Consider the following 60,851-nt stretch of genomic DNA (forward strand, 5'->3'; position numbering starts at 1 on the left):
ATCTATGGCGCTCAGATTTAGACTTTATTACTCCCATATATGTCTTGATTTTGGAAAAGCTTTTGCAAAAGTTTTCTGAAATTCCATTAAGGTTTGAAATAAGTTATTGATGTTTAAAAACTTTATCTCTATACTTTATTTAAATGCAAACATCAAAAGCCCTTTTAGCAGTAAATACCAAATGCGTTTTAAGAAACCTTCGAAATCTTGAAGAAGAATCTGTCCAAGTCAATGAACAAAATGCCATACAGGTTAGAGTTACTGAATCTTAAACAATAAAAAAAAACATAGTTCATCTTAATGTTAGTTGCAAAACATTCCATTCATCCGTTGAAAACGGGAAAAAGTTTGGCATCCAACGAATATAACGAAAAGACTACCTATTAAGCAATACTTTACATAACACCACATAGAAACATATGTCTTAGCAACAAAAGACCCACCAGATACCGGTGGTTTTATCAGGAGCTCTTGAAAGGTAAACATATTATCTTGGTCCACAAGAGGCACCCATCGTGAAGCTCATGGCAATTACAAATCTGGTGATAAGTCGATTTCATTGTCAAGGAAAAGAGAACAGGAATATAGCTTTGACAATTTGGAACATACCCGTGGTCATCTGTGACACAGATATTCTAAAACGGTCAACCAAATCATATCAGCTTCAGTAATCCTTTTTTAAGGGCTAACTTTACCAATTGAAATCTCTGATTCCAAAATCTTCCTTGTAAGCAACAGCCTCTTGCAAAGTAATCATGTTAGTGTATGCAAACTATGAAATATCGTATATCAACTGGAATAAGTCCATTTGATGGTGCTGCAAAGACGTTGTTACATAGAAATGGAAAGTTCACAATAGGAAAGCTGAAATCATCTTCTTTGTCTTTATGTTTAATGCAGAACCACCCTAATTGTTAATTGCTAGATGAAAGTCAATATATGATGTTGACTTGGCTGTACTGATGGTATGCTTTATTTCAAGTTGGGAAGGGATGAATGGTATCAACATAGTCACCAAACGTATTTATTTAATAGAACATTCTCTTCATCGGGAAAAGGGAAGTAAAAGTCTAGCTTTTAAAATTTCTTCTTGAGAAGCTCCAATATTATGAAGGTCTTATTTCAATTAAGAAACGATGGACTAAAAGAGGATCACAGTTGGCTCCCAAAAGAATGTTAATTGTCTATTGAAATACATGTCCTCCAAACTTAAAAAGTATATTTTCAATTTATCATTCTAATGATGTCAGTTTCAGTGACCTTTCTGTTTAAATCAGATTTATTTAGAAAGAATGATGAATTCCTTCCTACAAGATATTTACAGCTACGTTAATGAAACAAAGCTGGACTGAACACTTATACAAGTGTTACAGAACTAGAGGCTCTAAAGAGCCTGTGTCGCTCACCTTGGTTTTTGATCTTATTCAACAAAGGACACTCTCAAACATTATAAATGGGAATAGAATTCTCATTTAAATACCTCTGTTTTGTTAATCTTGTATTGCTGATCATTTAGTCGGTTTAGTTTCTTTCTATCTTCTTTTGTTTTGCTCAAGACACAAAAGAGGGTAAAAAAAAATCCTCATTTAAAGGCAATCACTCCTTAGAAGGGCGACAGTCTATTAACTATATACGCAAAATTTGATTTGTTAGTAGATCTTGCCTTGTTGATCATTTTTTAGATTTTAAGTGTCTATTTATTACAATTCTTATCGTTTGAAGGCAAAAATATATTCAAACAAAAAAGAAGGTAAAAATCGTCGTTTAAGGGCAAATACTCCAACAAGGAGTCGTTGGTTGATTTCTTCCATTTTGTCTTAATTGTAGATGTTGCATTGTTGATCATTTTTATTAATCAAAGTTTCTATCTATCTATTATAGTTTTCAAGATAATAGCTACAATGTAAAAATAAATGGGGAATGTGTCCATGGGACACAGATAATGTCCCCGCTTGAATAAAATGTTATAAAGGAACATATATCAAGAACAGTAAATGTGACCTTACCCAAGTTTGTTCCTAATTTGAGTTTTGTGGTAATAAGCATTTTGTATAAGTTTCGTAACATTTGGTTGAAGCAAACTTAACAGGACAGTCACAGAAACGAAAAATTCAGCATTTTTTCATCTTGTAAAGGGCCATAACACTAGAACAGTGTTGCCACCAAAATTCAAAATTTATCTGTGTTATGTGGTAATAAGCATTGTGTTTAAGTTTCAGTATATTTGGTTAAGGCAAACTAAAGTTAGAAAACAGAAATGAAAAATTTAGCAATTTTTCCATTTATAAAGGGGCATAACTCTAGAATAGTTAAATAAACTCATCATAGATACCAGGATTAAATTTTATATTAAAGTGACACCACCAAAATTCAAACTTGATCTGTGTTTTGTGGTAATAAGCATTGTGTATAAGTTTCATTTTTGTTTTGTTTTTTGTTTGACAAGTTTACAGATATAAGGAACACTTTTAATAAGAATTGTTTAGTTGTAAAAAAGTTTTATACTGATAATGTCTCATCGCTGGATATTGATTGTTGTATGTGTAATTATTACAAATACTGTAATGGTTTTATGACAATTAGTATGTGACACTTTAATAAAGAAATTCATTATTATCATGAAATTCAATATAAAAGTCAGATTAAAATCCTGCCAAACGGACACATAGATCTTATCATCATTTCATACTCAACACATATTTACTATTGCTTATAGTATTTGACTAATTAATAATTAAAAAGAAGTAACATCAGATGAACCCCTTCTTACAGAAATGTATACCTCTTGTGCAGAGTTAATACCAAATATAATTGTCCTTTTACTCATGATAACTGACAAAATCAGGTGACAAAAACACTTAGATCAATGACACCAGACACAAGCCAGACATCTAAATATAATTTATCAAACTCTTCTACCTTCTGAAATAAAAAAATTGAGATCAGTATCCCTATGTCTCGCATTCTGTGACATATGATTTATAATCTATTGATTGGAACAGTAATCAAGAAAATGTTCATGCTTAGTTTAACAGGAGTAATTATTTTTAAAATGGACATAGAGAAACTTAAAACAGAAGACAAATGTTTTTTTTTTTATGTTATAAATTGTAGTAGTTTGAATTGATTCAGAAAAATACAAAGACAGGTATTGCATTATATTCTTATTAAGTTTATTAATCAATGAATATTAAAAACATAAGTTTCATCCATACAGATACACTTCATTCAACATTCAGCACAATGTACAATCAAATAACAGTACAATTTCAAATTAAACATAAATTATGCACAGAAACCCCACTGTTTCTTTTAAAGTTTGACTTTCTATAAATTTATAGCTATGAACATTTTTATTTGCATACATAATTCTTAGAAGTATCAGTAGGTAGGATATACATTAATTTAAAATGTAATAAGTTTTTCAATTTATTGTCTTTTAAATAAAAAAAAAAGAAGTGTTCATTTGTATATGTTTGAAAATGTTACATGTCAACTTAAATAATGTTTTAAATTTACAAAACTTATTAATTACCACAGATCTAAACTGCAGAATTTCAGAAGTCATCAATTCTGAATAGTTTCACAATTAAGGTTGATATAAAAAAAAAATAAGCCATTACTATGTAATAGAGGAAAAGGAACAATTAATTTTAATACATAATACAGATCATCTCTAAATTCAATAAAATGCTTCGCTGAGCACAGCTTGATACGACCGCAGAGGTCAAACCCTGAACAGTTGGGGCAAATTTGGACACAATATTCAAGCTTGATACTGTCTGAATTTGGATTGTGATCAAATTTTTGACATAATATAGGTTTCTGACACAAAATAAATGTGGTCAAAGATCTTACAAATCTATTGCACAATACTGTGCAATTAAAATTTCTTCTTGAAACTTTTAAAAAATTCGAAATTTGAATAATTTTGAAAAAAAATATGAAACCCTTAAAAAAATTTGTAAACAAAAAATCCCCCCCCCCCTTTCAACTTATTGAAACCCCCTTGGAGCAATAACCCCAAAACTCAATCCCAGCCTTTCTTTTGTAGTATGGAACCTTGTAGTACAATTTCAGAGAGATCCATACACTTAAGGTGTAATACCACCATTGATTTTCCCCTATTAGTCTTTGTTAAATTTGCACTTTTCAAAAAATTGTGCAGAATTTATCTTTGTTTCAAATAAAGAAATACTTGGCATGAGTAAAGTTTTATCCTGTCCAGTACTATAGAAAAAATTTCACATAACATTTCATTGCATATAAGAAAATAACCATCACTGGAAGTTAACCAATCAAATTTTCCCCCTTTTTTAACCTGTGTACAAGCTTTAGTAACCATGTAACCTCAAGTTTCCAAAATATTCTATAGAAAACCCAAATAAAGAAATAATGGTGCTTTGAAATACCCAAGATATATGTTTATGACTCAGAAATGTTTTACTGCAATGAAATGTAGGATCAATTACCTACAACTGTCAAATTCAAGGGAATATTTTTTTTCGACCTATTTTCGTATGCAACCGGATGTGACGTACTATGATTTGGTGGTATTACACCTAAAGAAGACTTTTTTGTTGAATAAACTGAATGTGACTTTTTTCCTTTGTAATACTGGTTATTTCAAGCATTCCTGTCAAGTTTTGTCATAATCAGTTCAATAGTTTGAGAAAAATCTAGTATAATGTAAGACGACATCTACAGCGATTCGAGCAAAATTTCTTCGAAAAATTCAAACCAAGCCGCATCATGATAGAATATAGTGTGGACCAATAAATGATCAAATATTTATCTCATCTGCCTACAAACAGTTGAATATGATACAAAAGATGACTTTAGGATGATAAATACTACTAATGGACCTCTTATTCTTCCTTATAAAGTTTCTTTTGGTCCATTTATACCTCTCATTTCCTCAAAATTTCTACTTTTTAGGCCAATAAATAAAAATTTTGGGGTAACTTTCACTCATTTATGATAGGAATGTTATTATAAATGATTAATTGAAGTATTCAAGCTGCTTGAACTATCCGTATAAAAGTTTACTGTCTCCAAGGAGGTTTCAATAAGTCCTTGCGTAAAACTTAAATTTACGCCGCGTTCCAGAGAGGGACATAAAAAACTTCTCTTTTGGTGAATAATTTGTTGTTACTGCTTTAAAAATAATTTCATTTACTTAAAACTATATATTTATTAAAGTATTTCTTAGGAAAAATTTTGTAGTATAGCAGAATATAAGAAATAAGGAGAAAAAGCTCCCAAAGACTCTAAGTATGGCTTGTTCTGTCTACTAATATTCATGGTAAAGTCCTATTTCAAGGAAATTTTCTCATAAAATGTATTTTGGAGACTCAATCCACTCAGAATATTTCATTATTTGTAATATTTCACTTAAATAGCAAGAAATTTTAACACATGAGAGTACTCACAAGGTTAAAGGTGCATGTGCAGCTTCCCATATTAGGTGTAATACCACCATTGATTTTCCCCTATTAGTCTTTGTTAAATTTGCACTTTTCAAAAAATTGTGCAGAATTTATCTTTGTTTCAAATAAAGAAATACTTGGCATGAGTAAAGTTTTATCCTGTCCAGTACTATAGAAAAAATTTCACATAACATTTCATTGCATATAAGAAAATAACCATCACTGGAAGTTAACCAATCAAATTTTCCCCCTTTTTTAACCTGTGTACAAGCTTTAGTAACCATGTAACCTCAAGTTTCCAAAATATTCTATAGAAAACCCAAATAAAGAAATAATGGTCCTTTGAAATACCCAAGATATATGTTTATGACTCAGAAATGTTTTACTGCAATGAAATGTAGGATCAATTACCTACAACTGTCAAATTCAAGGGAATATTTTTTTTCGACCTATTTTCGTATGCAACCGGATGTGACGTACTATGATTTGGTGGTATTACACCTTAAACACAAGTTATTGTCTGGAAACTACAAAAATGCTTCTTTTTGGACCTTTTTTGGCCCCTAATTCCTACATGTTTAGGGCAATTAACCCCAAACTCAATCCCAGCCTTCCCTTTGTAGTATGGAACCTTGTAGTACAATTTCAGAGAGATCCATACACTTACACACAAGTTATTGTCTGGAAACTAGAAAAATGCCTGTTTTTTTGCCCCTTTTTGGCCCTTTATTCCTGAACAGTTGGCCCCATAACCCCTATATTGTATCCCAACCTTCTACTTGTGGTTTTAAGCATTGTGGTACAATTTCAGAGCAATCAAAATACTTATACACAAGTTATTATCCTGAAACTAGAAAAATGCTTGTTTTGGGCCCCTTATTCCAAATGGTTGGGACCATCATGCCCAAAATCAATCCCAACCTTCCTTTTGTGGTATTGAACCTTCTTAAAAAATTTCATAGAGATCCATTCACTTAACTAAAGTTATTGTCCGGAAACCAATGTGTCTTCGGACGACGAAGCAGACGAGGACATCATACCATTATACGATCCCAAAAATTTTTTGCGGTCGTATAAAAATACTACAACTATGGGACTGTTTGACAACCTTGAATACAAATAAAGATATTGTAATTAGTATAAAATCCCACCTTGTTTACATATATAACAAACATATTCTGATAAAAAAAAAAATTAAAGGGACATAACTCCTGAAAGCAACATATATTTAATATAAAAGTAATACTTTAAAGCAAGGGACAATTTTGCATCAGCAGATATAAGTTATCATCAATTGATATGAACGTTAATCTCTATTAAGTGGCAAATCTATCAGTCAGTGATAATACTAAAATGAGCCACTTTAATTTACTATTTCAGATAAATAATTTAGAAGTAGAGTTATCTCCCTTAGTCATGCGATTTTGAAATAAGAACTAATTAAGTAAAAGAGTCCTATTGTTTGGTTTTACAAAAAGTATCTTGAATTTCTATAAACTACATTTCTCTAATACAGTGTTAAATTGTCTGTCTTCAAAAATTATCTTTACAATTCATAAAAAAAAGAGAGGAAGACTTTTACAGTTAATTAAAACATCTGTGCACAGTAGGTTTCTTTTATTTTGTTCTTGAGATAAAAGGTTGAACTCCAATCATAAAACAGTAAACAAAGAAAAAAAATTTGACACACGTTTTGACCTTTTAAAAATTTTGAATTCTAGGAGTTGGAAAATAAAGAGGCTTGCATAAGTAGTTTTTTGGAGATTAATAAGGGGAGATAATTAAAGCCTTGAAAACTTTAAATCTGACAAATTTACATTTACAATACATCGTCAAGTATATAAAAAAAGTATTTGAAAACTTTAAACTCCTACTGAAATGTAAGACTGACATTTTAAGAAACAATCTTGAACAGTATTTCTTAAGTGTATTTTTTATTATGTGTATTATTAGATTGAAAAAATAACATTTTCACATCTATTGTTGTAATTGTAAAATCTTTTCTTTTAATTTCCTTCAGATGGAGTTGCCTTCCCTTTCTTGACAGTTGGTCAGCTTGATATCTCTTGAATCTTTAATTCACTGAAATAATAAAGCGTACATGTATTAAATTAATAATATGAAATTCAATTACGTGTGTGCTTGTGACATTTGTTAAGTGCTACAGAATCAATCAAGATAGAATGAAATAAATTGTCTGAATCAGCTAAAATCAGCCCCTTAACAAATTGTTCATGTATTTATTAAAAAAAAGATGTGGTATGATTGCCTATGAGACAACTCTTTACAAGAGACCAAATGATACAGAAATTAACAACTACAGGTCATTTGCCACTTTTGTAATATTATAGAATAATTGTCTACTTGAAACTTATATTTGCCCAATTGGATATAAACTTATTGTTTACTTTAATATGTGATAATTTATTTAGATTATGTTTAATGTAATTTATCAAACTATGTGTAAATGAATGAACAAATTATTAATTGATAAAAGGTGTGTATACATTGATTTAATTTACATTTGTATATACTATAAAATACTTAAGACGTGCATATTATCATACCATAAAAAGCTGACTGTAGGCAAAAGCTGTGAAAGGACCACAAATACTTTCATTCTTTAGCTGTGATACATCTGATATCTGAACACTTTTGATGTCAATTTGGATAAGTCTGTGGAAAGAAAAACAAGATTTAGATATATAGACACACAAACTCATAAAATTGATGTACAATTAAGAATCAATAATTTAGCATATGATTTTAAATGTCACATCATAATGAACATGTCATGTTATTTATGTTTTTTTTTGTTTGTTTTGGTTCTATGTATCGATCTGATAAATATTCTTTATGTGACTGTCCCAAGTCAGGAGCCTGTTATTAAGTGGTTGCTGTTTGTTGCTGAATATCATATTTGTTTTTTCTTCTTTTTTACAAAGTTATTTCATGTTTTTGTGGTGCTTATTTCATACTACTTCATGTGCTCCTTTAGAGGGTTCTCGCCTTGAAGACAGGTAGAGCAATGGAGAATTATCATAAGAATTTTAATTTTCTGGCTTTAAAATCTCCTCATAACATTTGTTTGCATTTACACAGCTTTAAGGATAAGGACCTGTCAGTAACATTTTGTGCATACATGTAGACCAAAGGGTCTTGTGGTGCTTAATTTGTGTTTGGTAGTGCTTAATTAATTTAAGATGTCCACCATTAAAGGACTATTGACTTGTTAAACAAATCATTGGGAATTGTTGACCAATGGGTCTTAGGAATCTACTTAGATCCTTAAAGAGAACATAAGACCTCTATAATCATCAATGAGGTTGTATTACCACCTGTGTTACTAAGTTCATTTTTGGTGGTGCTTTTATATAATTAATGAAGAATACCATAAGAGGTATCCAGACTTGTCAACATGACAATGGTTGCTTGTGGACCAATAGGCTTTACAAATTAACTTAAACCTTAAAACAGTGTTTTAGACCCTTATAACTGTCTGCTGGACCAAGGGGTGGAAGCTACTTCCTGTGGTGCTAAGATCGTTTTTGGTGGTGCTTATATTTTTCTTTGATGAAAGATATCATAAAAGACTCCTGGACTTGTAGATTGGACCACAGACAATGGGCCCTATAAATCAACATAGACCTCCCAAAGTTTTTTTAGACCCCTATACCTGTTTATTGGATCAAGGGGGTGGAAGCTACCTTCCATGCAGCTAATTAAGTTTTTGATGGTGCTTATATTTTTTAAATAAAATATACCATATTAAAGTGGCTCTGGACTAAATATTGGACCACAGGTGCTTGTGAACCAATGAGCCTTTTAAATCAACTTAGACCCCAAATAGTGTTTTATACTCATGAACCTGTCTGTTTGGACTAGGGGTTGGAAGCTACATGTATCTTCTGTGGTGCTAAGTTCATTTTTGGTGGTGTTAGTTATTTTTTTACTAGAATATACCATAAAAGTCCTCTGAACTTAAGATTGGACCAAAGGTACATTTGGAACAATGGGCCTTACAAACCAACATAGACCCCAAAAGAGTTTTTTAGACCTCTATACCTGTCTGTTAGGCCAAGAGGGTGGAAGCTACCTTCCAAGGAGTTAAGTTGGTGGCCCTTATATTTTTTTAATGAAATATACCCTACATGGCATCTGGACTTAAGATTAGACCACATGTGCTTGTGGATTAATAGGCCTTACAAATCAAAAAAGACCTCAAAAGCGGGCTTTACACCCCTATACCTGTCTGTTGGACCAAGGGGATGGAAGCAACCATCCGTGGTGCTAAGTTCATTTTTGGTGGTGCTTATATTTCTTTAATGAAATATACCACAACAGACCTCTGGACTAGCAGATTGCACCACATGTGCTTTTTAAATCATCTTAGACCCCAAAAGAGTGTGTTATACCTCTAAACCTGTCTAATGGACCAACGAGAGGAAAGCTACCTCCCATGGTGCTTAGTTTGTGTTTGGTGATGCTTATATTTCTTTAATGAAATATATCACAACAGACCTCTGGACTAGAAGATTGCACCACATGTGCTTTTCAAATCATCTTAGACCCATAAAGAGTGTGTTAGACCCCTAAACCTGTCTGATGGACCAACGAGAGGAAAGCTACCTCCCATGGTGCTTAGTTTGTGTTTGGTGGTGCTTATATTTTTCTTTAATGAAATATACCCTTATAGACCCCAGGACCTGTTAATTGGACCACAGGTGCCTGTGGACCAATGAGCCTTAAAAAATAACTAAGAACCCCAAAGAGTGTTTTAGACCCCTATACCCATCTGTTGGACCAAAAGGGAGGGAAGCTACCTCCTGTGGTGCTTAGTTTGTTTTTGGTGGTGCTTATATTTTTCTTTGGTGAAATATACCCTGAGACCCCTGGACTTGTGTAGATTGGACCACAGTTGCCTTTAGACCGACAGGCCTCACAAACCAACTCAGAATCCCAAAGAGTATTTTTGACCCATTACCCATACTTTGGACCATTGGGAGGGAAGTTACCTCCCTTGATGCAAAGTTTGTTTTTTGGTGGTGCTTATATTTTTATCAAATAAAATATAATATAAAAGACCCCTTGACTTGTAGAGTAGACCAAAGTTGCCTGTGGACCAATGAGCCTAACAAACCAACTTAGAACACCAAAGAGCGTTTGAGACCCTTAAACCTGTCTGTTGGACCAGTGGGAAGGAAGCTATCTCCTGTAGTGATGTTCGTTTTTTGGTGGTGCTTGCATATTCCTTGAATGAAATATAACATAAAAGACATCTTGACTTGAAGATTGGACCAAAGGTACCTTTAGATCAACGAGCTTCACAAACCAACTTAGAACCCTAAAGAGTATTTTAGACCCCTATACCAATCTGTTGGACCAAAGGGAGGGAAGCTACCTCTTGTGGTGCAAAGTTTGTTTTTGGTGGTGCTTATATTTTTATCAAATAAAATATAATATAAAAGACCCCTTGACTTGTAGAGTGGACCAAAATTGCCTGTGGACCAATGAGCCTAACAAACCAACTTAGAACACCAAAGAGTGTTCGAGACCCTTAAACCTGTCTGTTGGACCAGTGGGAAGGAAGCTATCTCCTGTAGTGATAAGTTCGTTTTTTGGTGGTGCTTGTATATTTTTAAAAAAAAATATAACATAAAAGACCCCTTGACTTGAAGATTGGACCAAAGGTACCTGTAGATCAACGAGCTTCACAAACCAACTTAGAACCCCAAAGAGTATTTTAGACCCCTATACCAATCTGTTGGACCAAAGAGAGGGAAGCTACCTCTTGTGGTGCTTATATTTTTATCAAATAAAATATAATATAAAAGACCCCTTGACTTGTAGAGTGGACCAAAGTTGCCTGTGGACCAATGAGCCTAACAAACCAACTTAGAACACCAAAGAGCGTTTGAGACCCTTAAACCTGTCTGTTGGACCAGTGGGAAGGAAGCTATCTCCCGTAGTGATAAGTTCGTTTTTTGGTGGTGCTTGCATATTCCTTGAATGAAATATAACATAAAAGACATCTTGACTTGAAGATTGGACCAAAGGTACCTGTAGATCAACGAGCTTCACAAACCAATTTAGAACCCTAAAGAGTATTTTAGACCCCTATACCAATCTGTTGGACCAAAGGGAGGGAAGCTACCTCATGTGGTGCAAAATTTGTTTTTGGTGGTGCTTATATTTTTATCAAATAAAATATAATATAAAAGACCCCTTGACTTGTAGAGTGGACCAAAGTTGCCTGTGGACCAATGAGCCTAACAAACCAACTTAGAACCCCAAAGAGTGTTTTAGACCCCTATACCCATCGGTTGGACTAATGGGAGGGAAGCTACATCGCATGGTGCTTAGTTCATTTTTGGTGGTGCTTGTTACTTTTTTTTAATGAAATATACATGTACCATAACCTCTATACTTAGGATTGGATCAAAAGTGTTTGTGGGTTAATGGGCCCTACAAATTAACATAGACCCCAAAAGAGGTTTGTAGACCCGTCTTCCTGCTTATTGGACATTATTTGGACAGCGGGGTGGAAGCTATCATCTGTGTTGGTAAGTTTTTTCTGGTGGTGCTGATATATAATTTTTTAATAAACAGATGAAATATACCATAAGTGGCCTCTGGAATGGACAACACAAGCTTGTGGACCAATGGCAATGCGTCTTAAAACTCAATTTGACCTCAAAAGCAGCTGCTCACATGTGATATAGACCCCATATACCCGTCTGATAGACATAAAGACAGAAGCTTCCTCCCCTGGTGTTTAATTCATTTTTGGTGGTGCTTTATATCTAATAAAATTTTCAATGAAAAAACATTCCGGTAGACTTTTAAATTGGACTAGATGTCCCGTTAGGGACTTTGTAATACATATTTGAACCTAAACAGTTAATTAGACAACCATACATGCCTATAAAATGTGGAGCTCAGTGTGGGCTAAACAAACCGGATGTTTTGATTTGATTGAGCATTCGCAGAAATAACTACGAGCTTTCGATCCATAATAATGAAAAAGCTAGAAATAAATCGAAAAAAAAAATGATTGGTCCCTTGTCTCAACCACTAGACAGGTTACCAGGAAAACAATAATCCAATCAAACGGTGGTGCTTATAGTGGTTTTCATCACGTTTTGATATATATATTATTACTCGCATTCCACAGCGATCTGTTTCCAGTGGTGAATATGTACACAAATTTTTGAAAAAAGTTTGCAAGCTATCACAATGAAGGTAACAACATAGACATAGACAGTTCGATGAAACTTCAATAGTTAAGCATTGAATCTTTAGCTGAAAATAAAATATTTTTGCCCAAAAAGTCGACACTCAAAGAGGTCCAAATTGCACTAAATTCTGCCAATCCAAAATTATTTATAAACCTTTTTGAGATTTTTGTGTCTTGAACGATATTTTGATTTGGCCTCTTTCACAATCCTTATCGAGCCCATTTACTATTCTATGTCTAAAATGATGTATACATATTTGTCTTTATATTATTTTCTTGTTTGTAATTGATATGCCCTTATACTTAATTGTTGATCCATTTTGTAAAAAATAATTTTCCTGGCCCATACACGGCCACATTGTTTTGTCTCTGACCTGGGACCTTCCTCTAATTTGAATACGAAAGACTAAATGAAAGAAGTGTTAAAGGACAAATCCTATTATCTGGAGAGTGCTTGTCAATGGCACAGGAAAACCAGCTAATTGAAAAAGTGACTGAAAAGTTCTGTGTGTTACAACACAGATCATTTGACAAAATCTTGAACAGTTAACAAATTACTTAATAAGTGTACATTTTATAAATTTTTTTGTGACGAAATGGATCTACATTGTATAACTAACTACCTTTAGAGGTAAATTATTTTCAAAATTTTGAAGGATTCTGAAAGGCTGATATGTCTTTTAATCAATTATTACCTGTTTCGTGTAATTGGTGCTGTAGGTGAAATAGGTGCTGGTTCAAGGTGAGGTAGTTGGCAAAAATTTTCCCGAATTGAAACTTATATGAAAGTGAATATTTTCATCGTACTTTTCTAAACAAACTACTGAACTTGATGACTTCATATTTGGCTAGTAGCTTGACAGTGATAAGGTGTAACATGTAACCCTTTTTTTGGATCTGCTGAAAAAGCCTGCATTTTTGTTGTTGATAAAAATTCAACTATTTTATACTCATGATACTTAAAAACTTCTAAATGGAATAAAACATTTTATAATAAAGAATAAATATGATTTGTATATTTAACAAGATTATTATTATTATTATTTTATTTATTCAAGATAAAAAGGCATGAATTTGACAGATACAAAATATTACAAAGACATAAATACAGCACTAGACATAGTTTATAGACACTAAAATGATATACATGTTTACTAAAAATTTTAAAATAAAAAATAAAATTATGAAAATTTTCATGATATTTTGATAATATGATTAGACTAGATTAAAAATGAGTGAAATTTAACTTGACTAGATTTTACACTGTAGCCTAATATCTTAGGATGACCCACAAAAGTTAGTAAAACTTATTTCCAGTGGGGTCCTTTTATAACGAGACTTCCAGTTTACACCAAGGGTTGACACATAGAAAATACAAGCACAAATCATTTAGAATTTATCACAGATAAATGGTCAAAACCCCAGTATAATTAATAAAAAACAAATTCACTATTAAAGATGGATTTAAATTTATCCATCAAAAATTTGTTCACCTGCACTTTAAAATTATATTTTTTAGAGCAACTTTTAATCATGTCTGGTAACGAATTCCAGTCTTTTATTCCATTATAAAAGAAAGTGGTTGATTCACACCCTTTAATTCCTGGTATATAAAAGTTTTTACTACTAGATCTTGTATTGAAAGATGTTTCATTTTTAACAAAATTAGTATGTAAATAATTTGGGCATATATTGTTAAAAATGTTAAAAACATGATTGAGTCTTAGTTGTTTGACTCTATTACTAATATTTAAAAAGCCCAATTTCTTGAATACATGTCACACTCTTTCTGGGATGTAATTGCAGAATAAATCTCACAATCTTATTTTGTGCCACTTGAAGTTTATTCTTCATTTGTTTTGATATACCTTCATACCAGCATGCACATGCATAGTCAAAATGACATTGAATCAGGGAAGAGCACAATGTTTTCCTAGATTGAAAATTTAGACACTCTTTGTTTCTATATAAAAATTTAAGCCTTTGATTGACTTTTTTCACTATAGAGTTGACAATAAAATCACCAGTTAGAAACTGATCAATTATTATTCCAAAATATTTTACAAAAGTTTTGGATTCAATATTAATACCATTACAGGAGTTAGCAAAATCACCCGGTATTAAAGACCGAAGTTTTCGACCAGGACCAAAAATTATACTCTCCGTCTTTCCCAAATGTAAGGACAATTTATTGTCAGTTAACCAATCATGGCATGATTCCAGCATTCTGGATAATTTGTGTGAGATGACCCCAGGGTCTATATGGGAAAATAAAATTGCAGTATCATCTGCATATATCAAAACTTTACAATCTGAGTCGATGCTAGTTTGAACATCATTGACATAGATCAAAAACAATAGTGGACCCAGTAAGCTACCTTGAGGGACACCACATGTAATATTACACACTTCTGAAATCACCCCATTTACACTTACAACCTGTTTTCTGTTTGTTAAATATGACTCAAACCAAGGTATAGATCTAACCCCAATTACTTCTAATTTGTCACATAATATCTTGTGATCTACTGTGTCAAATTCCTTCTGTAGGTCTAATAGGACCATGCCTGTAAAAAGACCTTTGGCTGTTTGAGCTTTAATGTGATCTATCAAGTGAATGAGACAAGAATCAGTTGAATATGAACTTCTAAATCCTGATTGAAACTCAAATAATAAATTATTTGAAATCAAAAATTTTTCAAGTTGCTTATAGGCAGCTTTTTCTAGAATTTTAGAAACAATACTTAAAATACTGATAGGCCTGTAATTTTCAGGCTTAAGTCTGTCATTTTTCTTAAATAGGGGCTTGACCTTAGCCATTTTCAGATCGTCAGGTACCGTACCCTCAGATATAGATAAATTTATCAAGAAAGTAATGGGTATTTTCAGAATTGGGGCTGCATCCTTAAGAAACCTTGCTGGAATACCATCTAGGCCCATGCTCTTACTTATATTTAAACTGCATAGTTCTTTATACACAAACTCCTCTGCTACATGCTTTAGGTTAAAAAAAATATCTGATTTCCTTCTCTGAACATAAAAGGATCTAACAATATTTGTAGTGGCACTATCAAGTGAATGAGACAAGAATTTTAAGACTTCTAAAAATCCTGAAGATTTCAAAAAGTTTAGTAAACTTAGAAATCATGTTCAACGATCATGCAAAACTGCAAAATCTGACTACTACAGCAGTGAAATTGAAGAAAATAGAAATAACCCAAAACAACTTTGGAAAAGTTTTAAAAATTTAGGATATCAAAAAGATCCTAAATCAAATCCTAATATAGTATTAAATATTGATGGGCAAAACTGTCACGATAACAAAAAAATATCAAATGGTCCGAGTACACAGTTATTTCGTAGTGCATTTCTTTTAGACAATAAATGAAAATAAAAAAAATCCCACCTGCGCTTTCTCAATAATATTTTTACAGTGTGTTGTACTACTTTTGGGACAAATTATATCAAAATTATAGAAAACTTCATCGGCTCTAACTCAAAATATGGACAATTCTATGTTAAGGGGGTCTTGAAATCTTTTGACAGCTTCCGAAGTGCTAATTTTTAACCTTTTTCAGCTGGACCAAATCACTACTTTACTTTACAATTCATGACCCAAATTTTTTTACAGTGTAATTTCATCCCCCTACTTGCTATTTGAGGCATAAAACATGAAGAAATACATTTGGAAGGGGTACTAAAAAAATTGGCAAGCAACACACTGTCCACACTAGGGACTTTATTCGTGGACAACGAAAATCAAAGGACGATAACTGTGTACTCGGACCTAATAGGATAGAAAAATCTTACCAATCTTAATAAAACTTGGTATGACCAAAGCTTAATAAATTATGAGACTGCTGACAAAGTTTCATGGCAATAGGATATATATTATAGACAATATGATAAATTCTATATTCAACTTCGCGTGTTCAATTTTGACGTTAAAATTGAAAAATTTCAACTATCAACATTTGGGGCTTTAAAAATTAAAATATTGCAAAAAATTACATTTTAAATGCCTTAATATATGACATATTATGTAATTAAAGCAATAGAATACTCATTTGATTTATCAGACTTATCACAATTATTTAAAAGTCAAATTTATATGAGCATGTGCCAAAAAATGGAGGTTTTCCAATGAAGGGGGGCCTTACATGAAGATATATTATTTTCCAGCAATTTTAAATTTGTGGAGTTTTTTGGTTATAAATAATCCTTGCATATGTATTAAATGTACTTTAAATGGAAAGAAAAATTACAAATAGCATACCATATTAGTATAAAAGGGTCTTAAGCCAAGTAAGACTGAAAATGATTTAGGGTCAATTTAGGCCGTAGCACATATTTACATTTAAAAATGCATACTGAAGCTATAGGAAATAAAAATTTGTGTCTTTTTTATAATTTCTATACTCAGGTTACATGATACAATAAATCTGAGCATAAAAGGACTCTTGCATTCAACTTTTTTTGCAGACAGTATAGTCTGATACAAAGATTTTTCACTTTTTAGTGAAAAACTTTCATGCAATTTTAGCCTCAACAGGCTTATATTTGAACCACTTGCTATTTAACATAGGAAAAGAAAGATACTATGTGAAATGAAACAGGTACAAAAGACATTGTGAAGTGCTTTTAATACAAATTTAGTGAAAACTTTATTATGGACTTCAACTTTTATGTACCAAGGTCCTCACATTTAACATGATCCAAACAGGTCTTTAGACAAGGGTCATTTATACAACACATTTTGCACATATTGTCTGAGATAATCTTATTTTCTGTAGATTCAGAGTTCACAAATGAGTAATACAACTGGGTTAAAGCATAGAAACACAAATATTGACACAGAAAAACCTGTCACATAGAAAGTCAGAATGCCACTTATGCATCAAAATTGAAAAAGCTTTGAAATGCTTATTTTGACCATATAATGCCAAAATGGGTATTTTTTGCAGAATTTCTATCAAATAAAAGTTTAAATCCTTTAGTTTCATGCTATTTGACAAATTGACACCATTAAATCATTCAGGGAAGTTGCCAAAGTACAGATTCTATATTTACTGATTTCGCCTCTTAGGTCCGAGTACACAGTTATTTCGTAGTGCATTTCTTTTAGACAATAAATGAAAATAAAAAAAATCCCACCTGCACTTTCTCAATAATATTTTTACAGTGTGTTGTACTACTTTTGGGACAAATTATATCAAAATTATAGAAAACTTCATCGGCTCTAACTCAAAATATGGACAATTCTATGTTAAGGGGGTCTTGAAATCTTTTGACAGCTTCCGAAGTGCTAATTTTAAACCTTTTTCAGCTGGACCAAATCACTACTTTACTTTACAATTCATGACCCAAATTTTTTTACAGTGTAATTTCATCCCCCTACTTGCTATTTGAGGCATAAAACATGAAGAAATACATTTGGAAGGGGTACTAAAAAAATTGGCAAGCAACACACTGTCCACACTAGGGACTTTATTCGTGGACAACGAAAATCAAAGGACGATAACTGTGTACTCGGACCAAATAATTTTAACATGTTTTTTACAACTATAGCTAGCTGCAAAACTGGTAGAAAAACTACCAACTGCAAAGGGTTTAAAAGCTCATTTAACCCTTTGCAGTTGGTAGTTTTTCTACCAGTTTTGCAGCTAGCTATAGTTGTAAAAAACATGTTAAAATTATTTGATATTTTTTTGTTATCGTGACAGTTTTGCCCATCAATATTTAATACTATATTAGGATTTGATTTAGGATCTTTTTGATATCCTAAATTTTTAAAACTTTTCCAAAGTTGTTTTGGGTTATTTCTATTTTCTTCAATTTCACTGCTGTAGTAGTCAGATTTTGCAGTTTTGCATGATCGTTGAACATGATTTCTAAGTTTACTAAACTTTTTGAAATCTTCAGGATTTTTAGAAGTCTTAAAATCAGATAAAAATTTGTCTCTCTGCTGAATATCTATTAAAATTTCAGCTGACATCCATGGTTCTGTTCTTTGTTTAATACAAACTTCTTTAAGAGGGGCAACACTGTCAAGAATATCCATAAAAATTTCTTTAAAAACTGACCAGGCCTCATTTATGTCTGAGGCACTGAAACACCTTTCCCATTTTGCTTTAGTAAGCTTAGCTATAAATTCATCTTTATTATAAGATTTCACAGATCTGACTTTAACATTACTGTGCTTATTATATACAGATTTTGCTAATTTTCTAGTACAATATACCATACAATGATCACTAAAACCAATATTTAGTACACCAGACTGAGAAATTTTCTCTGTATTATTACATAAAATATGATCTATTACAGATGCTGTAAATTCTGTTATTCTTGTTGGCTCTTTAATAATTTGACTTAAATTAAACAATTTTAAAAGCTCATTAAAAGATTTATACAGTGATCCACTCTGATCTTTAAAACATATGTTCAAATCACCAAGTAATATAATTTCATAATCCTCTCTTAGCTGAGACAAAAAATTTTCAAATTTCTCAACAAAATTACAATTTTGAGGGGGTCGATAACAAGTCCCGACAAAAATAGGTTTAGATTTTGGTAATAATAATTCAATACACAAAAATTCATCATTATTGTTTATTTCGTCCAAATTTATTGGTGTAAACACAAGATTTTCTTTAATGTACATACACACACCACCTCCACATCTGTTACGGTCTTTTCTGAGGATAGTGTATCCAGGGATGTTAGCCTCTGTATTGGTTATCGTTTCATCAAACCAGGTCTCGGTTACAGATATCACTGCTGCTTTTGTTTTAAACGCAATAGTTTGTAGCTCAGGAATTTTTGTAAGTAACGAGCGGGCATTCAGGTAAATAAAGTGCATTCCCTTCTGGAAACATTTAAAGACTTCATCAGAATGTAAATTGTCATTTTTTGGAGCTTGGGTAGAACTCACCGACTCTGGTTCACAATTGTTACCATGGTATTGATATTGGTCATCATCCTCGAAAAAAGAGTCTGAGAAATTTGGCAATTGACATTTCGAACAATACCATTCATCATCACTTTGAGATAGGATGTTGTATGATGTTACTGTGATATTCATGCATTTAATGTGGAACCATAGATCACATTGGTCACACATTATTGCTTTCTGGTTGGAACAAACAGACTTTGTACAGCTGCCGCATGGGTATTTCACTGGGCCAGGATTGGAAGCTATGTCACCACATACCAGAATGTTTATAAGAGAAAAAAGTGCTTTTCCATTTCGGGCATGGAGGCCGCCATTTTTAAATTTTCGTAGGTTGTTTTGCATCAGATAATTTTCAACTGATAAGTCATTAATTTTCAAATGTTCTATGTTCGTACTGGCATAATATCCTAGATCTTCAGCTTTAACAAGTACTTGCTCATAGTAGTGGTCTCTAGGTGGATAAAATCGAGTTAAAATACTTATAAAAAGGAGAGCAAAATTTAGCCACGCCATCTTGGCTGAACCGGAAGATGGGGTGAAGACTCATGTTTCTCATAAACAGGAAAAGGGGCAAAACAACTGACTAAGCAATATATTTTATTTTGAAATAAGGAAATGTGGTATGATAACCAATGAGACAACTATCCACCTAAATTCAATTTAAGTGGATGTAAGCAATTATAGACAACCAAACAGCTTTCAACAATGAGAGAAACTCATACCGTATAGTTGGCTATAAAAGGCCTCGAAATGAAAAATATGAAACAATTAAATTGAGAAAACTAACAGCCTATTTGATAACAAAACAATTTACGAAAAACAAATATGACAGACATGAACCAACGACAACCAGTGAACTTTAGGCTCTGGACTTGGAACAGGCACATAAAGAATGTGACAGGGTTAAACATGTTTGAAGGAGCCAACCCTCCCTTAACCTGGGACAGTGATGTAACGGCACAACACAAGAACAATCTGTGCAAAACAATTAACGAATAACAAATATGAGAAACAGCAAAAAACAACAACCACTCAATTATATGCTCCTGACTGGGACAGGCAAATATAGAATGTGGCAGTGTTAAACAAGTTTGAAGGCACCAAGCCTCCCTTAACCTGAGACAGTGGTGTAACAGTGCAACATAAGAACAAACTATAAAAATCAGTTGCTTACTGTTCGGTGTGAGCCAAGGCTCTGTGTTGAAGACCGTACTGTGACCTATAATGGTTTACTTTTATAAATTTTGACTTGGATGGAGAGTTGTCTCATTGGCACTCATACCACATCTTCTTATATCTATAACTCATCAGATTGATACAAAGCAGAAAAACATTTAACAAAAACACAGACCGTATGTACCTGGCTGCAGGGAATTTATACATCCCTCACAACAAAAATGACACAAAGTGCAGATCTGAGAGTAGTCACAGTTACTCTCAACTAGTTCAAAGCTAATAATAACCAATAAAAAAATCATTCATCTAAGAAAAAGGGGGATTTAACAATACATATGGCTCTAACATATGATTTGGTAATTTTATTGCAAATCTGATGTCTTCCTATTCAATCAACTCCAGGAATTTTATTTGTCCGGTAAATATGTACATTTTGATGACACATCGTATGGAAGGAATATCTAGAGGAATGGAATTGCCAGACTTTTTTCTGTTTGAATTAATTACAGTTTATGGCTATAACTTTATACAGAAATTGATCTGAGGAAGAAGTCTGATCAAAGTCACACTGTCAAAAGACGTGTGCAATGGAATTCGTGCAACTTATTAATAAAACTTATTATCAAATTAAAGATAAGTGCCTGATATCACAAAGGTTAAAGAGCCAGTTATCTTTCTTATAGGTCCAGTTGAAGTAGGGAAATTTAGTTTTTGTCATTTTCGTTTTAGCGTGTATTTACATTGACCAACAAAACACTTGGATCCCAGGGTAATCTGATATACAGTTGGCAGAAAACTTTAGGCAATTATTTAGCCACAGCAGGGTAAGTAATCCATTTTATGCAGATTTTTTTTTTCTTTAAAAAAACTGCAAGAGCTTAGCCAAGATCATATGAATTGCTTAAACTTTATATAAAAACTGGTACTTCTTTCAGATAGAATATTTTTGTATAGTTGGCTGCAACATAGTTTCAGTTATTCATAAAGTCCACTTAGTAATGTTATTATAATGTATTCATTCATGTATATCATGTCTCTCAGGTTTATTTTACTATCAAAGTTTATTGATTCAGAGATACACATGTACATGAGGCAACCCAGAAATAATGATTTAAGCACATTTTGTACTTGAGAAATTTTAGCAATATGAATTAAAGAAAAGGTTTCACTTCAGAAATTTAAGCAATAATATGAGAAAGCAACCCAGTGACACAAAAATCTAAATACAAAGGACTTCTAGAAGTCAACATACAGTCTATGCCTTCTTCTACATTTGTTGCATGTTTTTATTTTCTTTCAAATAATATTTCACTGAAAATATATTTTTTCTTTAGAAATGACAATGTTGTTCGTCTGTATGACAGACATGGTGAACTGAAAGAAGAAATCAACCTGCCTGGGTGAGTAAAAAAAAATAACTTTTTATAACAAATTTATCATTTATGACCTTTTTAAATGAGTAGATTGAAAAAATTAAAGAAAAATATTGAACATATTTTAGATTTTCCTGCAGAATGAATAACTTTAATGCTCATCTCTATATTATAAGGCATTGATAAATTTTTTTATTGTATTTTAACAGCCAGTGTACTGGAATGGCTTGGGATAAAGATGGTGACTCACTGGCTGTTATTAATGATAAAAATGGTGTTGTTACATTATGGGATGCCAACACTACCCGTGCCTCACAGATTGACAGTGGATTCAGGTATGGTCAGGTTTAGGAAGTTCAGATCTACAATTATAAAGTTTAAGATATATTCTGTGTGACCAACTTTTATCCCTGTGTCTTCTTAATTTTTTAGTAAACAACACTCATACAATCATCTTTGTATATAAGTGAATTGAATAAAATAATGTATAATTCTTTTTAATATAAAAATAAGGAGATGTGGTATGATTTCAAATGAGACAGCTATCCACCAAAGTCCAAACAATGTGCATGTAAGAAACTACAGGCCACTGTATAGCCTTTAACAATGAGAAAACCCAATACTGAATAGTAAGTGATAAAAGGCCTTATTTTATAGTACTACTATACTCTACCAACAAGGTGATTCAGTTCAATTTACCTTTCCTGGTAATGAGTTTAAACTGTTTTCCACTGAAATTAGGGATTGTATGTTTAAACACACTGATTTGCCACCCTGTACATTGCATATGTGGAATATATCAGATTGAATAACCCATAATCACCACCATTCACTCTGAAAATTCAACACTAAGAGGGACTATGTCACTCACCTTGTAATAATTATACAAAACTCCTGAAATTTCAGGTATTTTTTTTTTTAATTTCCATGTAATATATTTACAATCTTTCAGATACTAAGTTGTCTTCAAACCAAAATGCACTTCATTTCTTTATTTCAGAGATACTATGACATTTCTGTTATGGGCCAAAGCAGGACCATACCTAGCTGTTGGTACAGCCAAAGGAAACTTACTCATTTATAACCATCAAACATCCAGGTAATTTTATGTGTAAAAATGTAATTTTTTATTTTTTTTATAATTATTGATAATATTTAGTCTGAATTTACAAAGTTTTCTGAAATCATTATTTGTTTTATATAAAAACAAGATGTGGTTTGATGACACAATTATCCATTAAAGGGAAAATTCGCGATTTTTTACTTATCATCTTATTATGTTCATAATACCATTAAAAACATATTCACCAAGTTTTATCTGGATATGAAAACTAATAAAGAAGAAAATTGGGAATTATTAATTCTATTTATTCAAACTTCCTGACTTATGTGACGTAGTTTAAGTCTTTTTGCATGCCGGGAGTGGATTAATCTCATTTAAAGTCTTGTTCGTTAATCATCTAATAACGCGATTTAAAGCGCATCAACGACTTTTGGTGTAGCTATTAACCAACTAACAATTCAGAAAGAAAAGTGATTAGCCGTGCATTTTTTTTAAATTAAAATTTACGATTTATATTTTTAGGGTTTCTGATATGATTATAGTAATAAAAGCAAATCATACAATAGAATTTTTTTATGATTTTTTTTTCGACGGATATTTTGAACAACATATATAACTGATAGTATAATAGAAATTCACGTTTGTATTCTCCCCTATTACTTCAGTCGAGGATTTGTCTTACTATACAAATCCTTGCATCAGTCTAGTACTGTGTAAATACAATGCATGTGTATTATGCTGACACCACCTGGTAAAGGCGTGGTTAAATTCACGGTAATTAAAAGATTAGCATTATGTAATTTTAATCCTTTGATCTTCACTAGAGTGGTGTTTGTCCTCAAGGGTTCACCGTTGCAGGTATGAGACAGATTTTTTTTAAGGGAGGAATATGGTGGCAAAATACCTTAATCGCCGTTATATATATATTTTTTTAACATTTTGCATTTGCTCAGTTTTTAAATAAATAGGTGAGTATTTTGTTGTAACATCGAAATTCTGAATAACTTTTAATAAAATAATTATATAAATATTATAAATGGCACACGAAAACGAGCGTATATATCAAAACAGTACTATTTTAAATTATCATCGGTAACCTTGAATATTTAAATGTGCAGAGAAAATTATCAGTTACAAAAATATAGTTTTGACGTCCAAAGCGATCTTCATTTACCTAATCAGGAAAGCCCTTATTAGAATATTATAAATCTCACAACGTATTTATATAATTCTTAAGCTATTTGACCAACGATGTTTAAAAAAAATAACAGAATCAATCTAACGTCAACTTTCCTTTTTTAAATGGAGACAGAACGTCGAAATCAATTTTCAATGTGCTTGATATCTTGTACCTTTGTAAGACTTATCATTCATTCAAAAACCCACTCTAAACCAGAGACATATATACGTCTGTTTAAACTGACAAGAAAACTCCTAAAGCGGACAAGCAGTATATTCTGTAAATTTCTGAGAATTTATACAAAGAAATAAAAAAAATCCCGAAATGAATTTGATCCTGGAAAATATTCACATCCTCATTCGGTCTGAAAAAAAGATACGAATTTGGTATACAGAACATGCAGAAGTGTGAATGTTATAAAACCTAATTGTTATATCAGAAACCATTATAAATATGAACATGTATACGTAAGACCTCATGGGACGTCACCTAACCACATTCAGGTAATATACAAGTAGCTCTGTTATACCCGGAAATGTCAAGGTTTATCATAGATAGATAGACATGACCTCAGACCCCCCCCCCCAAATCGAGGAACAGTATATCTTACAATGTGTATATTCCTGCAAAAATAAAAATAAAATGAGAAAAAATAAAGAGATGAACGGTAAGTCACATCAGATTCAGATATTTATATAGTTGCTTGTCGTTAAATAGAGATCTAGTGTATACATGTCTCTGCGTTAACTTATAAAAATAACAGGAAATAATAAATTTGAAATAGATTTATGATGAATACTTTGCAACTGCGACACCCCTTTTTATCACAGCGTACATGCATGCATTTAAATGACTGTCCGTTATGCCATTTAGAATGACAATCGTACGTACAATCCTATAGTTCATGGTGAGTCCTTTTCTATCAGATATGCGACTTTTCGTATTTATATTTTCTCTTATATTACCGGTACTGTCATTTAATATCTAATGCATAAGTGCAATATTAAGAGTGGTTAAATCCCCTACAAGCTAACTAAATAAATAAATCAACCCTCTAGCTGACCAGACGTTAATACAACTACCATCAGTCTATCCGGAGTGAAGTTTCTTTATTTCTTCAAATAGGCTTTTGGGGAGCATTAGTGCACGTCCAGTGGCATATATATATAACATGCATGTCGGACCAGGAAAATGTGATGATGACGAATTTCTTAAACTGTTCGAAATAATCTTATTGAAATATAAATCTGTGATTTTACTATGTCTATAGCTTCGATGAACCAAAGCAAGTTAGATATCGACCTGTATTTAAATCAGATTGGTTCTGGATGTTTCTCTCGTATATTCAATATACTTGTATGATATTAGTTCTATATTGCGACTATCCATAGTTCCGTATTAAAACTTCCATCTAGGCGTATAAACCAATGATCGACAAGTGCCGCACATTATGTTAAATCAATATTTGTATGTTTCAAAATGTCCATAATTATTGACAACGGGTATATACTTACATTTTCCCCAATTTACCCTTGGAAAATGTGTAAATAGATTTTTATTTCATCAATTTTTTTTTTTTTTTTATTATTTAAACTTTCATTAATATCATTCTTTACACCAAAAATGTTATTTATAAACAAGCGTATGAGTTTAGCAATGACTAGTATATCACTATCGGATACGCTATACAAAGTTGTATATTACACCTGATAGATTCAAAATGGAAGTTACATGTTATCGGCCGTGTACACTGATCAATACCCCCAGAAAAGAAATGATGCACGAACTTGTTTTATGTAATTGTGTAATAACAGTTTTAAAGCCCGACAGGAAATCGCTTGAATACATGTACGTGTCACCTCACAATACCTCTGGGAACAATTCCTTTAGCCATTCTGGTGATCAGATAAGGGAAGGTCCGAATTTATTTTAAAAAGTTTAATACATAAAACAATTATGAACAAACTAGATTTTCAAAAACAATTTTACACGGAACACTTATTTATAACTTTGACTTTTTAACTAATTTCAATTTATTGTTTTAAATACTTCGTAAACAAAACAGTTTCAAAACGACAGACCATACTATTAGTACTAGTTATTTAAAAAATAATATATATAAAATTACATTTTCTGTATCAAGTTAGTTAGGAAAGGTTGCACAACCATGTCTATCATAATCTTTTTTTGTGACCCGGGAAACTGCTTTCCTTGTCGGATAAAACAACCGTACGCTTGACAAGATATCGACACTCAATTACGGCTACGTAAGGTTACTGCTTGTTTTGGTCCTTTGTGGTTTATAGATATATCGTGGTCAATATTCGGGGAGGATGTCAAAATGGCCGCATGCGGAGAATTGATACTCTAAATTTAAAATCGATGGTGATCTCTTAACTTGCAGAATAAAACTTTAATATCTATGAATTTGTGCTTTTTTATACATAATGAACAGAATATGAATTTTTCATTTTTTTGCGAAGTTTCCCTTTAAGACCAAAGGACAAAGATTTGAACAATGACAGATCACTGTACAGCCTTCAACAATGAGAAAAACATTTAACATAATTATTTTAAGCTATAAAAGGCTCCAAGATGACAAAACATGAAACAATTCAAAAGAGAAACCAACAGTCTGATTGATCTATACTACAATAATAAATGAAAAACAATTTTTTTTTTTTTTTTTTTTTTATTTCTTGAAATCCACTTCTTCTTAATACAGCTATTGATATTTACTTTTTTGAACATATGACTTTTTTTAGGAAGGTACCCATTCTAGGTAAACATACTAGAAGGATTACATGTGGAGCATGGAGTAATGAGAACCTACTATGCCTAGGTAGTGATGATAATTCTGTAACTGTCAGTAATGTAGAGGGCGACACTGTCAGACAAACATCACTACGGGCACCACCACAGGATGTACAGTTTTCTGAAATGAAAGGAGATGAAAGAAGTCAAATTGGAGAAAATACTGTAAGTTTGTATGGAGCAGGATCTGCTTACCCTTCTGGTCATCTGAGATCACCCCCTGGTGGAGCAGGATCTGCTTACCCTTCTGGTCATCTGAGATCACCCCCTGGTGGAGCAGGATCTGCTTACCCTTCTGGTCTTCTGAGATAACCCCCTGGTGGAGCAGAATCTGCTTACTCTTCTGGTCATCTGAGATCACCCCCTGGTGGAGCAGGATCTGCTTACCCTTCTGGTCATCTGAGATCACCCCCTGGTGGAGCAGGATCTGCTTACCCTTTTGGTCATCTGAGATCACCCCCTGGTGGAGCAGGATCTGCTTACCCTTCTGGTCATCTGAGATCACCTCCTGGTTTTTGGTGAGGTTGGTGTTACTCAGTCTTTAGTTTTTTACGTTGTGTTTTGTATAATGTTTGTTGTTTTTCAGTTTTTGCTATGGCATTGTCAGTTTGTTTTCAACTAATGAGTTTGTTAATCCCTTTTCTATCTTTCACCTCTCTTGTACGACTAATTATTTAATGATATGATCAAATAGCCCTTACACAGTTTAATTGGCATGTGCAAGACTGATGATGTTGCTTTGCCAATATTAATATATAAACACAGCTTTTTCACCCATGGACTTTTACAGGAAAAACCTAATACAGGATATGTCATCTCAGGTTGTAAATGTTGGATGTCTCCGGAGTCCCTAAATCTTGCAATATTTTGATGCATATGTTACATTTTATTATATTTTGATTCCTAGAATGACCTGAAAAATTTCAAATTTTGTTCTGTGTTTTGTGACATTTTGTCACAGGAAAATACCACAGCCTTTCTGTTTGACCATTTTGTAGATCAAAATCTGAAGAAAGCAGACTTAAAGAATAAGAAAAGTTATATTTTGGGTTATTTTTTCTAGGTTCTCTATCTTGGCCAGATAAAATGAATTTCATAAGCCTACAAATAAGTGAATCTAATCAATATTGTCAGAAAAAAATACACTGTGACTAAGAAAAAAAGTTCATATATGATTTCCTGAGCACTTTAGATAGGCTAAGTACCTTCATGTTAATTCTTTTTAGTGTTGTTGAAATATTTATTGGATCATTAAATGTAATGGCATTTAAGTCAGATTTTGTGGTAATGTATTTGTAATGATAAGTGAAAAAATGTAAATATATGGCTAAAGAAGCCATGATTATTAAACTAACTCTCAGATATATTTGTAAAATTAAAATAAAAATCCTTATATTTGCCTCAAAAATCACCATTGCAATGTTCAATATAAAAAAAAATGTGTATGTACTAAAAAGCCATCAAGCTTCTCCAAAATATAGGCACATCAATAGATGATCAAAGCACATGTAAAAACATTGTTAGTTATAGATTCTGAATATTGTAGATGATCAAAGCACATGTAAAAACATTGTTAGTTATAGATTCTGAATATTGTAGGTGATCAAAGCACATGTAAAAACATTGTTAGTTATAGATTCTGAATATTGTAGGTGATCAAAGCACATGTAAAAACATTGTTAGTTATAGTATCTGATTATTGTAGGTGAGTGTAGTAATAGGAAAGAAGACTTTGTTCCTGTATAACTTAAACGATCCAGATAATCCAATAGAATTGGCCTTTCAACCAAGATATGGAACCATTGTTTCTTATAGATGGTGAGTATTTTAAAATTCACGAAAAAAATACAAATTTTAACAGAAGTTTACAGATTTTTATTCAATTAATGTTTCGTGTCTGAACAAAATTTTTGAAAAATTGAGAAACTGAAAATAAATCAAAGTTTCTCATCATAATTTAATTTTTTTATTACACACCAGGAAAATTCATTTATATTCGTGGACTGAGGAAAAGTGGTATCCCACGAATAATGATGAAGCCACATTAGATAAGATAAAGAGTATTAAAATGAAACACATGGAGTTTTCACCTCATATTGTAAAGGTTACTTTCAGGTATGGGGATGGTTACATCATGATAGGATTTTCCAATGGTTTCTTTGTTGTGATATCTACACACATGAAGGAAATTGGACAGGTAAGTTTGGTTGTCATGGTAACAGCATAATGTAATTCTCCAATTGATTCTTTCTTTTTGATTTTAGATTTGAAATCTAAAATTAAAATATTATTGACACCGTAATATGATTTTAAAACTTTGAACTTCATTTGTTATATTTGCTTTTATTTCTGAAATAGACTGGTTATCATGGTTGTATCATGAAATTTTTTTCATAGAAACTGAGTTTCGGTGCCCTCTCATTTAAATGAAATTGTACAAATAAGTTTATTGTGTTGGTTACATTTCAAAGTTTATAGTGATATATCCTCGCATAGATAAAAGTTAAACTATCTGTTGTATCATACATTTTATTATTTTTATGATTGCTTTGTTTATTGCCACTTTCTATATATTTGAACACCTTGCACAATATTGCAAGTTTTTTTTTGTAAACAAGGTAAACAAGTCATTAATGACTGCAGTAATAATAATGGATGGACTGTAATGATCTATATAGATAATGTTAACCAACTACCTTGTCCACTTGGATCACTTGTTTACTGAGGCCAAAAATATTTTATGACAGCTTTGGTTAGAAATATGTTTGTAAATGACATATCACATTGTTTTATCAGGGAAATTATGCCTAATTAAAGAGATAGAACCATTATAGAAAGAATATTTCAAGAAAAATCCCTTGTAACTCATGTACAATTCAGTATAACTTACAATCAAGTTTAGATTGTAGATTGGTCATAATAGAATTACTGTTATTTAAAGAGTTACAAAAAAAAAGGATGTGTACCTTTTCACTTTTGAATCAGTTTATTTACTAAACACTAGTAGTAAACAGCTTTTATATATTTATCAATAGGAACTTTTTCAAGCCAGGAATCACAAGGACAATTTGACATGTATTGGAATATCAACATCACTAAATAAGGCAGCTTCTTGTGGGGATAATTGGTAGGTTTAAATTTTTTGAAGCACAACATTATTTTTGTGAATCTTGATACCCTTATATTTAAAAAAACTGAACCAGCCATACATTGTATGTATTTTAATGCATAAATTTCAAATCAGCTTTTATGATATTCCCATGCAGACATCAGTTTTATATTTGTATGATAAAAGGGAGGCGAAAGATACCAAAGGGATATTCAAACTCAAATGTTGATACCAACTGACAATGCCATGGTAAAAAAACCAAAAGACAAACAAGAGTATACAAAACACAACATAGAAATCTAAAAACTGAGCTATGCGAACCCCACCCAAAAATTGGGGTGATAACAATCCAATAAAATTTTAGCAGAAAGTTGAACTCTGATATATAAATGGTTTTTAAAGGCAGTGCTTTAATGCCTTTCTAGTTGCCGGGTTAATCCTTCCTTCCGCGATATCCAACTTATCTACGTGGGGGGTCGTTAGGTTCCAAGTAGATCCGGAAATGTTGAATTCTCTCCTCTTCTTATTGTGATATAAAATGTTTTTTGTTTCATTTCATTTACATTGGGAAATAGAGAAACGATCATTGTGTTTTGTTAGTTTTAAAAACTTTTGATATATTTGTATTTTGCATTATAAGCAGTCAACCGATTGACAAACTAGAATTATTTGAATTCCGTGTGGAAAGAGCTCGGGTTAATTTCGAGTGTTATCTGCAATCTATATGTTTATAAATCATTTCAGTCGTTGATATAATAATTAAAGGTCGACTGAACATGAATTATATTATACAATTTAAAGCGCATTTCTGTTTATGCACGTGAACCCGTCTAACGTTATAGTTTTTTCGCAGTTATATAAAGTAGCAAATTATCGTTCCTGAATAGGTGGCGCCGTGGTAGCCGATCCTGTTCCTCAACTTCCGGTTTCTGCACTGTGCAACTATTTCAGTTACATTTTTCATTAACGATGCCAAGTACTTGTTGTTGTGTACCTGGATGTCATTTAAGAGGAGGACATGCATTTCCAAATGACTTAAAAAGAAGGAAAAGTTGGATCAACGCCATGGCCCATACGCAGGTTGGACGAGAACACGATGAAATCGTGGAGTCCATCTCAATCAGCTGTTGTTTGCAAGGCACATTTTACTGAAAAAGACTACGTGCAGGAAACTATTCATGGTAAAACTCTATTTTCTTTTTGAAATATATAGTTATATATGTAATCGCCATGCGAATAAACCAAAGTCTGTTTACAACCGCAATTATCGTTTTAGAATAAAAGGGGTGGTTAATTCAAGACGTCATAATTTTTTGGATTACGATTCAATGTGATCTGTTTGAGATTTTTTGGTGATTGCTACAATTATAATGATTTCTTACAAGAGGTATATCATACTGAGATTTATTTTAGCAGTAATTATGCTAATGTAGTAATGACAGGAATGCATAAGCTATGCCTCATAGACTTTCTTGAAAAATATCAATGACAATGTTAACAGGAACAAATCAATGACATGCTCTCATCTATATTATAGTTATTTAGGTACAAACAATGTACGTTTGTTGCATAAGTCTCTCATTGTTTGTCCTTTGGATTTACATAACATACATTGAATCAGGCAAACATAGTTTTATCCAGATTGTAATGAATAAATCTAGTTAATATTTCGCCAGGTAATACAAAGTATACATTGCTAATGGAAGTTCATTTAATTATCAAAAAACTAATGTTTTATAACCTTTTTCAGGGCGCAAACCCACCATTCAGAGACTTAAGTCTACTGCCATTCCCAGCCTATTTTCCTGGACCAAGCAAGAGACTGAATCATCCGCAAAAAGAAAAATCAGGGCAGTTTCCTGTGAAAACAAAAGAACTAAACTTGATGAATATTGTAGTAGAAATCTAGAGGAAAGTTTTGATTGTAAAGTTGGTTTTCCTGAAGAAGTCATTCATACTGCAGAAAGGATTTATGACTGTCCACCACCAACTGCCGAGCTAATGTTGAGCTTCACAGATGGAATTATGCAAACACCATCAATGCCTATGTTTTCAGCAGAGAATTTTGAAATGAAGACACGTGACACAGCCATGCATTTTTATACCGGTTTAGAGTTGTATACTAAATTTTTATTTGTTTTGACCACACTTGGTCCAGCAGCACATTGTTTGAGATACATATATTTTCAAATTGATAGGGTGTCAGTTGAAAATCAGTTTTTTTATGACTTTGATGAAATTGAGGCATTATACAACCAACTTTGAACTTTCTAGATTCTAGATTGAATCTAGTGTTAAGAATATTGTGTATACATGGATTGTTTTTATGTCTAAACAGTGGTGTGAGGCTAACACTTGGCCATCTAGTGGTTTAGTCAGGTATTTTTCACCATCCAACTTCAAATTAAAGATTCCTACGACTTGGATTATTATTGACAGCACAGAATATCCCGTGATGAAACCTAAAGCTCCTAGAGCTCAGGCAACCTTTTCATCATATAAAAACAGAAACACTGAAAATACTTGTATGTTCGACACCTGGTGGTTTAGTCAACTATGTCTCTAATGCATATGTTGGTTCTACCAGTGACTATGAAATAGTTGAAAGCTGTAGAATAGTTCAATTATGTGATCCAGGTGACAGTGTGATGGCAGACAAAGGTTTAAATGCAAGATTTGTTTGCTAACTTTTTTCAAAAATAGAAACAGAATTAGTTCCAAAACTCTTATACGGGATAGAAAAGTCTCCAATTAACATGTGCACATAGAGCAAATTATTGGACTTGGCAAAACATACAAAATTCTATTAAATCCTATGAATGGAACTGAAACAAAACTTTCATCTGAAATAACATTTAGTTGTACTAGTCTATGTTGTGTAATTTTAGAACTTGTATTGTGCCAAAGGATGCATAAATAAAAGTGACGCAATGAATTTTGTTCTGATATATATATATTTATAATTACATGCACATGTAAATTGTAATGCATATACAAATAAGGAGATGTGGTATGATATTCAGTGAGTTTATCGAACTAAAGTGCATAAGAAATGGGTTTAAGCAGTTACAGGTGTTACTGTCACCGTACAATCTCCAACAATGAGAAAAACTTGTACCGTGTAAACCATTTCAGAGATCTTACCACTAAGTTTTGTTGTTTCACCTTGACTTTGGTGAATTGTTTATATCTGTTGATGTAAATATAAAAAAGAAGATGTGGTATGATTGCCAATGAGACAACTCTCCACAAGAGACCAAATGACACAGAAATTAACAGCTATAGGTCACAGTACGGCCTTCAACAATGAACAAAGCCCATACCGCACAGTCAGAGCTCTATAAAAGGCCCCGAAATGACAATGTAAAACAATTTAAACAAGAAAACTAACGGCCTAATTTATGTACAAAAAATGAACGAATATAACAAATATGCAACACATAAACAAACAACAACCACTGAATTACAGGCTCCTGACTTGGGACAGGCACATACATGTACAAACAGAATGTGTCGGGGTTAAACATGATAGCGGGATCCCAACCCTCCCCCTAACCTGGGACAGTGGTGTAACAGTACAATATAAGAACGAACTATAAAAATCAGTTGAAAGAGGCTTAACTCATCAGATGGATAAATACAAATACAAGTGGACGTGGTCGGGTAGTTGTACATCCAAACAACAAAAAGACACTAAGTACAGATCTGAGAGTACTCAAAGTTACTGATGGCTAGTTCAAAGCCACTAACAACTGATAAAAAAATCTTGCATCTAAGACTAAATTATCAATCCGTAAGCTCTCTTTAGAATTTTATAAATTTTAGATTTTACATTTCTGAGTTATGGGGTTTTATTCATTAAAAAAGGGGGGATTTTCCAGTTTTTGTCGAGCCTGCGACTTTTGTCGCAGAAAGCTCGACGTAGGGATAGTGATGTGGCGGCGGCGTTAGCTAACTTCTTAAAAGCTTTATATTTTAGAAGGTGGAAGACCTGGATGCTTCATACTTTGTATATGGATGCCTCATGTTACGAAGTTTCCGTCAGCCACATGTCCAATGTCCTTGACCTCATTTTCATGGTTCAGTGACTACTTGAAAAAAAAAGTTAACATTTTTTGTAATGTTAAATTCTCTCTTATTATAAGTAGTAGGATAACTATATTTGGTATGTGTGTACCTTGCAAGGTCCTTATGCCCGTCAGACAGTTTTCACTTGACTTCGACCACATTTCATGGATCAGTGAACAAGGTTAAGTTTTGGTGGTCAAGTCCATATCTCAGATACTATAAGCAATAGGTCAAGTATATTCGGTGTATGGAAGGACTGTAAGGCGTACATGTCCAACTGGCAGGTGTCATCTGACCTTGACTTCATTTTCATGGTTCAGTGGTTATAGTTAAGTTTTTGTGTTTTGGTCTGTTTTTCTTATACTGTATGCAATAGGTCTACTATATTTGGTGTATGGAATGATTGTAAGGTGTACATGTCTAGCTGGCAGGTCTCATTTGACCTTGACCTCATTTTCATGGTTCAGTGGTCAAAGTTAAGATTTTGAGTTTTGGTCTTTTTTTCTAATACTATATGCAATAGGTCAACTATATTTGGTGTATGGAAATATTTTATGATCTATATGTCAGTCGCGCAGGTTTTATTTGACCTTGACTTCATTTTCACAGTTCATTGCTCAGTGTTAAGTTTTTGTGTTTTGGTCTGTTTTTCTTAAACTATAAGCAATAGGTCAACTATATTTGTTGTATGGAAGAATTGTTAGCTGTACATGCCTGCCTGGCATGGTTCATCTGACCTTGACCTCATTTTCATGGTTCATTGGTCAATGTTTAGTTTTCTTGGTTAATGTTAAGTTTATGTGACAGTTGTAATAAAGCTTTATATTAAGGACTATCAACATAATATCAGTGATTAGTAAAGAAGGCGAGACATTTCAGCGTGTGCACTCTTGTTGGACAACAACTCAAAAATGCTTTAAGCAGTTCGCATGAAACTTTGGTGAACTATTTATAGCTATTGATGTAATCTCCCTATAGATTTTCATAAATTTCAAATATGACATTGAGAAGAAATTGAACTTTATTTGTTTATAGTCTGGCAACAGATTTATTAAGTATTGCGCAACAGCACAGTGTATTGTACAACAGCAAGAAATCTTTAATTGAATATAAATTCAATTCATATAACCGATTTCAAGTTCTTTGACTACATTTATTCCGAAACTATAATATGTCAAATATTTAATTACAATCCAAATTCAGACCTGTATCAAGCTTGAATATTGTGTCCATTTTTGCCCCAACTGTTCAGGGTTGGACCTCTGCGGGTGTATCCAGCTGCGCTCAGCGAATCAGTTTATTTCTTAATTAAGAACTCCTTTTTTCATTCATAAATTACTTTAAACTTGGAAATATAATTTTGCTTGGAGTTATAGTTTCTTAAAAAAGTATTGTCATTGAAAGAGTTGACATGTTGCAATGTACATTTATTCTACATAGTCCTATGGTACCAAATCAAAAGTTTATATAAAAGAAAGAAGTCAAAGGTTTCCCATCATAGTTAAGTTACATACATTTTTTTTGTACCTGAGGTCGTTGAATATAGATCATTATATAAATAAGGAGATGTGTTATGATTGCCAATGAAACAACTATCATCCATACTTAACAGTAACAAACCACATTTGCAGAGTTGAATAAAATACAGTTGATAACATTTACTTATTACTAAAAAGAAAATGCCTAACTATTTTAAACAGTATTTAAAAATCAATTATATGGTCATTTTTATAAACTTCCTGTTACAAAACTTTGAATTTTTCGAAAAACTAAGGATTTTCTTATCCAAGGAATAGATTACCTTAGCCGTATTTGGCACAACTTTTTGGAATTTTGGGTCCTCAATGCTTTTCAACTTTGTACTTGTTTGGCTTTATAACTATTTTGATCTGAGCGTCACTGATGAGTCTTATGTAGATGAAACGCGCGTCTGGCGTATTAAATTATAATCCTGGTACCTTTGATAACTAATTTGACTATAAACATAGATAAAAAAGGTACAAACTGGACATAATGCACTAGTTCATAAACAAGTGAGAACAATCACCTTCATATAGTGCTCAGCATATGACATTCATATAACTTGTTCAATATCATTAGAGAACTCTAAATCTTAAATACTGAAAGCCACCTCTGATAAGTACACTGTACTATGCAAGATAATGATATAACTGGACTAAAAATACACACAACCTGTAATTAACTGCCTTTACAGCGCTATCACGCTTTGATTGAATGCTGTTACAACTTAAGTTATAAAATCAAACATCTTTCATAAGATTGTAATATGTTACAGTTCTTTATTACTTGAAAATTAATTAGTGAAATACTGATTTAGTTCAAAAAATTTTATACAGTGTGAAGATTCATGATTTGTCTGATTTAAAAGAAATGTTTGCCATCATCCAACTTGATGATGAACGTGGATTGGACAAAATAGGTTGGACAGATGACGGACAACTCTTAGCCGTCTCATCAAACCGTGGAAATTTACATGTGTATCTAACAAAACTTCCCATGTTGGCCTCTTGTAACCAGACAAGGATTGCTCATCTGACGTCACTGTTAGAAGTTACAGTAGAAGATAATATCCAACAGGATCAGCCAGCTGCCATACCAATAGATGTAGAACCATCGTTTGTAGGACTTGGACCTTATCACTTGGCTGTTGGCATGAATAACAGAGCATGGTTTTATTTGATGGGAGATGCTGGTAAAAATTAACTGTCAATTTATGTTTACCTATTTTATCAAATAGAACTTATGTTCTTTTGTTTACCTTTAAGGTACAATGTATTTTTAAAACTCATAAAAAATTCTTTGGAAACATATTGCTAAAGTCACAGGCAAGATTTAGCTGTCATATTTATATTGTTTTTATACGACCGCAAAAAAATTTTGTGGTCGTATATTGGTATGACGTTGGCGTCGTCGTCGTCATCCGGCGTCGTCGTCGTCCGAATACATATTGGTTTTCGCACTCTAACTTTAGTTTAAGTGAATGGATCTTTTTGAAATTTGACCATAAGGTTAAATACCACAAAAGGAAGGTTGGGATTGATTTTGGGGGTTATGGTACCAACAGTTAAGGAATTAGGGGCCAAAAAGGGGCAAAAAATGAGCATTTTCTAGTTTCCAGACAATAACTGTGGAACGGTGTATGGATCTCTCTGAAATTATACTACAAGTTTCCATACCACAAAGGGATGGTTAGGATTTGCTTTGGGGGGTTATGGCTCAAACCGTTTAGGAATTAGGGGCAAAAAAGGGGGAAAAACAAGATTGTCCTGGTTAATGGACAAATACTTTAGTACAAAACATAATTTAAAGCAGTGTAAGGGAGATAAATCAAATACATCATTGAAATTATCTCCCTTACACTGCTTTTAAATTATGTATAAAGTAATGGTTAATGAACAATAAAGATAATCTAAAACAGTGTAAGGGAGGTAATCCAAATACAACGTTTTGGTTACTTCCCTTACTCTGCTTTTAAATTATGTTTAAAGAAATGCATATTTATAAAGGAAGACCAGTAAAAATATCTGCAAATGTTTTCATCTTTTTTTTTTACAAAAAAATCCATATGAAAGATTTGACACTATATTTTTATTAATTCTATTATAAAATAGATTAAGTTAGCACTATGGTAAATTTAAATGGGTAATTATGGTTGCCAACTCCATTGGAAATTTGAATTGAGATTATGACCATATCTTGAGGGAAAGAATTTTTTGGGGGGAAAAAGGGGGGGGGGATAAAAAGAAATTGTGGGGGGCCAATTTTTTCTCATTTCAGATTTCAGAAATTAAAAAGAATTATTCTTCAAATATTATTTTTTTTTCAAATTTCAAATATTGAAAAATTTCAAGAAGTAATCTTTAATTGCACAGTATGGCGCATTAGATTTGTAAAATCTTTGATCACATTTATTTATTTGTTATGCCGAATCTAACAGTGTATTTAGATTTTTAATTTTGGGTCCAGTTTTCAAATTGGTCTACATTAATGTCCAAAGGGTCCAAAATTAAACTTTGTTTGATTTTAGCAAAAATTGAATATATGAGGTTCTTTGATATGCTGAATCTAAACATGTATTTAGATTTTTGATTTTTGGCCCAGTTTTCAAGTTGGTCCAAATTGGGGTCCAAAATTAAACTTTGTTTGATTTCAACAAAAATTGAATATATGGGGTTCTTTGATATGCTGAATCTAACCATGTATTTAGATTTTTTATTTGTGGACCCCGTTATCTAATTGGTTCATATTGAGGTCAAAAGGGTCCAAAATTAAACTTTGTTTGATTTCATCTAAAATTGAATTATTGGGGTTCTTTGATATTCCAAATCTAACCGTGTATTTAGGTTCTTAATTTTGGGTCCTGTTTTTTAAATTGGTCTACATTGAGGTCCAAAGGGTCCAAAATTAAACTTAGTTTGATTTTAACAAAAATTGAATTCTTGGGGTTCTTTGATTGGCTGAATCTAAACATGTGTTTAGATTTTTGATTATGGGCCCAGTTTTCAAGTTGGTCCAAGATAGGGTCCAGTATTTAAACTTTGTTTGATTTCAACAAAAATTGAATTCTTAGGGTTCTTTGATATGCTGAATCTAAACATGTATTTAGATTTTTGATTATGGGCCCAGTTTTCAAGTTGGTCCAAATTGGGGTCCAAAATTAAACTTTGTATGATTTCAACAAAAATTGAATATATGATGTTCTTTGATATGCTGAATCTAACCATGTATTTAGATTTTTTATTTGTAGGCCCCACTATCAAATTGGTTCATATTGAGGTCAAAAGGGTCCAAAATTAAACTTTGTTTGATTTCATCGAAAATTGAATTATTGGGGTTCTTTGATATGCCAAATCTAACCGTGTTTTTAGATTTTTAATTTGGGTCCCGTTTTTTAAATTGGTCTTCATTGAGGTCCAAAGGGTCCAAAATTAAACTTAGTTTGATTTTAACAAAAATTGAATTCTTGGGGTTCTTTGATATGCTGAATCTAAACATGTATTTAGATTTTTGATTATGGGCCCAGTTTTCAAGTTGGTCCAAGTTGGGGTCCAAAATTAAACTTTTTTTGATTTCAACAAAAATTGAATATATGGGGTTCTTTGATATGCTGAATCTAACCATGAATTTAGAATTTTTATTTGTGGGCCCCGCTATCAAATTGGTTCATATTGAGGTCAAAAGGGTCCAAAATTAAACTTTGTTTGATTTCATCAAAAATTGAATTATTGGGGTTCTTTGATATTCCAAATCTAACCGTGTATTTAGATTTTTAATTTTAAGTCCCATTTTTTAAATTGGTCTACATTAAGGTCCAAAGGGTCCAAAATTAAACTTAGTTTGATTTTAGCAAAAATTGAATTCTTGGGGTTCTTTGATATGCTGAATCTAAACATGTGTTTAGATTTTTGATTATGGGCCCAGTTTTCAAGTTTGTCCAAGTTGGGGTCCAAAATTAAACTTTGTTTGATTTTAACAAAAATTGAATATATGGTGTTCTTTGATATGCTGAATCTAACCATGTATTTTGATTTTGGACATTGGACCATAATAGGTAAATTAAAAAAATTCAAGTTCTTAGACCACATTCTTTCTGTGTCAGAAACCTATGCTGTGTCAAATATTTAATAACAATCCAAATTCAGAGCTGTATCAAGCTTGAATGTTGTGTCCATACTTGCCCCAACTGTTCAGGGTTCGACCTCTGCGGTAGTATCAAGCTGCGCCCCAGCGAAGCATTTTATTAAATGTTTAAAGGAGCATTAGCTTATAGATAAAAATAAAATATGATTTTTTTTTGTTCAAACTTTAATGAAAGTGAAATAGTTTTCGCTTTTAGCAGCCAGTTTGGTTCAGTTTTGTCAAAATAGGCAAAGAAACATCGCTAAAGAATTATTCACTTGCAAGTGAATATTTCAACCTCATTAAATCCATATTCATGTGAACTTCAATTGAACCCCTCAGCTAGAGATGGATTACGCATGAACTAGGCATGTTCAGCTATTAAAAAGAAAAGAATGTCAACATTTGAAGTGAAACAAGGGTAAACCATTTGGTTGACTGATTCCATCTTCAAAAACTCATTCTTATACAGGTAAAAACGATTATTAACATATTTTTATACGACCGCAAAAAAATTTTTGTGGTCGTATATTGGTATGACGTTGGCGTCGTCGTCGTCCAGCGTCGTCCGTAGACACATTGGTTTTCGCACTCTAACTTTAGTTTAAGTGAATGGATCTCTGAAATTTTACTACAAGGTTCAATACCACAAAAGGAAGGTTGGGATTGATTTTGGGGTTATGGTACCAACAGTAAAGGAATTAGGGGCCAAAAATAAGCATTTTTGTAACTTCCAGACAATAACTTGTGTTCAAGTGTATGGATCTCTCTGAAATTGTACTGCAAGGTACCATACCACAAAGGGAAGGCTGGGATTGATGATGGGGGTAATTGCCTCAATATTTTAGGAATTAGGGGCCAAAAAGGGGCAAAAAACACATTTTTCTAGTTTCCAGACAATAACTTGTGTTCAAGTGTATGGATCTTTCTGAAATTGTACTGCAAGGTACCATACCACAAAGGGAAGGCTGGGATTGAGTTTGGGGGTGATGAATCATAAGGGGGTTCAAAAAATTTGAGGGGGGGGGGGGGGGGGGGGGTTCATTTTTTTTCTTTTTTTCCTTTTTTTTTTCTTTTAAAATTTTCCATTTTAAGTTGGTTATTTCTGATTTATATTTAAAAGCAAATAATTATGATATGGTAGGAGATACACACCAAACAGGATGTGTAAATTATTATATATAATAAGTATTGTGCAATAGCAAGAAATTTTCAATTGCACAGTAATGCACAATAGCAAGAAATCTTCAATTGCACAGTATTGCGCAATAGCAAGAAATCTTCAATTGCACAGTATTGCGCAATAGCAAGAAATATCCAATAGCACAATATTGGGCAATAGCAAGAAATTGTCAATTGTACAGTATTGCGCAATAGCAAGAAATATTTAATTGCACAGTATTGTGCAAAAGAAGATACTTCATATAAATTGCTTATTTCTTGACCAATTTCAATGGGGTTTTATTCTTGAATTCTTGGGGTTCTTTAATATGCTGAATCTAACCGTGTATTTAGTTTTTGGATTTTGGGCCCCGTTTTTAAATTGGTCCACATTGAGGTCCAAAGGGTCCAAAATTAAACTTTGTTTGATTTCATCAAAAATTGAATTATTGGGGTTCTTTGATATGCCGAATCTAACCATGTATTTAGATTCTTAATTTTTGGTTCTGTTTTCAAATTGGTCTACATAAAGGTCCAAAGGGTCCAAAATTAAACTTAGTTTGATTTTAACAAAAATTGAATTCTTAGGGTTCTTTGATATGCTGAATCTAAACATGTCTTTAGATTTTTGATTATGGGCCCAGTTTTCAAGTTGGTCCAAATCGGGGTCCAAAATTAAACTTTGTTTGATTTCAACAAAAATTGAATATATGGGGTTCTTTGATATTCTGAATCTAACCATGTATTTAGATTTTTGATTTTTGGGCCCCGTTATCAACTTTGTCCACATTGAGGTCAAAAGGGTCCAAAATTAAACTTTGTTTGATTTCATCAAAAATTGAATTCTTGGGGTTCTTTGATATGCTGAATCTAACCATGTATTTAGATTTTGGATATTGGACCATAATAGGTGAATGTTCAATTTAAAATTTTTAAGTTCTTAAACCACATTCATTCTGTGCAGAAACCTATGCTGTGTCAAATATTTAATCACAATCCAAATGCAAAGCTGTATCAAGCTTAAATGTTGTGTCCATACTTGCCCCAACTGTTCAGGGTTCAACCTCTGCGGTCGTATCAAGCTGCGCCCTGCGGAGCATTTTATTAATTTTTCAATACAGTTTAACTGCCCAATTAGCATGATTTTTAGATATGTAAATTGCAGGGATAGAGAAATGAAATTTTTGAATATATGTATATTTCAGGGATAGAGAAATGAAATTTTTGAATATATGTATATTTCAGGGATAGAGAAATTAAAAGATCGTGAATACCTTGGTACTGTCCAGTCTATATGTCTTAATGCTGACTATGCTGCAGCTAGGTTTGAGGGAAAAGTCCAGCTTCATATGGTAAATATTTCATGTCTGACCCAGAAGATTTAGATTTTTCCAGTCATGCAAGTTTGAGTTTTTTTAATTTGAAATACAATAAAACCTGTTTTTAGAGACCACTTCAGGAAGAGCTAAAAAAGTGTCTTTAAAGACAGGTGGTCTTTTAATACAGGTTCAATATATAGAAAGGGACCTTAAATTAATGGTCTTATAACACAGGTTTTTGCTTAATACAGGTGATCTCTTAAGCAGTTTTTACAGCATATTTTTTTGGACAAGAATGACTATTTGAATTTCTTATTTGGAATAACTGTTCCTATGATTTCCAACAGCCCAAGGGCTACTAGTGGTTCTACATAAGGAGGTAAACAAATAAGGAATAAAAAATTAAATTAGCTTCAAACTTGATTTCAAAAAATTGATGTCCATATGTACTGATTAGTTTTTGGTGAAATATCATCAAAAAGTGATTGTTTTTATTATATATACATGAATCAAGAGTTATGTTCTCTTTTGATTTATGGTATGTTTACATATATCATAAGAACTTAACATTGTACAGAATTAAAAAAAAATGTAACTTTAGTAAAACTTGCAATTAAAGAAACATATGAATTTCTGTATTATTAGTTACTACATTTTTACTGTATTATTAGTTACTACATTTTTACATGTATTTTGATGATTTAAGATGATTTTTTTTCAATTTACAGATAGAAGGTGAGACCCAAGGAACAACTGATGAGAGAGAAACAAAAATTTTCCCTGAAAGAGACCAAGATGACAACAGAATAACATGTCATGCCATTACTCCAGAGTTCCTTATATATGGAACTGATGTAAGTCTGTCTTGTAATTAATGTGAATAAGGATATAAGTTTCAAGTTTACTTTAACTAGCTTATTATATTGAAAAAATGACTGAAGACAGAAAAAAATATGGAGTTAATTTGATAAGAGATAAAATTGCTTCTACACAAAGGCTATTTGTTAAATTGCATTGTACAATGCAAACAGTGTTTTATCAAGAACTTCATTTAATTAATGTCTTAACCATCATTTCATGTTAAGAATATTTCACAGTTTAAATAAGTGAACTCTTTAAGTTTGTTCATTTTGGCCATTGCATCAACTTAGCTTAGTATTTCTTGAATTCATTGATGTTTTTAATCATGTCATATTGTTTTTTTTATGTCCCACCTATGATAAAAGGAGTGCAAATTATTTTACAATCCATTTAGTCTTCCTATATCAGGTGAAAGTTTTGTTTATAGGTAGTTTACCATAGAGTTGCCAAATAGACCACTTTCAAGTTATGTCCTTCACCGGAAAAAGTCGTCAATTATGTGCGCCTTTATGACGTCATTTACCAGATAGAGGATCGCCTGTATCCCTGCACTATTAACGTTCAACAAGCGTCTTTGTGATCGTCATGGTGCAGGATAAACTAGAAATAATATTTGTTCCGTAGGTACTTAATAACAATGCCCTAATGACAGCAGTGCTGATTGTCAATTATAAGAATTTAATTTGCTGAATAATTTGTGCAATATAGCATCATATTTTTCTAACCACTTGCTCAACATGGGAACGGAAGTGACGATGCCCCTAAACGCACAAATGATGTTTACTAAAACCTAAGTTTTTGACGGAAATGCATCGAACTCGAAATTTGTCTATTAGGGTTGTGACTTAGATTTCACAGATTTAATGACTTAATGAACAATTGACTGAAACTTTTTTGTATACAAATTTAAATTATTTTTCAGAATGGAGGAATAAATTATTTCTACATTGAAGATTGGAACATGGTGAATGAGTTTAGACATATTGTAGGAATAAAGAATATTTTTCCTGACAGTAGTGGCACTAGAGTAATCTTCATTGATAACAAAAGTGATGGATTTGTGTATAATCCTGTAAGTGATAAGACAGAAATAAAAGTCATGGTTCATAATCCTTTAAGTTGTAAAACAAACCAAAAATGCCAAGCGATAAATTCTTTTTTGTTGTTGTTGTTGTACATGTTATAACATTTTATTAGTTTATCTGGTATCTATAAGTGAATGAAATCTAGTTTGTGAACAGCCATATTGTGAATTATGTTCATAGTTAGTGAACAGCCATATTGTGAATTATGTTCATAGTTAGTGAACAGCCATATTGTGAATTATGTTCATAGTTTGTGAACAGCCATATTGTGAATTATGTTCATAGTTAGTGAACAGCCATATTGTGAATTATGTTCATAGTTTGTGAACAGCCATATTGTGAATTATGTTCATAGTTAGTGAACAGCCATATTGTGAATTATGTTCATAGTTAGTGAACAGCCATATTGTGAATTATGTTCATAGTTTGTGAACAGCCATATTGTGAATTATGTTCATAGTTAGTGTTTAAAAATTATATATTCAGTGGCAGATAAACAGATGTGAATAGTATTTGATTGTGGCATTAAAGTAAAGACTTGAAGGTGTGATTATGATTTTAAATTATAGCTATACTTTCATAAGGAATCAATACCCTGGCCATCTATAGATTAACATTACTAGTATCTTTATTCTTTCCAATAACCAGATCAGACTTTACTCATAATAGACCTTTTAATCTTATCCATGAATCTTATTGACCTAAAATGAAAGCCTACCCAAGTTTAGTAATAAAAATCACTGAATTTTGACTGTTTAATATCTTTGATGCAGGTGAATGACCAAGTGTTGGATATACCAAATTTTCAATCAACAGCAAAAGGTGCATTGTGGGAAAACTGGGCACCAGATAGAGTAAGTTTTCTGTATAGATTGTAACAATGTATACTCTATTGATGGATAATCTCACAATTTGTGTAGAAGCCAATCTGTATGAGGTACTGAGGACCAAGAGAGTTCCTAGGGGACAATGTAACTTAATACTATGTAAACTAGTGCTTTAAGCAAGTTAATCTTTATCATATAAGATTGTTAATGCAAATGTACTCCCAATGTATATATGATATGCTGTTGAAGATAAAACTCTTGTGCAATTTTAGTATCAGCAGTAGTTTGTATTTTATTAGCTTTCGTAACAAAAAAGGATTTGAAGAAGGGCATTGAATTATGTGTAAACTTTGAATTTATGATAGTATAAATTAAGATATGAAATTAACATCTAATCCAAATTTTGCAACTGGTAGACTAATTCAAATTTATTTAAGACTTTCATGAAAAATTTAAAAAATCAAAATTGCTCATATGAAATAGTTTGAATTAGGTGTCTTTTTTGTAGCTTTAACTGAGTTCCAATTGAGTCATTTTACTTTGAGCAACACTCAATTTTTTGAATAGATTTTGATATAGTTAAAATTTAACTGAGGAGAGTCAAGAAATATGGACTAGGTTGAAAACACCTATTTAAAACATGTAACAGGTGAATAATACATGAGAAAACAAAGGAAAGTTTTTTTTCTAAAGTAAAAAAAAAGTACTATTAATAACAAAATGAATGCTCTGAAAGGGTCTGTAATTTCATGAATATATTTTTTACAGGGTGTGTTTATTACTTATGATGATGAAAAGATATATACTTATATGTACAGTAGAGAGAGTATGCATGGTAGGTTGTTTTATCTATATTCACTCTTAGCTATAATATGAAAGCTTGTTAACTTTTCCTTAGGTTTTTTGCCTGAGAATGCATTTCAAGACTTCTGTTGAAATTTTGTTTCCTCAAAAGCTACAGCAGAGGTTTAGTCCTTGCCATAATTTTTTTTTAATGGTAAATTATTTTTTTATACAAGAGAAAATACTGTGAATGTGGTCTCTAAATGCAGCTATCACATTAATTTTTTGCAAGTGGTCGATGGTTCAAAATTATGAGCTCACTGATTTTTCAATTTATAGAACTTATGCATGTACAATAGGAATTTGATTATTTCCTAATTTCTTCATGCTGGTATGTGATCAATTTTGATCATTATTGAAAGAAAAAAAAAGAAAAGAGGTTTATGGATTAAACTGAACACTTTTAAAGGTTTCCACTATGAAGTAAAACTTAATGCCATAAAATTGCTTTAAAGTATAGAATGCATTCAATTGGATTCAATATTTACATTATACTATCAAATTACAAAAAGCAAGACATATCTCTGTGTCAACAGTTTATTATGATTATATACCGATAACTATTCATGATCTTTGAGAAGTTATGTTAATTTATTGGTATTTTAGGACCAGTTGTGGAGTATGTTGGTGAATCAAAACTTCCCTATGGTAACATACCTATACTGATGTATGGTGGAGAGATAACACTTCAGTCTCAGAGTGGAAGGCTAGCCACACAGATGCTAGATACTCACTCAGCAGTAGTTGGTGAAGACCATGAAGACAACTTGGGTCCAGATCAGGTGAGTGATTTAAGGTTTGATAACTCTTTAGTTGCAGAGTGGACAGATTCTCAAAAAGACCCTAGGATTGTCAGTTTTCCTACTGAAGGTCGTTGGTTCTATCTGGGCACTCCGGCTTCCTCCACCAATAAAAACTGACCGCCACAAAATAGCACAGTAGTGTTGAAAGTGGCGTTAAACACCAATCAATCAAAAAGACCCTAGATATTCACTATAGAGTAATTGTTGTTGTAAACTTGGAGGACAACTTGGGTCCAGATCAGGTTGATTTATAGAATGGAAATAATTCTACAGTAGCTTGTTCCCCATACAGACTATAGATACCAGATCTCAATTTTAGCTATAGCAAAATAAGTCAATAGTTTTGAAACATTCGTAGGATTGTCAGAGCAGAATATTGATAAGGAAAATATTTTTATAATAAGAAATCTTATTGAATGGACATAAAAATAAAATATCTATTTAAAAAAGCTGTAGACATTAGCAGACATCAGGACAATTTCTGCAAAGGCAAAAGGCATGGTAAAGTTAATCCTAACATAGAACTTATCAGTTACACAATAATCATATATGAAAATATAATATCTTTTATAATATTTTCAGATAAGAAGTGCTCTGAAGCAAGGAATATTACTGAAGAGGTAAATTTTAATGGAAGAGGGATATGATTTGTGCAATTTAATGCTGAAAATTATTTTTGAACATACATAAAAGACAAAAATCAAGCACACACATACACAATAAGATTACAAAGTTAAATCTGCAACCAAATATTTTATGAAGTAATATATAACACATTTTTTAGATTTAAATCATTGACTGATATATGTTCAACATATACATAAGTTTAATCAATTTATTCATCAGTCATCCGTATGAAAATTTATCAAATTTCATTTTAGATTTAAGGATTGTTGGTCATTCTGTCAGAAACTAAATGATATTGTAGCTTGGATTGATCTAGGAAAAGGAGCTCTAAAAGCTTTAGAGGTGGACTTTGGTATGTTTTATTATATTCTGACATTTATTTTATTTTTGTCCTTAACAAAATCTGGTGGTTTTCATCTATTAAATTGATTTTACACCATATCTGCATAATCTTTTAGAATTAAATTGTATTTTTTCATCGAAATATTTGCAAAATATTAATTTTTTAAAACTTTTTTTCAGCCATCAGAGTATACAGGGATATTGGAGATGTTGGCATGGTAACATCCTTACATCAGTTAAGGGTATGTATATATATAAGTAATTTTATGTAGTTGGTGATTGACATTGTGATAAGCTAGGTATGAATATGCTGATCAAGTTCACATCATCTTCTGTATAGAATTTTAAGTTACACATTTATTCCTAACATGTTTACTTTAATACCTACACAATGCAGGACTCACAGGTGTGGAGCGTGGGTAAAAATTTATGGTAATGATAGTTATCATGTTTTGTCTCAAAGTTCAGCTAGCAATTAAGAAAAATTAGTAACAATCTAATGAAAGGATTATAAATAAAGGCACTGTAAACTTAATAACTTGTTTCTATACAGGATCCATGTGCTAAATAATATGAACCATGTCAAACTTTTAAAAGACTAAAACATTCTTAGACTTAAGAGCAGTGGGTATAAATTTGTAAACTTTTCTCATATAGCTATATGTGTTCCAAAAATAGAACAATGAAATAAAGAGGCATTTCCTTTTTAATTTTCAGAATTTGGAAGATCGTAATCTGTTATCAGGAAACATAGCTATGTTTTTGGGAGAATTCAACCTGGCTCAAGATTTGTTTTTAGCTTCAGGAAAACCACTGGCAGCTTTGGAGGTAGTTGTTGTATTATGTATAATTTTTTTTATTAATTAGAAAAATAAATATAATCATTGCGTCAACAGCTATGAAAGAAGACTTTGATAAAATGCAATCAAAACAAAAAGGATCTGTTTCCACAGAAGTAAAGATGAAAAGCAGAAATTAAACATAGAAAAACCAAATTTGTGAATATGAGGCAGATGGGTGTTAAGTGAAAGTTTAAATGTCATGGAAATTTGACACCGAATTACTATTGGACAGCTGTCGTGGAATATGCATAAGTTGAAAAAATACACAAGTTGGTACACCTCAGGCTAAAAAACCATGTGAAATTAAATATGTGCCCTTCACAATACAAAGTTACATATATTGTAATCAATGATGAAGGGTTTCCAGCTTTTATATTATTATATGTACATTTATGGTTACGTTCTTGACTTTTTACAATACATTTTATATTATTCTTGTCTGAAGGGCACCTGTTTCATATTCCATTTTTATTGTAGTCAAAATTGTATAATGAGGAAATTTAATCCTATTTTCTTCCAGATGAGAAGAGACTTGTTACACTGGGACAGTGCTCTACAGCTGGCCAAAGCTTTGGCTCCAGAACAGATCCCATACATTTCACGAGAGTATGCTCAGCAGTTAGAGTTTACTGGTGACTATATGAACGCTCTGTCTCATTATGAGAAGGGTATAACAAGAGAAGAGAAGGACAGGGAACATGATGAAGTTTGTGTTGCTGGAATAGCCAGAATGTCCATCAGAATGGGCGATATTAGAAGGTATCTATTTTCCCTTTCCATTGCTCTTTCTGTAATGGAACAGTGCTCTTTAGCTGGCTATAGCTATAGCTTTAAAGTAAATCTAGTAGATTTCATTTTCAAAAGTTTTTCTTACAATAAGCTGTTGGAAATCTACATTTTTAGGATATTTGAGACATACCTATCTTCTTTCATGGCAATATAAAGCCATGCTTATAAACTCTGTATAAAATTCACTCAATTACCTAATACTAACTTAAATAATCTTCTAAAGTTGAAAATTATGCATTATTTTTATGCCCCTGTCGTCACCGGAAGGGACATTAAGTGTTACCATTGTCAGTCCTTACGTCAGTACGACCCAAATTGGTTTCTGTTCTCTAACTTTAGTTTGCTTCAACCAAATGTTATGAAACTTATACACGATGCTTGTAACCACAAAACTCAGATCAAGTTGGAATTTCGGTGGTTTCAATTTTGCCTTTCTAGAGTTATGCCTCTTTATAACATTATATGCAAGCAGGGGCATCATCTGTGTCCCATGGACACATTCTCCATTTATTTAATCTTGCTCTTTAAGTTATCTACTCTGAACTGAGAAATTACATATGGGGTATAGATTTAGTTGTGGGAAACTATGCTAAAAAATAATATATATTCTAAATTGTTGTCCTTTTTTTTCAGGGGTGTTAATATGGCAATGAAAATGCCTAGTAGGATGTTGAAAAAGGAGTGTGCTGGTATCTTAGAAAGTATGAAAGTATGTATGCCATTTATGTTCATTTTTGATTTATGATTGCAGTTGTTTAATTCCTCTTCTTATTTTCTTTTGATATTTTTTTTTTTAAGTTTGAGCTATTTTACCCCAAAAGTTCAATTCTCTTACTTATTGTAAATCTTAATTATCTTTTCTTTTCAAATTTGGATAATGTAAGAATGGTAAACACTGAATAATTTCTACCTTTCATGAGTACACAATATTGTCCATGTTTTATTTTGCAACAATGAAATCTTATCATTTTTTTAATGATATTTAAACATTGTTCATTTATGTTATGATACGATTTTTCATTTTAGCAATGGACAGAAGCAGCTACTCTGTATGAACAAGGGGGATATTACGACAAGGCAGCTAGTGTTTACATAAGGGCTAAAAACTGGTGGGTATATCCATTTAAAAATGTCTTTTGTTTATATAAGCCATGCATACAGTATTTATTTATGACAATTTTTATCAACGTCATCATTTTGTCTGTGTAACTTTAAAACAAGAATGATTATACTCTTTTCAATTGTTGCGAGGGTATAATGTTTTTGTCGAGCCTGCGACTTTTGTCGCAGAAAGCTCGACATAGGGATAGTGATCCGGCGGCTGCGGCGGCGGCGTTAGCTTACTTCTTAAAAGCTTTATATTTTAGAAGGTGGAAGGTCTGGATGCTTCATACTTTGTATATGGATGCCTCATGTTACGAAGTTTCTGTCAGTCACATGTCCAATGTCCTTGACCTCATTTTCATGGTTCAGTGACTACTTGAAAAAAAAGTTCAGATTTTTTTTAATGTTAAATTCTCTCTTATTATAAGTAATAGGATAACTATATTTGGTATGTGCGTACCTTGCAAGGTCCTCATACCCGTCAGACAGTTTTCACTTGACCTCGACCTCATTTCATGGATCAGTGAACAAGGTTAAGTTTTGGTGGTCAAGTCCATATCTCAGATACTATAAGCAATAGGTTTAGTATATTCGGTGTATGAAAGGACTGTAAGGTGTACATGTCCAACTGGCAGGTTTTATTTGACCTTGACCTCATTTTCACAGTTCATTGCTCAGTGTTAAGTTTTTGTGTTATGGTCTGTTTTTCTTAAACTATAAGCAATAGGTCAACTATATTTGTTGTATGGAAGAATTGTTAGCTGTACATGCCTGCCTGGCATGGTTCATCTGACCTTGACCTCATTTTCATGGTTCATTGGTCAATGTTTAGTTTTCTTGGTTAATGTTAAGTTTATGTGACAGTTGTAATAAAGCTTTATATTTAGGACTATCAACATAATATCAGTGATTAGTAAAGAAGGCGAGACATTTCAGCGTGTGCACTCTTGTTAAAATCATAAGTGATAAAAGTTTACTGTACACTTAGAAGATTTAGAAGGACATCAAATTATACAAGATGTTTTATGTATAATTTATAGGAATAAAGTTGGAGATTTGTTATCTCATGTTACCTCACCAAAGATACATATCCAGTACGCCAAGGCGAAGGAAGCAGACGGTCGGTTCAAAGAGGCAGCTGAGGCTTACAAGAATGCTAAAGATTGGGATCAAGTTATCAGGTTAGTTTATTTAAGACCTATAGCATTTTTTTTAATGTATGCTTATCATAAAATTTTGTCTATCTTGAGAATTTCACATTAATAAATATGGATATCAATTTATTGATGACATTTTTTCTGATTTTTTTAAATTTTGATTACAATCCAACAAGTCTTATGAAAAACATGTTTTTTATCAATATAAACTTCAAAAGATTGATCTTAACAGTAGAACCATAATACAAATTTACAATTCATTGGTTCTCATAATCAATGAATTCAAATTAGGTACTGGAATTTTTAATGCTAATTCAAATTTTCAGAATCAATTTGGATTACCTACAAAACCCTGAGGAAGCTGTGAAGTATGTGAGAGAAACACAGTCTATAGAGGGAGCTAAGATGGTAGCCAAGTAAGTAATTTAAATTGTCCGTATTGCTGATGAATATCCTTACTATTATGACTAAAATATTTTCATCAGTAAGATATTAACTGTAGCCAAGTATGATATTCAGATATTTATCTTCTTATTGAAATCTGTACCTCTAATAAAAGATATTTTCTCGATAGGCTATTGTTAACAATTTACATTCCTATGAACTATACATCCCTTTCATTCACAAAAAAAAATATTTTCACAAAGTTATGGCGCACAAGATAAAGTTTATAGATTCAAATTTATTCTTAATTTAACAATGTGTTACTTCATTTAGGTAAAAGAATAAAAATTCTTATTTTGACAATTCAATATAGAAATAAAGTCATGTTTTCATAGTTTCATGTTTTATAAATAATTAAAAAGTGATGATATATTACAAATGTTTTAAAGAAAATCTGCATTCATTTTCAGATTTTTCCAGAAACTGAATGATTATTCATCAGCCATACAATTCTTGGTCATGTCCAAGTGTAATGATGAGGCCTTCCAGTTAGCCCAGGCCCATAATCAGATGGAGACCTATGCTGACATTATAGGTAATAAATATATTTGTGTTGCAATTTAACAATAAAAAATCTGATATGATATTTACGATTATAACTCAACATCGGATGTAAGCATTAAATATAGTTGATGGATTTTTTCAATACACTATTTGGGAAGTCTAATGCAACCAAAAGGATGCTTTGGTTTTATCTATTAGAAGTTAAAAAAAAGAAAAAAATGAGTGTCTTTCATTATTTACAGACAACCCTTCTTTCACCTTTAAACCTAAATTGTTTATTTCTTTGAAATTTTCTCTACCTGACTATTGACCTCTAAGAAAGACTGGTTTTATAATATTACATGAAAACATTTGTCATAAAAATGTGACACACCCAAATTTTTTTTCATCCATTAAAAGCTTGTTGATGTTTATATTACATTAAATAGAAGAAAGTGATAACACCTGCAAAATAATCTTTATTTTTTATGATAAGTGATATATTTTGATTTAGAACACCAAATGATATTCTGATTATTTGTTTAAACCTTTTGTTTATCATTTTTATGTTTGATTTTAGGAGCTGACGCAACACCAGAAGACTACCAGAGTATTGCCTTACATTTTGAGAATGAAAAGAACCATTTCCTATCTGGAAAATTCTTTTTATTAAGTGGACAATACAAGAGAGTAAGATTTCGTCACTGCAGAATTAAATTTTTTACAAGAAATAGTTTCCTAAGAAAAACTGCTATAATTTAAACTGAATGTACAAAGTGAAAGTAAAAATGCTGTCAAACTTTTTATATCTTTGGAAGTCAAAATTTTTGGTCTCGATTGAATCTATGAAGGTTACTCCTGAAACATGCACACAGGAAAATCATCTAGTATGTTTTTCTTTCAAATTTTGAAAAATAATTTTTGTGCGTGATGTCATTTGTGTACACAAAAACAACAAAATACACACATTCAGAGAGAAATTTTTGTTTGAAAATGATTTTAGAAAATGTTTAGTTATTGAAGTGAATAAATTTTTCTTAGTTGATGATAATTCATAGTAAAGTACACTTATTTTGCACCAGTTTGCTGTTACTGTAGACATTTTCAAGACACAACTTTCCACAAGTCACAAATTTTGAGTCACTTAAAGCATTTCAGTAAATTGACCAATATTTGAGTTTAAAAATTGAATCATTCAGGCAATGAAACATTTCCTGAGGTGTAATGGTGAAGATAGCCAGGCTATAGAGTTAGCCATAGAGACTGTAGGACGAGCCAATGATGACAGTCTGACCAGACAGCTGATAGACTTCCTTATGGGAGAGACAGACAACATGCCCAAGGTTGGTGTGATTATAACAGTGACTATATTATAAGTGTTCCTGCTCTTGTTTCCAAATCCCAATTTTTGGATTACTTAAATTTCATATTTATTTACTCTTGTAGCTTTACATTACAAATTCTTTAATAAAATATGTATACACACTTTAAGCGTTCCTTACAACCTATTGCAGTTCAGTTCAGTTTTTTATCCAATTTTCATTTGTTTAATTGATCAATCTTTATAACTGGTCAGAAATTTAACAAAACTGCATTAGAAGAACCACATTCAAACCATCAATGTAAGTAGTGCAAAGAAAAAAGAAGACACATTTAAAAAGCAGGATTTGATTGAAAGAACAATAACTGTCACCACATATTAAAGAAAAATCTCCCTTTTAAACACAAAATAAAATGAACCAACAGTATACCTCTACAAATGAAATTATGTTTAATATATGATTGTCTTATATTTGTATAGGATGCTAAGTACTTGTTTAGGCTGTACATGGCATTGAAACAATACAGAGAGGCTGCTAGAACAGCTATCATCATAGCCAGAGAAGAACAAAATGCTGGTTTGTTTTTTTAATATCACATCCACAAATTTACTGCAATTGAAAATAATTTAAAGATTAAGTCTTTAATAAAGAGCTGCGCCATGAGTGCATGATACGTCTGTTGCTTTTTCAAAGAATAAAGTTCCAGAACTCATTGATGTCATATCAGAAATTTATAAAAAAATAAAGGGAGGTTATTTTAATAGATATAAACCAGTCACCAAAGTTTCATGAAAACTGCTCAGAGCTATTGTCCGAAATACTGGAAAATCTCCCCTTTTTTATGAATAAAATCCCATTACTCGGAAACGTAATATCTAAAATTTATAAAAATCAAAAGGGAGCTTACGTCAATAGATGTAAACAATTCAAAGTTTCATGAAAACTGCTCAAAGCATTTTTGAGTTATTGTTTGAAAACTGAAAAAAAAAACCTCTTTTAATGAATAAAACCCCATAACTCAGAAACATAAAATCTAAAATAAAAATCAAAAGGGAGCTCACGTCAATAGATATAAACAATTCACTAAAGTTTCATGAAAATTGGTTAAAGCGTTTTTGAGTTATTGTCCGACATGTTGACAATGGACGATGGACGAACGGACAATGGTTTACCAAAAATACGTCCCGTAAACAGACATATAAAAATTAAATGAGGGTGTTCAGCTTTCAAGTATACTGTTTTTTTTATTATTATTATTTAAAATATGTTATTATACCTTTGGTCTGAATTAAAATGAGATTTCCCTTACAAAATTATCAACTTTGCCATGGCTTTATTTGGGGTACTCATATTGTATCCCCAACTCCCTCTAAACACCTTATTACAATTTATTGAAACTTTCTCAATTTCTTAACCATATAATACTATTGTGTACCTCCTATTTTGTTTTTAATATCAGAATAATGTTTGGGGTATCTTTCGCCAAAACAATGACTTAACTGTTGCTTTATTTTGGGAGTACCCATTTTGTATCCTAAACTCCTCCTAAAAGCCCTTATAACAATTTAGTGAAAATTTCTCACAATCTTTTTACTATTGTAAACCTTTTTTTTTTTTTTCAAAATCATTTTTGAGGTTTCCTCAATTAAATCATGTGTACACTACATTGTAACAATATGCATTTATATCCCCTTCTAAATCTCAGAACAGAATTTGATGAAATTTTCTCAGAGTGTTCACCATATAATGCCATTGTGCTACTCTTATTTTGTTATTGGTCATAATTATTTTGGGGGCTTCTCTTACCAAAGCATAGACTTTGAAAGGGAGTCAAAGTTATATGACTATACTAAGAATTTTCTACCCCAAGAATAGAGTACCTTAGCTGTATTTGGCAAAACCTTTCAGAATTGGTCCTCAATGCTTTTCAACTTCAAACTTTTGAGTGACAAAACATACATTTTTATCCTGGTATCTATGATTATCATTTTTTACTAGCAATACCTGTAGGTGATAAATGATATGATTCTGCCCCCATTTAAGAATTTTATTTAGTTACAAAAGGCTGCCTACTGTAACAACTTTTCTAGAGCATTTTATTTTGCATAAATATTTTATGGAAATGCTCTAATTCTTATGAGAAGTTAAATTAATTTGAGTAAAAAAAGCTAAACTTATTGTCAATGTGATTATTTTTTTTAGTGTTAGGTACTTGTGATTAATTTTTGAGTGTCCTGTACCTATGCTATATTTTTTTATGTCAACAGGTAACTACAGGAATGCCCATGATGTACTGTTCAGCATGTTCCAGGAACTCAAACAACAGAAAATTAAAATTCCTTCAGAAATGGCAACAAACCTGATGATTCTACATAGCTATATATTAGTCAAGGTATAGAGAGAAAAAACTATAACATTTGCTTACTCTTACTGTGAATTCATTATCATTCATGGGATAATAATTTTTGTGATTTTTTTAGAGTACAGGTAAACCATGAATTTAAATGTTCAACAAGGTACATATTTTCTATACGCTTGTATATGCAAACTTTGGTAAAACCACGATATCAAATTTCCATGAAAATATAGTTTTCCCTCAATCAACAAAAAATAAATGAATCCACAGTAATTGATTTGGCAAACGGTTGTAATGATTGGTTGTTTTAATGATTGTATATTACTGGATCAAAATCAATACTTTATATTTATGATAACTAGTTACATAGTAATACATACACTAAGAGAAAGGTGTATAATGCTTATATCGTAAATGTGATGCAATGAAATTTATGCGAAAATGAAAAAAATAAAATCTTAAATTTAAAGCATTATAAATAAAGTTGTAATTGAAGAAGATATATTTAAAATACAAAACTTTAATTTGTGCATTTAATCTAAAAAAAATAAATTGCAGTAAATGTCTATCTACATGTAAATGTTAATTTTATTTCAGATTCACGTAAAAAGAGGTGATCATCTTAAAGGTGGCAGGATGTTGATCAGGGTTGCAAACAATATCAGTAAATTTCCATCTCGTAAGTTTTTCTTATCATATAAGCTAATATGCTGGTTTTAATTCAGCACCAATATAAACCTTTCCTGAACCATTAATTAACATTTGGTTTTTTTTTTTATTTAGTATTGTATTGTTGGGTTCTTGTCTCATATACCACACAATTCTGGGGAGTAGAAATGTACTGAATGCACTGGTTGATTCTGTATTAATTTTGTTTCACTGCTATGGTTGTACTGACCTCCCTTAACTTTATTATCACAAAATGTCATGAAAATTTTAATGTTACCATCTATTTTTATCGTAAGATCCTTGTGAAAATAGCCCAGATCTTTATAGCAATCACACAGTGTGTTATGGCGCTTATGCCTGAACATTTTTAGTAATTCATTGGTTAAAACTTAAAATAAGATTTGATATGTTTATATTTGTTTAAATAATTTCCAGATATTGTCCCTATATTGACATCAACAGTGATAGAATGTCACAGGGCTGGATTAAAGAATTCTTCATTCAGTTATGCTGCCATGTTGATGAGACCTGAATACAGGAACCAGATAGATTTGAAATATAAGAAGAAAATAGAAATGATTGTCAGGAAACCAGACAAGACGGAGGAGGAGGAACCACTGACACCTTGTCCTTACTGTGGATTCCAGATCCCAGAAACTGATCTGCTCTGTCCGGATTGTAAAAATAGCATTCCATATTGCACTGTTACGGTGAGTATGATACATATAGAATAATAGCACTTTTGTTTTTGATACTGACTATCAAGTGTGCCTGATAGAGTAAGCTGACATTCAAAATGGTAAAATCTTATATGCTTTAACATTGTAATGCTGAAAATTGTAGTGAAATATTTCCATACTATGAAATATATTGTTATAAACTGTATACAAGGAGTAAGATTAACTCATGTTTTATACCTTTTGCTTTGTTTTTGCAAGTTTTTAAACTAAAAAGGTGATAGATTTGATTGGTTATCTTGATATTCAATTTTGAACAAATTTAAGAATCTATATATTAAACATGCTACCAGATAACCAAATTGACCATGTTGTTAAAAATCAGGTAATAAACCTAACCCTTTATCTTTCAGGGAAGACATATATTGAAGGATGATTTAACAGCTTGTCCTAAGTGTGATTTCCCTGCTATATTCTCTGAATTTCTTAGGTAAGAAGTTATACAGTATGTTGACAACGTCTTAGTATGCCCCAACTACCATAATAGAGTGTTATTATGTTTTCCGGTATGTGCGTCTGTTAGTGTGTCTTTGAGTCCATATTAGTTTAAAGTTTTGGTATCACATCAAGATCAAACTTAGTAAACATGTTCATTATGAAGTGAACTGTTAAATGTATATGCCAAATTAGGGTTTCGATCCAAATTTCATGGTTCACTAAACATGGAAATGTGATAGTGCATAACAGGTTAAAGTTTTAGTTTAAGGTAGTTTGTGGTCACATCAACATGAAACTTTGTACATATATTCATTATAAAGTAAACTGTTAGATATATATACCAAATTAGGGTTCTGACCGATGTTTCATGGTTCACTGAGCTTGGGAATGTGATAGTGGGAGAAGGGCATGGTGTCGTTTGACACATATACTTGTATTATCTATATATTATGTAAATTGAAAGTCAAAACAAATATTTTGAACAACAACTTTCATCTGATTTTCATGAATTTTTCAGCAATATATTTTGTTAAACGTCATAGTTTCTTATGTTTACCATTATATGATTTTTATGAATTTTAGATTTTTGGAAATCAAGATTTGATTATAAAATTTCATTTTTAAATCACAAATTTGCTTTCAACTTGTAGTACTTAAAGAGAAAAAAGTTTGTGTTTAACTTAAGACTTCTTGACAACAGAACTATGAAATTATCACAAGAATCAACAAAACATCCTTATGTATTTTTGAAATATTTACAGATTTAAATAGATACTGGTATTTAAAAAATAAAGAAAAAGCAGTGATCCATATTCTGTATAATGCATTTTAAAGGATAATAAAGTGCTATGTATCAAGTTTATATTTACTTTAACATTGATTCAAATTAAGGTTTGTAACTCTGCTATAAAATTATCCAGTAAAATGTATTTCATTATTGAACAAAATAATAAAGATTATTTTGAAGGAGTTTATAGAGATATTTCGGGGCCTTTTATAGCTGACTATGCGGTATGGTCATTGCTCATTGTTGAAGGCCATACGGTTACCTATAGCTGTTAATTTCTGTGTCATGTGATCTCTTGTGGAGAGTTGTCTCATTGGCAATCATACCACATCTTCTTTTTTATATTAGTTGACTAGCTCACAAACAGAATAAATCAGAGAGACTATTTGTTAAGTTTATATGAGTTAAATGCCAAGTTCACACATCAATAAACTTATTATAAATATTCATAGTGGATTGGTTGATTGTTGTTGCATTTATATTCAGTGTAAAAAATGTTTGTATATTTTGTTTTTGAAACATCCTAAATTTTTAAGTATATTCTACATTTGTTTTGCAGGCTGTTGGAGACTGAGGAAACTTGTCCCATGTGCTCTGAGAAAGTGTTGAAAGAAAATCTAGAGAAAATCACTGATCCTTCTAAATATCTTAACCCAGAAGAAGGAACAGAGTAGAATCAGGAAATTGTTGACAGTCCAGAATTGATTACAATGTTCGACACGTTATGGACATAACAAACAGCTTTAATGATCCTAACAATTTAAAAGACTTGATTTCAAATAACTTATTCTATTTTTGTATTAACTTGATCTGCACACATTGGACTTGTACATGATAAATTCAAGGAATTTTCATTATTTTTCTCATTTAGTGCTGAATTGAAGAGTATCGTGTTTTATGACAGTAGTACATTCCTATTATACAATTTTTATATATTTATTAATTGATTAGTTTTACTAAAGATTATCAATTCTTGTGATTCTCATGTAGATTATGTTATTCCGTCCATGTAAACATGGTTGTTCTACAATAATAAACTTTAGATGTGAAGTGTATATTATTTTAATCCTTTTATTTTGTATCGTACTGTGGATTTTTTTTCTTACATGGGTAACCAATTTTTGTGGATTTTGTGTGTATAGTTTAACACTGAATTAAATGTTCAACAAAATATACATTCTCTATAGGCTTGTATGCAGACTTTGGAAAAACCACAAAATTAGAAACCACAAAAAAACACTTTTTCCTCAATACAATTGGTAACAAGAAAAATACATGAATCCTCAGTACCATGTAAAAAAAGATGAAAGATTACATTGTAAAATATAATGTTATAAATACCTGTCCATACACAATTCGTCATCACCCAAGGTAGGAGAACCTTGGGACTTATTAAGGGGAAATGGCTCCACCATAAGATTGGCAAAACCAAAGAAATAAGAAAATTAAGTGTTGACTGTGCGCCTCCCCCCCCCCCCCCCCCTATAAGTTGACAAAACAAAATAATAATAAAATGTAATGTTAAACAATTGTTTTGGATCTGCATACATTATCTATACCCCATTGATTGAATCACCAAATTATCAACCTGGCAAATTTTACTTATTTGTGCAACTATGGCAAACATAAATGATAAGTGTTTAGCCCACTGTATCTTTGTTATTGCTAAGTTAAAGAACAACCCCAATTACTGATTCTATTGTTTTTGTAAAGCTTTAGTTTATCAAATTTTATCAGGAATACTCAGACCTAAAAATAAGAAAACAATAAGGAGGGTAAAAAACACTTAGAAACAATAAAATTGGAAAAAA

The 60,851-nt window shown here is 31.8% G+C and overlaps 2 protein-coding genes and 1 long non-coding RNA gene across 4 annotated transcripts; 2 read left to right on the forward strand and 1 right to left on the reverse strand.

The window, feature by feature from the left end:
• Positions 1 to 3,151: 3,151 nt before the first annotated feature.
• Positions 3,152 to 12,433, reverse strand: LOC127715299 (uncharacterized). Of its 2 annotated transcripts, none has more exons than XR_007988271.1 (4): positions 12,348 to 12,433; positions 7,997 to 8,105; positions 5,931 to 7,511; positions 3,152 to 4,093 (listed from the first exon to the last, which is right to left on the reverse strand). It is a non-coding gene; the product is annotated as an uncharacterized LOC127715299 (long non-coding RNA). The 2 variants fall into 2 exon arrangements; XR_007988270.1 differs by having other exon boundaries at positions 12,343 to 12,433.
• Positions 12,434 to 12,588: 155 nt separating this feature from the next.
• LOC127715259 (WD repeat-containing protein 19-like) lies at positions 12,589 to 60,095 on the forward strand. Its single transcript, XM_052221287.1, has 34 exons — positions 12,589 to 12,671; positions 21,527 to 21,621; positions 22,132 to 22,197; positions 22,380 to 22,505; positions 23,171 to 23,269; positions 27,179 to 27,392; positions 28,933 to 29,045; positions 29,343 to 29,424; positions 30,263 to 30,354; positions 36,762 to 37,117; positions 42,451 to 42,557; positions 43,253 to 43,378; positions 44,308 to 44,457; positions 45,244 to 45,324; positions 46,066 to 46,132; positions 46,747 to 46,922; positions 47,526 to 47,563; positions 47,825 to 47,922; positions 48,093 to 48,154; positions 48,630 to 48,740; positions 49,275 to 49,513; positions 50,177 to 50,252; positions 50,570 to 50,652; positions 51,688 to 51,828; positions 52,131 to 52,220; positions 52,659 to 52,783; positions 53,312 to 53,421; positions 53,931 to 54,074; positions 54,533 to 54,629; positions 56,321 to 56,445; positions 57,007 to 57,088; positions 57,514 to 57,788; positions 58,169 to 58,245; positions 59,600 to 60,095. The coding sequence occupies exons 1-34, from the start codon at positions 12,666 to 12,668 to the stop codon at positions 59,712 to 59,714; spliced, it is 4,044 nt and encodes a 1,347-aa protein (XP_052077247.1). The 5' UTR covers positions 12,589 to 12,665; the 3' UTR covers positions 59,715 to 60,095.
• Positions 31,248 to 33,271, forward strand: LOC127715296 (uncharacterized). The gene is made up of 2 exons (XM_052221344.1): positions 31,248 to 31,517; positions 32,087 to 33,271. The coding sequence occupies exons 1-2, from the start codon at positions 31,433 to 31,435 to the stop codon at positions 32,599 to 32,601; spliced, it is 600 nt and encodes a 199-aa protein (XP_052077304.1). The 5' UTR covers positions 31,248 to 31,432; the 3' UTR covers positions 32,602 to 33,271.
• Positions 60,096 to 60,851: the final 756 nt, after the last annotated feature.

This window comes from Mytilus californianus, unplaced genomic scaffold (assembly GCF_021869535.1).
Source record: "Mytilus californianus isolate M0D057914Y unplaced genomic scaffold, xbMytCali1.0.p SCAF_9, whole genome shotgun sequence".
Taxonomy (NCBI): Eukaryota; Metazoa; Mollusca; class Bivalvia; order Mytilida; family Mytilidae; genus Mytilus; species Mytilus californianus.

What these genes read in the sequence shown, in the direction of transcription:
- LOC127715259 (XM_052221287.1), top strand. An exon ending in AATTATTTAGCCACAGCAGG is followed by an intron (nt 21,622 to 22,131) that starts GTAAGTAATCCA and finishes TTTTTTCTTTAG; the next exon opens with AAATGACAATGTTGTTCGTC. An exon ending in CAGTAGAGAGAGTATGCATG is followed by an intron (nt 46,133 to 46,746) that starts GTAGGTTGTTTT and finishes TTGGTATTTTAG; the next exon opens with GACCAGTTGTGGAGTATGTT.
- LOC127715296 (XM_052221344.1), top strand. Translation starts at nt 31,433, where the DNA reads ATGAAATCGTGGAGTCCATCTCAATCAGCTGTTGTTTGCAAGGCACAT. An exon ending in CGTGCAGGAAACTATTCATG is followed by an intron (nt 31,518 to 32,086) that starts GTAAAACTCTAT and finishes AACCTTTTTCAG; the next exon opens with GGCGCAAACCCACCATTCAG.